The sequence below is a fragment of the Hordeum vulgare genome, chromosome 5H (genome assembly GCF_904849725.1).
Source record: "Hordeum vulgare subsp. vulgare chromosome 5H, MorexV3_pseudomolecules_assembly, whole genome shotgun sequence".
NCBI lineage: Eukaryota > Viridiplantae > Streptophyta > Magnoliopsida > Poales > Poaceae > Hordeum > Hordeum vulgare.
Genome location: NC_058522.1, coordinates 544,145,578 through 544,217,666, shown reverse-complemented (window position 1 = coordinate 544,217,666; position 72,089 = coordinate 544,145,578). Strand labels below are relative to the sequence as shown.

Below are 72,089 nucleotides of genomic sequence, written 5' to 3'. Positions count from 1 at the left end.
CGACTTACTTGGGGGCTACTAGCTCCCAAGTCGTTTTGCAGTAAGACCGTATACGCTTTTGCAATCCTATGTCTGATTTTTCCCCCTAATCATAGGTCACTTGGGGGCTTCCTCTCACTGAGATCAGCCTGAATACCCTCTTGGCTAGCAAAAAATTAACGCATTACAAATGGTTATACTGGACTATGTGTGGGACAAATCGCCCTATGGTCCAATGTACTCGTGGCGAGTCAATCCGTTTCTGGACCCTGAATTTGCCTTGGTTAAAACATGAAAGGTACCGGCAAGAGCCAACACATGGAAAATAGACAAACCACTGCTTCACTGAAGCTTGACTCGCGCCTGATCAGCCGGTCTAAATAATTCAGGCTATTGCAAAAGCCTTCTTGGGGTAACACTAGAGTTTTGCAAACTCGTCTTGTCCTGTTGCGACTCATCGAACCGACAAATTTTATGATTATCTTTGTGGCACTGCCATAAAGTTTTCATAAAAAGTTTTATAACTCGCCGCGACTCACTGAGCCGGCCGTCGTGACTCACTGAGCCGGCTTAACCTTTTTTGGGTACCACTAGAACCTAGAGAGCTCGTCTTACCCGTCGAGACTCACTGAGCCGGCTATGGTGTAACCAACACTATTCTGTCATATACATGCATCATCTTGCATTGCATCATGCATCATACATACATATCATGTCGGTCTTCAAACCGGGTCAAAGCATAAATTCTTGCAGGTGAAAATTAATCTTTGAATAGCCAATTTAACTGGATTTTCATCATGGTTTATCATAACCAATGTTAAATGATTGGGGTTTTTAAGCCAGCTCAGAAGAATTGACTATTGTTGAAGAGCCGCCCTATCACATATAATGTCGAGTCATCTAATTGACCGACCCTCGGATTTCTTCAAATTGTGCTCTGTAGTAAACTACAACACTTATGGATTTCTCAAATATATGGATTTCTCAAGGCTATATTTTGTCGGGTTACATTGCAAACCACGGTCAAGGATTTCTTTTATCACAAAGGCATCATCAGTTCACAGAGTGGATATGATTTTATTCTACAATGGAAGGAATAGTCCCAAGTCGCTGCAGACACACAACCCGGCACTTGGGGACTATATTATTCAAACCAAGATTACATCAAAGTATGAAAGTCCCATGTCGCTGCAAGCATGCACCATGACACTTGGGGGCTAATGCAAACTACTCTTTCAAATCATCACATCATCATCAGACCCGGCTACCTCAAGGAGATAAGCCGACCCTGGGGGCTACACATTGCCGCTCAAGTATACATAGTCAGATCTACAAAGTCCCTGCTCAGTATTGCATAATGACCCGTCCCTTGGGGGCTACATCATATGATGTTTTATTTTTCAAAGGAGAAGAACGTGGAAGTCCCGAGTCGCCGCAAGCAATCGACCCGTCACTTGTGGGCTACACTATTCAGATCATAATTTCTAAAGTCCCACGTTGCTGCAGGCAAGACAACCCGACACTTGGGGGCTACAGCACTATGTTGTTTCACAGGTCATGAGGTTCAAATTGAAGACCCGGACCATCACACACCTATGACCCGACCCTTGGGGGCTACACCAGCTGAAGCTTTATAAATATAAGATGATTACAAGTCCCAGGCTGCTTCAAGGAAGACAACCCGACACTTGGGGGCTACATGGTCAAAGATATTATTGCAAAACACCAAGTCACCATAAACTGATAAACTGATAAACTTGGAGTTTGGGGGTGATAACCCACAAGTATAGAAGATCGCAACAGTTTTCGAGGGTAGAGTATTCAACCCAAATTTATTGATTCGACTCAAGGGGAAGCGAAAGAATATTCTCAAGTATTAGAAGTTGAGTTGTCAATTCAACGACACCTGAAAGATTTAGTGTCTGCAACAAAGTATCAGTAGCAAGGTAGTATGATAGCAGCAGTAGCAACAGTAACCAGTAGCAGCAAAGTAACAACAGTAGCAACAGAGTAACAGTAGCAGCAGTGATAGCAGTAGCGGCAAAGTAACATAGCAAGGACCAGTAGGAAAGACTCGTAGGCATTAGATCGGTGATGGATGATTATGCCGGCTGTGATTCATCATGTAACAGTTATAATACAGGGAGATAAGTAACTAGCTCCCGGTCGTCAATCTAATGTAGGCATGTATTACGTATGTAGTCATACGTGCTTAGGGAAAAGAACTTGCATGACATCTATTGTCCATCCCTCCCGTGGCAGCGGGTTCCTAATGGAAACTAAGGGATATTAAGGTTCTCCTTTTAATAAAGAACCGGACCAACGCATTAATACGTGGTGAATACATGAACTCCTCATACTATGGTTATCTCCGGGAGTGGTTCCGGCTATTGTCACTCTGGGGTTGCCGGGTCATAACACATAGTAGGTGACTACAACTTGCAAGATAGGGTCTAAAACACACATATATTGGCGACAACATAATAGGTCCAGATCTGAAATCATGGCACTCGGGCCCTAGTGACAAGCATTAAGCATGGCAAAGTAGTAGCAACATCAATCTCAGAACATAGTGGATACTAGGGATCAATCTCCGTCAAAACTAACTCGATTACATGATAGATCTCATCCAACTCATCACCGTCCAGCAAGCCTACGATGAGATTACTCATGAACGGTGAAGAGCATCATGGAATTGGCGATGAAGGAAGGTCGATGATGATGATGGCGACGATCTCCCCTCTCCGGAGCCCAAAATGGACTCCAGATCTGCCCTCCAGAGGAAGAACAGGAGGTGGCGGCGCCTCCGTATCGTAAAACGCGATGAACTCTTCTCCGTGATTTTTTTTCCGGAGGAAAGAGGTTATATAGAGCTGGAATTGGGGGCGGCGGAGCTCCGAGGGGCTCACAAGCCTGCCAGCCCGTGCCAGGGGGGCCTGGTGGGCTTGTGAGCTCCTGGCCCCGTCCCTCCAGTAGATTCTTGTGCCAGTATTTTTTGTATATTCCACAAAAATTCCTCGTAGATTTCCAGGTCATTCCGAGAACTTTTATTTCTGCGCAAAAACAACACCATGGCAATTCTACTAAAAACAGCGTCAGTCCGGGTTAGTTCCATTCAAATCATGCAAATTAGAGTCCAAAACAAGGGCAAAAGAGTTCGGAAAAGTACATACGACGGAGACGTATCAGGGGGCTACAGGTAATATGGATATATCAAAAAGTTGAAGAGCACATTACATTTTGTGATGGAGGTGAAGTATTGGAAGACCGGCTCAACATCAAACGGATTTCTTTATCCCCAATAATTCGATATAGTCAATTGGAGTTCAGTTGTTTGACGGGGCATTACCAATAATCACGACCCGCCATTAGCAATCATGACCCGCCATTGTCAATCATAACCCGCCGAAGCAAGAGAAGCTGGTTCAACATTGTGTGGATTTCTTATTCCCAAAATTTTCATCAAGCCAAAGCATTGGAGGCCGACTCAATGGCATATATATTTTATTGCAAAGGACACGTACCAACAAGATGATTGTGAAGACAGATCATTATTATGAAGAAGAAACCCGGATTTTTCAAGGAGCCACTTTAGTGAATCAAGCCGGTCCCTTAACTTATTTATTATTCTTATTTCAGGAACTTACCATGAATAAATTCAAGCTAATCTGGGGGCTAATGTCGGGGATATACCCCGCAGTGTAACTCGGCTTGAAGTATGACCCGCCAAGGACTTGGCGACTCACCGGAGACTCAGCAATGACCTGGCGGGCGACTCATAGTTGTCCCCACAGGCGACTTAGATAAATGACGAAGGCCTAAGGCCTGACGTACACCCTCGCATAAAGCGGCTCATAGAGAGGCTAGGAGGGCCGGCTGACAAGAGAAGGCCCAAGAAGAGGAGAGACTCCCTCACAAAGGAAACAAGACCCGGATTAGGATTCAAGAGAGACTAGTCCTATTCCTACTCATAGTGGGACATGATACGTCTCCAGCGTATATACTTTTACGAACTCTTTTACCTTTGTTTTGGACTCTAATTTGCATGATTTGAATGGAACTAACCCACACTAACGCTGTTTTCAGCAAAATTGCCATGGTGTTGTTTTTGTGCAGAAATAAAAGTTCTCGGAAAGACCTGAAAATTTACGGAGAATTCTTGTGGAATTAATGAAAAATACCTGCGCAAAGATCCACCGGAGGGGGTGAACCAGTGGGCCACAAGCGCACTGGCCGCGGCCACCCCCCCCCCCCCCCCCCCCAGGTCGCGCCGTCAGGACTTGTGGAGCCCACGAGGCTCCACCGCGTCCAAACTCAGCTCTATATATTCCGTTTCGCCCGGAAAAAAATGAGAGAGAAGGATTCATCGTGTTTTATGATACGGAGGCGCCGCCACCTCCTGTTCTTCATCTGGAGGGCAGATCTAGAGTCCGTTCTGGGCTCCGGAGAGGGGAAATCGTCGTCATCGTCATCATCAACCTTCCTCCATCGACAATTCCATGATGCTCTTCACCGTTCGTGAGTAATCTCATCGTAGGCTTGCTAGACGGTGATGAGTTGGATGAGATCTATCATGTAATCGAGTTAGTTTTGACGGGGATTGATCCCTAGTATCCACTATGTTCTGAGATTGATGTTGCTACTACTTTGCCATGCTTAATGCTTGTCACTAGGGCCCGAGTGACATGATTTCAGATCTGAACCTATTATGTTGTCGCCAATATATGTGTGTTTTAGATCCTGTCTTGCAAGTTGTAGTCACCTACTATGTGTTATGACCCGGCAACCCCAGAGTGACAATAGCCGGAACCACTCCCGGAGATGACCATAGTATGAGGAGTTCATGTATTCACCACGTGTTAATGCATTGGTCCAGTTCTTTATTAAAAGGAGAACCTTTATATCCCGTAGTTTCCATTAGGAACCCGCTGCCACTGGAGGGATGGACAATAGATGTCATGCAAGTTCTTTTCCCTAAGCACGTATGACTTCATACGGAATACATGCCAACATTAGATTGACGAACGGGAGCTAGTTACTTATCTCTCCGTGTTATAGCTGTTACATGCTGAATCACAGCCGGCATACTCATCCATCACCGATCTGCTTCCTACGAGTCTTTTACTACTAGTCCTTGCTACGTTACTTTGCTGCTACTGTTGTCACTGCTGCTACTGTTACTCTGTTGTCGCTACTGCTGTTACTCTGTTGCTACTGTTGTTACTCTGCTGCTATTGCTGTTACTTTCTACTGCTATCACTACTGCTGTTACTTGCTACTTGGCTGTTACTTGCTCCAACACTTTACTGGCGCTATTGATACAACAAGTTAGGAATAGTCTGCCGTTAATAGACCTGTTTCTGGCACCATTGCTATCATACTACTTTGCTACTGATACTTTGCTTGCAGACACTAATCTTTCAGGTGTGGTTGAATTGACAACTCAGCTGCTAATACTTGAGAATATTCTTTCACTTCCCTTTGTGTCAAATCAATAAATTTGGGTTGAATACTCTACCCTCGAAAACAGTTGCGATCCCCTACACTTGTGGGTTATCAAGACCTTTTTCTGGCACCGTTGCCGGGGAGGCACAGCTATATTCTCTGAGTCACTTGGGATTGACGCCTGCTGATCACTATGAGGAATCTGAAAGATCCAAGAACTGAAATCTTTCCTTCCACTACGAGGACAGGTAAGGAACTGTCATCTAGCTCTGCACTTGATTCACCTTCAGTTATGAGTAAGTTTGCGACATCACCTCCTACTAGAAATCTTGATATGTCGCCTGTGCTTGATGATGCTACTTCTGCTGCCCATGATGCTTATGATGATGCTATGCTTGATGCTATGCCTGATGATGCTATGCTTGATACTATGCCTGATGATGCTATGCTTGATACTGCTTTGCCACTAGGTGCATTCCTTGATGCACAAATTGCTAGAATTGCTGCTAGATGTGATGATACTTCTGAAACTGCTAATACTATTGAAGTAGAATCTGCTACTATGCCTGAATTGCCTATTATGCCTGAGCGCTATGTTATGGAGGTAGAGATAGCTGAGGATTTTCTTGCGTGTAAGGATAGCTATGATGTTGAGAAACTACTGCTCAAGTGGAAAGAAAAATCTCTGAACGCTAGGATGAAATACGACCCGAAGTTTGCTACTTCGCCTATCTTTGTGACCGATAAGGATTATGAATTCTCTGTCGACCCTGAGTTAATCACTCTGGTCGAATCTGATCCTTTTCACGGTTATGAGTTTGAAACGGTTGTAGCCCATCTTACCAAACTGCACGATATAGCCACCCTATTCACTGGTGAGGAAAAGATCCGCCACTACTATATCCTCAAGTTGTTTCCTTTCTCGCTAAAGGAGGATGCTAAGACCTGGTTCACTTCTCTTGCTCCTGGATGTGTGCTTAGCCCTCAGGATATGGTCTACTACTTCTCGGAAAAATATTTCCCTGCCCATAAGAAGCAAGCTGCCTTGCAGAAAATATACAACTTTGCTCAAGCTGAAGAAGAGAGTCTCCCACAAGCTTGGGAGAGGCTCATCCAGCTACTGAATGCTTTGCCTGATCACCCTCTTGAGAAGAATGAAATACTTGATATCTTCTATAATGGACTTAACGATGCTTCTAAAGACCACCTAGATAGTTGTGCCGGTTGTGTTTTTAGGGAACGAACTGTAGAACAAGTTGAGATTCTACTGAATAACATCTTGTGCAATGATAATGCTTGGACTATTCCCGAACCACCTCCTAAGACAACTTCGAAGAAAAGAGGTATTCTATTCCTTAGTCCTGAAGATATGCAAGAAGCCAAGAAATCTATGCGAGAGAAAGGCATTAAATTTGAAGATGTCAAAAATCTACCCACTATCGAAGAGATCTATGGTCTCGATAACCCGATACATGTAGTAGAAGTAAACTCTCTGCGTAGGTTTGATGAGAGTGATATTCCTTTTGATAAACGTGCTAGCCTATGCATGGATGAATTTGATAACTTCGTTGCCAAACAACAAAGTTTCAATGATTATGTTAGCAGACAATTGGAACAGAATGCTCGTATGCTTAGTCATTTAAGTGCTTGTTTGGACAGAAATGGCAATGATCTTAAGCTTCTGAGTAAACATGCCTCTATGGTTACTACTCAGGTAGAACAAGTACTTAAAGCTCTGAATGACTTTCTCAACGAGTTGAATGGCAATTCTATCAGAGTGTTACTAGAGGCGGTAGAATGACCCAGGAACCTTTGTATCCAGAGGGTCATCGGAAGAGAATAGAACAAGATTCTCAAGGAGTTGGCACTGATGCACCTAGTCATCCTAGAAAGAAGAAGAAAGATGATAGGGACCTGCACGCTAGCAACCCAGATGCTGCTACACCTCAGAGTCCAAACGATGCCTCTGTTTCTGATGCTGAAACACAATCTGGTGATGAACATGAGCCTAATGATGATAATATCAATAGTGATGTTCATGTTGATGCTTAACCTATCAATGATAAGGATGTGGAGACTGGACCTGATCTTGATAACCCACAACCTAAGAATATAAGATATGATAAGAATGACTTCACTGCTAGGAAGCATGGTAAAGAAAGGGAACCATGGGTTCAGAAACCTATGCCCTTTCCTCCCAAACCATCCAAGAAAAAGGATAATGAGGATTTTGAGCGATTCGTTGAAATGATCAGACCTGTCTTTCTGCAAATGCATTTGACAAATATGCTCAAAATGTCTTTGTATGCTAAGTACATGAAAGATATTGTGACTAATAAGAGGAGGATACCTGAGGTTGAGATTTCCACCATGCTTGCTAATTATACCTTCAAGGGTGGAACTCCTAAGAAACTAGGTGATCCCGGTGTGCCCACTATACCTTGCTCCATTAAAGGAAACTACGTTAGAACTGCTTTATGCGATCTTGGAGCCGGTGTTAGTGTTATGTCTCTCTCTCTTTATCGCAGACTTGAATTGGATAAGTTGACACCCACTGAAATCTCTCTGCAAATGGCCGACAAATCAGCTGCTTTCCCTATCGGCATTTCCGAAGATGTGCCTGTTGTGGTTGCTAATGTCACTATCTTAACAGACTTTGTTATCTTGGATATTCCCGAGGACGATGCCATGGCGGTCATCCTCGGAAGACCCTTTTTAAACACTGTAGGGGCTGTTATATATTGCAACAAAGGCAATGTCACTTTCCATGTCAACGGTAATGAGCATATGGTGCACTTTCCGAAGAAACAATATCGAGTACATTGCATCTATGCTATCGAAAAAACTTCATCGATTCTTATTGGGAGCTTTGAATGCCCTATACCTTGTGTCAAGATGAAGTATGATTTGCTTGTTGGGGAGATACATATCCCCATTGAGGTGACCTAGTGACTATTCGAGAATTCTCCGTTCTCTTCTGCAATTCGAAAAAGTTTGTCAAAGAGGCTTGATCAACCTCACTGACGGATTTCTTTCGATGACCATGAGATGGATGAATCGAGGAGTCAGAAACCCGTGTTCCAAGCTTTCACCTTAGGTTGCTTAGAAGAAAAATGATAAATTTAGTTTAATTTTCCCTGTTTTGTGTTTTAGCGTCTGGTGGAAAAGTACCCCGAAAATAAAATTCTCCGAACGTCCTGAAAATCAAGTATGATTTTTTCTGGAATTTTTGAAAAACTCTGAGACAAAGAGCTTGTTTGGGGGTTGTACTAGTGGGCCACAAGACCTGACATCGCGGGCACGCCCTGGCCGCGCCACCTAGGTGTCTGGGGCCCACATGCACCCCCTCCACTCATTCTTGCTCTCATCTGGTTCTCGTATCTCCAGAAAAAATCGTTTCGCAGCTCAAACCCGTGTTCTTGCTCCTCTTGCTGGGATTTTCGATCTCTTTGCTCAAAGCACCATTCTCCGAACTGTTTTGGGAAATTACTCCTTGGTAAGTGACTCCTCCATTGGTCCAATTAGTTTTTGCTCTAGTGCCTTATACTCCGCGTATTTTTGTTGCCTTGGTGACCATGTTCTTGAGCTTTGGATGCTGATTTTAGCAGGTCCCAAGTAGTTTTGATGCGCAATATGGCCTCTAGACACTTGTGGGAGTAGTTGCTACGAGTTTAGTTGAGCCATGTTCACTTTTCCTTTGAGTCACTGAAAATTTCAGAAAAGGAAGATGTTCAGGAGAAACTTTCATGGTGGTTCCTCAAGCAAGAGAGGTCCCCGTCTTGCGATTCGGGAGCCTGATCCTTACCAACCAAGGGACGCGCAGGTACAACCATGTGAATGGCCTTCTGATGAATTTATGATTGAGGCAGGTTTCAAAGACGAGTTTGATGCACTTGTTCGCAACGTCGGACTCGGAGAATTCATATCCGATATATGTGAACAGTATGTTGCTCTCAGTGCCTCTTTTGTCCGTAGATTCAAATTTTCAGTTGGTCGTGACACATCGGTACTCTTCGATCTCTATGACAAATCGTATACCATGGATTTAGAGGATTTCAATAGAATTTGCAAGATACCTATTTGGGGTAGCCTCAATGATCCTCCTAAATCTTCGGTTAGAGATTTTTGCTCTGGTATTACTGTTGGAGAAACTAGATACATTACGCAAGCTACTATGGGGAGTATTCATTTTTCTGCCTTGCATTACTTTGCCCTCTTCATAGGCAGATGCATTAACGGCAAGATTGAGCATTGTCACCTGTGCACATCCGACCTTAGTATCCTTAAGAGCGCAGTAACGGGTGATAAAAGTTTCAACATGGGAGCTATAATAGCAAGGAGGCTGAATAAGAATGCTAATGAAGGGGATTTCTTTGGTGGGATCTATGCCACTCGCATAGCAAATTTTCTTGGAGTACCCATCCGCGAAGGAGATCCCCCGCTCCATACAGCTTTCATTGACCGCGTCGCTTTGACACGCTACCAGTTCCTTGAGAGGGATGATGAATCCCTCCTATACCGTTTGATATTTAACCGACAGCGTGTTTTCCATATTACCCTTCCTGCTCCTGCCTTCTTTGACTTTCAGGTAAAACGGAGATATTACATAACCAGAGGAGAGGCAGAGGAGTATGAGAGGGAGTCAAAGGCTGCTCGTCTCCGTGAGGCAGCTATTCAGGCAGTGGCTGCAGCGCTCCCGTATAACCCCCATTATGATTTTGGGTTTTGCCACGACCATCCTTGGGAGTAGACCAACTTAAGCCAAAAGCCTAAGCTTGGGGGAGTACATGTTCTCACCGACTTTACATTCTTGCTTATGCTTTCACTTTGTTAGCCGGTGTTCACACTTTGCCACTTATCATCCATGCTAGTTTATTTTCTTTTTCTCGTTTTCTTTTCGTGTGTCTGTCTAGTTTGAAAAAAACCAAAAATATTTTCTTTTTCTTCTTTTGCTCGTTGGGAGCTTTCTCGTGTAAATAGTTTTATTTTTCTTTGGGTAAAGGTAGAAGATATTGGTTACAATGTTTAGTGGCTCTCGCATGCATACCTATTTAGCTTTCAAAGAGCCATATTACTTTGTCTTCTCCTTTGTGTTTGCCTGCAGATTACAGCTTTAGTCCAATGCACGATCACGCTTATTATTGTTCACATCGTTCGATCGTGCAAGTGAAAGGCAATAATGATGATATATGATGAAGTGACTGAGCGTGGAAAAGCTGGTATGAACTCGATCTATTTTGTTTTTGTAAATAAGACTAGCTCATCATGCCTGATTCAGCTTTGTTGTGAGAGAACCATGTTTGCAATGACAACTTAGAGATCATAGTTGCTTATGCCATGCTTACTTAGCTAGGAGCTTATAATTGTTTGTCTTGGATGCCCACATGAATTTTGAGATGACTGTGTTGTAGTATGGTAGGATGGTATCCTCCTTTGAATGTTTCAAATGGCTTGACTTGGCGCATGTTCACGCATGTAGTTGAAACAAAATCAACATAGCCTCTATGATGTTCATGTTCTTGGTGATTTATGTATTACTCATGCTTGCACTCAATGTTGGTTAATCTCATTGCATTTTTATGACTCTTGTCGCTCTCTAGTTGGTCGCTTCCCAGTCTTTTGCTAGCCTTCACTTGTACTAACCAGGAATACTTCTTGTGCATCCACTTCCATATATGTGTGTTATAGATCCTATCTTGCAAGTTGTAGTCACCTACTATGTGTTATGACCCGGCAACCCCGGAGTGACAATAGCCGGAACCACTCCCGGAGATGACCATAGTATGAGGAGTTCATGTATTCACCACGTGTCAATGCGTTGGTCCGGTTCTTTATTAAAAGGAGAACCTTAATATCCCGTAGTTTCCATTAGGACCCGCTGCCATGGGAGGGATGGACAATATATGTCATCTAATTTCTTTTCCCTAAGCACGTATGACTACATACGGAATACATGCCTACATTAGATTGACGAATGGGAGCTAGTTACTTATCTCTCTGTGTTATAGCTGTTACATGATGAATCACATCCGGCATACTCATCCATCACCGATCCACTGCCTACGATTCTTTTACTACTGGTCCTTGCTATGTTACTTTGCTGCTACTATTGTCACTGCTACTACTGTTACTCTGCTGTCGCTACTGTTGTTACTCTGTTGCTACTGCTGTTACTCTGCTGCTACTGCTGTTACTTGCTACTGTTGTCACTACTGCTGTTACTTGCTACTTGACTGTTACTTGCTGCAACACTTTACTAGCGTCATTGATACAACAAGTTAGGAATAGTCTGCTGTCAACAGACCTGTTTCTGGCACTGTTGCTATCATACTACTTTGCTACTGATACTTTGCTTGCACACACTAATCTTTCAGGTGTGGTTGAATTGACAACTCAGCTGCTAATACTTGAGAATATTCTTTCGCTTCCCTTTGTGTCGAATCAATAAATTTAGGTTGAATACCCTACACCCGAAAACTGTTGTGATCCCCTACACTTGTGGGTTATCAGGACTCTACATGTAAACCTACCCCTTCCACCTATATAAGGAGGGGTAAGGCGCCCCAAGAGGGACAAGATTCACAACTTAGGTCTAGACAAGACAAATTATAGATAGACAGATTAGACACTCACGATATTAGAGGTGGCGAGTTTGCACCCTTTTAATCGAGATCATCATCTTCATCAATGAAGCACAAGCAGGGCGTAGGCTTTTACCTCCATCGGAGGGGCCGAACCTGGGTAACTCGTGTCTCTCGATTCCGACCAACCCCTCTCAAGCCGCCACATGGTTGCGATGGCCTCACATCTAAGTCCTTGCACGAGGACATATGCCGTGACAAAACCACGACAGTGCCCGAGGCTTCGTATGATTCTTGCAGTCACCAGTACCACTCCGGAGCCGGAGGAAGCTCGTGGAGCCCATAGTAGCCGAGCTCAACTTAGGACAAAAGCCTAAGCTTGGGGGAATACCTATCCTTCTCCCCTTTCATGGTATCCTTTGTAAATCTTTTTAGAGTTTTTGCATGTTCTTCTTTGTTCTCTCTTTGCAAAAACAACAAAAAGATTTCTCTTTTATTTTGCTTTATCTTAACCTTTGGAAAACCCAAAAAGATTTGTTTTCTTTCTTTAGTTTGCTTTGTTTGCAGAGTTCAGCTCACGTCCATGATTGCAATTGCACTTGATTATATCTTTCTATGTTCGATCATGCAAGTGACGATGCAATAATGACGAAGATCGACGAAAGGAATGCAACAAGGAAAGCCGGTATGAATTCTATTTGTTTCTACTTTTGTACATATGTCTGTACTTATGATCTAGAGACCACCTTGTAGCAACATAGTGCTATGATTACAATGCTTTCCCAGTAGTTCATGCTTTCTTTGTGACTAGTCTCAAATAGCTGGAGTGTGTAATGTGTTATTGAAATGTTTAGCATGCATTACATTGTTCATGGTTGGGCATATTAGAGTGGTATTTCCCTTCGGAGAGTTTTTGGATTGACTTGGCACATGCTTATACATGTTTATGACGAGAAGTATATCAAGCCTTGATGATCTTTTTATTTTAGAATATTTATATCGCTTTCATGCTCGATTCAATGTTGCTTTGTCGCTCTGCATGATTATGATCGTTATTGCTCTCTAGTTGCTCGCTTCCCCGTCTTTTGCTAGCCTTCACCTATACTAAGCGGACTGACTGCTTGTGCATCCAAAATCCTTGAAACCAGTTGCGCCATATGAGTCCACCATACCTACCTATATGCGGTATTTATGTGCCGTACTAAGTAAATTTGCATGTGTCGTGTTCTAAATTTTCAAATAAATATTTTGTTTTGTATGCCCGAATCGCTCATGTAGTGACTAGGGGCTATCAGTATCTTCCATGCTAAGTAGGTTATTCTCAAGATATGTGTTGATTCACTATCATTCATGAGAAAGTGGCTGGTAACCGGGATGCCTAGTTCCATGCTTAGAGTCAAATCAACTTTAATGAAACAAAATTCCCCCAGGATTGTTGTTTGTATGGACGGTACCCGTGGACTCGGCCCACCGTGGAATGTGATCGATTGGTGGAGGGGGAGTTAAAACTATACTTTTCTGTTTGGGAACCGCCTATAATGTATTTAGCATGGAATATATTGAGATCTCTTAGTTGTTACGTTGACAATGAAAGCATGCCATTCAAAATGTTGATTTAGCTCTGTTTTAAAGCTCAAGCTCTGTCACCTCTGCAAATCAATGCTTCCCTCTGCGAAGGGCCTACCTATTTTACTTTCCTGTTGAGTCGTCCTCTTCTCATAAAAGCGCCAACTATAGAGAGCATAATTGTCATTCTCAGTGTAATGTGCATTGTCCCAAAGCACCACATTGTCTTCTGCATGATTGTGATATTACTTATTCTGAAATATTTATTTCTAGTCTCCTTTAATACTCCGAAGGAGCGTCTGCATTTATGTTTTGCTTCACTCATGGGAGCTACCGAGATACTGATACGTCTCCATCGTATCTACTTTTCCAAACTCTTTTGCCCTTGCTTTGGACTCTAATTTGCATGATCTAAATGGAACTAACCCGGACTGACGCACTTTTCAGTAGAATTGCCATGGTGTTGTTTTTGTGCAGAACTAAAAGTTCTCAGAATGACGTGGAAACTTATGAAGATTTTTTGTGGAATATATAAAAAATACTGGCGCAAGAATTACCCGAAGACACGGAGCTAGGGGCCCACGAGCCCAGGAGGCGCGCCCCCAGGGCGCGCCTGGCAGGCTCGTGGGGCCCACGTGGCTCCGTAGCCTCCAACTACAACTCTATAAAGTCTCTCTCGCCCAGGAAAAATTAGGAGAGAAGAGTTCATCGCGTTTCACGATACGGAGCCGCCGCCACCACCCGTTCTTCCTCGGGAGGGCAGATCTGGAGTCCGTTCTGGGCTCCGGAGAGGGGAAATCGACTCCGTCGTCATCATCAACCATCCTCCATCGCCAATTCCATGATGCTCTCCATCTTCCGTGAGTGATCTCATCGTAGGCTTGCTGGACTGTGATGGGTTGGATGAGATCTATCATGTAATCAAGTTAGTTTTGATGGGGTTTTGATCCCTAGTATCCACTATGTTCTAAGATTGATGTTGCTACTACTTTGCTATGCTTAGTGCATGTCACTAGGGCTCGAGTGCCATGATTTCAGATCTGAACCTATTATGTTTTCATCAATATATGTGTGTTCTTGATCCTATCTTGCAAGTTGTAGTCACCTACTATGTGTTATGACCCGGCAACCCCGGAGTGACAATAGCCGGAACCACTCTCGGAGATGACCATAGTATGAGGAGTTCATGTATTCACTATGTGCTAATGCTTTGTTCCGGTTCTCTATTAAAAGGAGACCTTAATATCCCTTAGTTTCCACTAGGACCCCGCTGCCACGGGAGGGATGGACAAAATATGTCATGCAAGTTCTTTTCCATAAGCACGTATGACTAAATACGGAATACATGCCTACATTACATTGACGAACTAGAGCTAGTTACATATCACCCTATGTTATAACTGTTACATGATGAATGCCATCCGACATAATTATCCATCACCGATCCAATGCCTACGAGCTTTTCCTATATTGTTCCTTGCTAAGTTACTTTACCGCTACTGCTGTCACAATTGCTATACAAATTACTACTGCTACTGTTACCGCCGCTACCGTTACTATCATACTACTTTGCTACTAAAACTTTGGTGCATATACTAAGTCTTTCAGGTGTGGTTGAATTGACAACTCAACTGCTAATACTCGAGAGTATTCTTTGGCTCCCCTTGTGTGGAATCAATAAATTTGGGTTGAATACTCTACCCTCAAAAACTGTTGCGACCCCCTATACTTGTGGGTTATCAAGACCTTTTTTTGACGCCGTTGCCGGGGAGCATAGCTCTATTCTCTGACTCACTTGGGATTTATATCTGTTGATCACTATGAGGAATCCGAGAGATTCAAAAACTAAAGTCTTGCCTTCAACTACGAGGACAGGTAAGGAATTGCCATCTAGCTCTGCACTTGATTCACCTTCAGTTATGAGTAAATTTGCGACACCACCACCTACTAGTAATTCTGATATGTCGCCTGTGCTTGATGCTGCTACTTTTGCTATCCATGATGCTTATGATGATGCTTTGCTTGATAATGATATGCCACTGGGTGAATTTCTTGATGCACAAATTGCTAGAGTTAGTGCTGAATCTGATGATACTTCTGAAACTGATGAAATTATTGAAATGGAACCTGTTGCGACACCTGTTAGACCTAGCTCTCCTAGATATGAATTGCCTGATATACCTAAGGGTTATGTTATGGAGGGAGAGGTATCTGAAGACTTTCTTGCTTGTAAGGATAGCTATGATCTTGAGAATTTATCACGCAAGTGGAAAGAAAAATCTCTGAATGCTAGAATGAAATATGATCCTAAGTTTGCTACTTCACCCATCCTTGTTACTGATAAGGATTATGAATTCTCTGTCGATCCTGAGTTAATCACTGTGGTTGAATCTGATCCTTTTCATGGTTATGAATCTGAAACTGTTGTAGCACATCTTACTAAACTGGATGATATAGCCACCCTATTCACTAATGAGGAAAAAAATCGCTATTACTATATCCTTAAATTGTTTCCTTTCTCACTAAAGGGTGATGCTAAAACTTGGTTTACTTATCTTGCTCCTGGTTGTGTGCGTAGTCCCCAGGATATGATTTACTAGTTCTCTGAGAAATATTTTCCTTCCCATAAGAAACAAGCTGCCTTGCAGGATATATATAACTTTGTGCAAATTGAATAAGAGAGTCTCCCACAAGCTTGGGGGAGGCTTGTCTAGTGGACTGTGATGGGTTGGATGAGATCTATCATGTAATCAAGTTAGTTTTGATGGGGTTTTGATCCCTAGTATCCACTATGTTCTAAGATTGATGTTGCTACTACTTTGCTATGCTTAATGCGTGTCACTAGGGCTCGAGTGCCATGATTTCAGATCTGAACCTATTATGTTTTCATCAATATATGTGTGTTCTTGATCCTATCTTGCAAGTTGTAGTCACCTACTATGTGTTATGACCCGGCAACCCCGGAGTGACAATAGCCGGAACCACTCTCGGAGATGACCATAGTATGAGGAGTTCATGTATTCACTATGTGCTAATGCTTTGTTCCGGTTCTCTATTAAAAGGAGACCTTAATATCCCTTAGTTTCCATTAGGACCCTGCTGCCACGGGAGGGATGGACAAAATATGTCATGCAAGTTCTTTTCCATAAGCACGTATGACTAAATACGGAATACATGCCTACATTACATTGACGAACTAGAGCTAGTTACATATCACCCTATGTTATAACTGATACATGATGAATGTCATCCGACATAATTATCCATCACCGATCCAATGCCTACGAGCTTTTCCTATACTGTTCCTTGCTAAGTTACTTTACCGCTACTGCTGTCACAATTGCTATACAAATTACTACTGCTACTGTTACCGTCGCTACCGTTACTATCATACTACTTTGCTACTAAAACTTTGGTGCATATACTAAGTCTTTCAGGTGTGGTTGAATTGACAACTCAACTCCTAATACTCGAGAGTATTCTTTGGCTCCCCTTGTGTGGAATCAATAAATTTGGGTTGAATACTCTACCCTCAAAAACTGTTGCGATCCCCTATACTTGTGGGTTATCAAGACCTTTTTTTGACGCCGTTGCCGGGGAGCATAGCTCTATTCTCTGACTCACTTGGGATTTATATCTGTTGATCACTATGAGGAATCCGAGAGATCCAAAAACTAAAGTCTTGCCCTCAACTACGAGGACAGGTAAGGAATTGCCATCTAGCTCTGCACTTGATTCACCTTCAGTTATGAGTAAATTTGCGACACCACCACCTACTAGTAATTCTGATATGTCGCCTGTGCTTGATGCTGCTACTTTTGCTATCCATGATGCTTATGATGATGCTTTGCTTGATAATGATATGCCACTGGGTGAATTTCTTGATGCACAAATTGCTAGAGTTAGTGTTGAATCTGATGATACTTCTAAAACTGATGAAATTATTGAAATGGAACCTGTTGTGACACCTGTTAGACCTAGCTCTCCTAGATATGAATTGCCTGATATACCTAAGGGTTATGTTATGGAGGGAGAGGTATCTGAAGACTTTCTTGCTTGTAAGGATAGCTATGATCTTGAGAATTTATTACGCAAGTGGAAAGAAAAATCTCTGAATGCTAGAATGAAATATGATCCTAAGTTTGCTACTTCACCCATCCTTGTTACTCATAAGGACTATGAATTCTCTGTCGATCCTGAGTTAATCACTTTGGTTGAATCTGATCCTTTTCATGGTTATGAATCTGAAACTGTTGTAGCACATCTTACTAAACTGGATGATATAGCCACCCTATTCACTAATGAGGAAAAAATCGCTATTACTATATCCTTAAATTGTTTCCTTTCTCACTAAAGGGTGATGCTAAAACTTGGTTTACTTATCTTGCTCCTGGTTGTGTGCGTAGTCCCCAGGATATGATTTACTAGTTCTCTGAGAAATATTTTCCTTCCCATAAGAAACAAGCTGCCTTGCAGGATATATATAACTTTGTGCAAATTGAATAAGAGAGTCTCCCACAAGCTTGAGGGAGGCTTGTCTAGTTACTGAACGCTTTGCCTGATCACCCTCTTAAGAAAAATGAAATACTTGATATCTTTTATAATGGACTAACCGATGCTTCTAGGGACCACCTAGATAGTTGTGTTGGTTGTGTTTTCAAGGAACGAACTGTGGAACAAGCTGAAATTCTATTGAATAATATCTTGAGCAATGATAATGCTTGGACTATTCCCGAACCACCTCCGAAGCCAACTCCAAAGAAAAGAGGTATTCTATTCCTCAGTCCTGAAGATATGCAAGAAGCCAAGAAATTTATGCAAGAGAAAGGTATTAAATCTGAGGATGTTAAGAATCTACCAGCTATTGAAGAAATACATGGTCTTGATAACCCGACACAGGTAGTAGAGGTAATTTCTCTTCGTAGATTCAATGTGAGTGATATTCGTTATGATAAACCTGCTAGCTTATGCTTAGATGAATTTGATAAATTTGTTGCCAAACAACAAAACTTTAATGATTATGTTAGCAGACAACTGCAACAAAACGCTCGTATGATTAATCATATAAGTGCTTGTGTGGATAGGAATGCTAATGATCTTAAGCTTCTTGGTAAACATGCTTCTATGGTCACTACTCAAGTAGAACAAGTACTTAAGGCTCAAAATGACTTGCTTAATGAATTGAATGACAATTTTGTTAGAATTGTTACTAGAGGTGGCAGAATGACTCAGGAACCTTTGTATCCTGATGGCTATCCTAAGAGAATTGAACAAGATTCTCAAGGAGTTAACACTGATGCACCTAGTCATCCTCGTAATAGGAAGAAAAAGAAAGATGATAGGAACTTGCATGCTAGTAAACCTGTTGCTGTTACACCTGAGAATCCAAATGATGTTTCTATTTCTGATGTTGAAACACAATCTGGTGATGAAAATGAGCCTAGTGATAATATTGATAATGGTGTTCATGTTGATGCTCAACCTAGTAATGATAATGATGTGGGGACTGAACCTGCTGTTGATCTTGATAACCCACAACATAAGAACAAGAGATATGATAAGAATGATTTTATTGTTAGGAAGCATGGTAAAGAAAGAGAACCATGGGTTCAGAAACCCATGCCCTTTCCTCCCAAACCATCCAATAAAAAGGATTTTGAGTGCTTTGTTGAAATGATTAGACCTATCTTTTTGCAAATGCGTTTGACTAATATGCTTAAAATGTCTCCTTATGCTAAGTACATGAAAGATATTGTGACTAATAAAAGGAAGATACCTGATGTTGAGATTTCCACCATGCTTGCTAATTACACTTTTAAGGGTGGGACTCCTAAGAAACTAGGTGATCCCGGAGTGCCCACTATACCTTGCTCCATTAAAGGAAATTATGTTAGAACTGCTTTATGTGATCTTGGAGCCGGTGTTAGTGTTTTGCCTCTCTCTTTATATCGTAGACTTGAATTGGATAAGTTGACACCTACTGAAATTTCTTTGCAAATGGCCGACAAATCAACTCCTTTACATATCGGCATTTGTGAGGATGTGCCTGTTGTGGTTGCGAACGTTACTATCTTAACGGACTTTGTTATTCTTGATATTCCCGAGGATGATGCCATGGCGGTCATCCTTGGAAGACCCTTTTTAAACACTGCAGGGGCTGCTATTGATTGCACCAAAGGCAATGTCACTTTCCATGTTAATGGTAATGAGCACACGGTGCACTTTCCGAAGAAACAATATCGAGTTCATTGCATTAGTGCTATTGAAAATTCTTCATCAATTTATTATTGGAAGCTTTGAATGCCCTATACCTACTGTCAAGATGAAATATGATATACTTGTCGGGGATATGCACATCCCCGTGGAGGTAACCTAGTGATTATTTGAAAATTCTCCGGTTTTATGTGATTCAAAAAAAGTTTGTCAAGGAGACTTGATCAACCTCATTGACGAATTTCTTTTGATGACCATGAGATGGATGAATCTAGAAGTCACAACCTTCTGTTCCCAACTTTTACTTTCTGTTATTTAGAATAAAAATAATAATTATAGCATTATTTTCCCGTTTTCTGCTTTTTCCGTTCAATAAAAAAGTGACCTGAAAATAAAAGTCCTCCAAATGCCCTGAAATTCAAGTATGATTTTTTCTGGAATATTTAAAAATTTGTGAGCTACATAACTAGTCACGGGGATGCATGATACATCTCCATCATATCTACTTTTCCAAACTCTTTTGCCCTTGTTTTGGACTCTAATTTGCATGATTTGAACGGAACTAACCCGGACTGATGCTGTTTTCACGAGAATTGCCATCGTGTTGTTTTTGTGCAGAGATGAAAGTTCTCGGAACGTCCTGAAAATTTACGGAGAACATTTCTAGAAAATATGAAAAATACCTATGCAAAGATCCACCGGAGGGGACGGGCCAGTGGGCCACAAGCCCTGTAGCCGCGGCCTCCCCCCTGGGCGCGGCCACCAGGCTTGTGGGGCCCACGTGGCTCTGCCGCCCCCAATTCCAGCGCTATTTATTCCCTTTCTTCCCGAAAAAAAATCAGGAGAGAAGATTTCATCGCGTTTCACGATCCAGAGGCGCCGCCACATCCTGTTCTTGCCCTGGAGGACAGATCTGGAGTCCGTTTTGGGCTCCGGATCAAGGAGATCGTCATCATCAACCTTCTTCCCTCTCCAATTCCATGAAGCTCTTCATCATTCATGAGTAATCTATTTGTAGGCTCGCTGGGCGGTGATGAGTAGGATGAGGTCTATCATGTAATCGAGTTAGTTTTGACGGGGATTGATCCCTAGTATCCACTATGTTCTGAGATTGATGTTGCTACTACTTTGCCATGCTTAATGCTTGTCACTAGGGCCCGAGTGCCATGATTTCAGATCTGAACTTATTATGTTGTCACCAATATATGTGTGTTTTAGATCCGATCTTGCGAGTTGTAGTTACCTACTATGTGTTATGATCCGACAACCCCGGAGTGACAATAACCGGAACCACTCCCGATGATGACCATAGTTTGAGGAGTTCATGTGTTCACCAAGTGCTAATGCGTAGGTCCGGTTCTTTATTAAAAGGAGAACCTTAATATCCCGTAGTATTTATTTGGACCCCGCTGCCACGGGAGGGATGGACAATAGATGTCATGCAAGTTCTTTTCCCTAAGCACGTATGACTACACACGGAATGCATGCCTACATCACATTGACGAACGGGAGCTAGTCACATATCTCTCCGTGTTATAACTGTTGCATGATGAATGTCATCCAACAAATCACCGATCCATTGCCTACGAGTTTGTCCCACTTCTACTGTTACTTGCTCTGCTGCTACTGCTGTTACTACTGTTGCTGCTACTGTTACTTGCTGCTACTGTTACTTGCTTTGTCATGCTGTTGTTGCCACTACTCTTGCTACTGTTGCTACTTGCTACTGCTGTCACTATTGATGTTCCTTGCCACTGCTGTTACTCGTTACACTGCTACTACCTGCTACAATACTTTTCTGGCACCATTGATACTTCAGTTAGGAATAGTTTGCCTTGTCAACAGATCGTTCTGGCACCGTTGCTATCATACTACCTTTGCTGCTTATATCCTGCTTGCAGATACTAATCTTTCAGGTGTGGTTGAACCAACGACTCAACTGCTAATACTAGAGAATATCCTTTCATTCCCATCATGTCGAACCAATAAATTTGGGTTGAATACTCTACCCTCGAAACTACCGCGATTCCACACGCTGGTGGGCCATTGCAAGACAATTGCTAATTGTTGAGCAACTGCAAGCAGTTCTTTTCTGGTGCCATTGCCGGGGACTGCTAGCATCTCTTTTCTGGCGCCGTTGCCAGGGAGGATAGCTATATTCTCTGAGTCACTTGGGATTTATATCTGCTGATCACTATGAAGAATCTGAAAGATCCAAGAACCAAAGTCTTGCCCTCAACTACGAGGAGAGGTAAGGAACTGCCATCTAGCTCTGTACTTGATTCACCTTCAGTTATGAGTAAGTTTGCGACATCGCCTCCTGCTAGAAATCTTGATATGTCGCATGTGCTTGATGATGCTACTTCTGCTTCCCATGATGCTTATGATGATGCTATGCTTGATACTATGCCTGATGATGCTATGCTTGATACTATGCCTGATGATGCTATGCTTGATACTATGCTTGATGATACTATGCCTGATACTGCTAGAGATGCTATGCCTGATACTGCTTTGCCTGATGATGCTAGAGATGCTATTTTGCCTCATGATGCTATGCTTGATACTGCTAGAGATACTACTTTGCTTGATATACCACTAGGGGTATTCCTTGATGCTCATATTGCTAGAGTTACTGCCAATGCTCGTGATGCTTCTGAAACTGTCGATACTATTGAGATAGAACCTGCTTTTGCTCCTGCTAGATCTAGCTCTCCTAGATATGAATTGCCTGATATACCTGAGGGTTATTTTATGGAGGGAGAGATAGCTGAGGATTTTCTTGCGTGTAAGGATGCCTATGACGCTGAGAAATTACTTCTCAAGTGGAAGGAAAAATCTCTTAAAGCTAGGATGAAATACGACCCGAAGTTTTCCACTTCACCTATCTTTATCACCGATGAGGATTATGAATTCTCTGTCGACCCTGAGATAATATCTCTAGTCGAATCTGATCCTTTCCACGGTTATGAGTCTGAGACGGTCGTAGCCCATCTTACCAAACTACACGATATAGCCACCCTTTTCACTAGTGAGGAGAAGATCCGCTACTACTATATCCTTAAGCTGTTTCCTTTCTCTCCAAAGGATGACGTTAAAGCCTGGTTCACTTCTCTTGCTCCTGGATGTGTGAGTAGGCCCCAGGATATGGTCTATTACTTATGTGAGAAATATTTTCCTGCCCATAAGAAGCAAGCTGCCTTGCAGGAAATATACAACTTTGCTCAACTCAAAGAAGAGAGTCTCCCACAAGCTTGGGGGAGGCTCATCCAGCTATAGAATGCTTTGCCTGATCACCCTCTTAAGAAGAACGAGATACTTGATATCTTCTATAACGGACTTACTGATGCTTCTAGAGACCACCTAGATAGTTGTGCCGGTTGTGTTTTTAGGGAATGAACTATAGAACAAGCTGAGATCCTACTGAATAACATCTTGATCAATGATAATGATTGGACTATTCCCGAACCACCTCCTAAGCCAACTCCTAAGAAAAGAGGCATTCTATTCGTCACTCCCGAAGATATGCAAGAAGGCAAGAAATCTATGCAAGAGAAAGGCATTAGATCGGAAGATGTCAAAAATCTACCACCTATCGAAGAGATCCATGGTCTCGATAACCCGCTACAAGTAGTAGAGGTGAATTCTCTGCGTAGATTCAATGAGAGTGATATTCCTTTTGACAAACCTGGTAGCCTATGCTTTAATGAATTTGACAACTTTGTTGCCAAACAACAGAGTTTCGAAGATTATGTTAGCACACAATTGGAACAAAGTACTCGTATGCTTAGTCATTTAAGTGCTTGTGTAGACAGAAATGTCAATGATCTGAAGCTTCTGAGTAAACATGCCTCTATGATTACTACTCGGGTAGAACAAGTACTTAAAGCTCAGAATGACTTGCTCAATAATTAAATGACAACTCTGTTAGAGTCATTACTAGAGGAGGCAAAATGCTCAGGAACCTTTGTATCCTGAAGGCCATCCTAAGAGAATTGATCAAGATTCTCAAGGAATTAATGCTGATACACCCAGTCATCCTAAGAAGAAGAAGAAGGATGATAGAAACCTACATGTGAGTTCACCAAATACTGTCACACCTGAAGAACCAAATGATATTTCTGCGTCTAATGCAGAAACACAATCTAGTGATGAACATGAACCTGGTGATAATATGGACAACGATGTTCATAATAATGCTCAACCTAGCAATGATAAGGATGTGGAGATTGAATCTACGCTTAATCCTGATAACCCACAACCTAAGAGATACGATAAGAATGACTTCACTGCTAGGAATCATGGTAAAGAAAGGGAACATGGGTTCAGAGACCTATGCCCTTTCCTCCTAAGCCATCCAAGAAAAAGGATGATGAGGATTTTGAGCGCTTTATTGAAATGTTGAGACCCGTCTTTCTGCAGATGCGGTTAATTGATATGCTCAAAATGTCTCCATATGCCAAGTACATGAAAGATATCGTGACCAATAAACGAAAGATACCAGATCTTGAGATCTCTACCATGCTTGCCAATTACACTTTCAAAGGTGGAAATCCTAAGAAACTTGGTGATCCTGGAGTGCCCACTATACCTTGCTCCATTAAAGGAAACTACGTAAGAACTGCCTTATGTGACCTTGGAGCCGGTGTTAGTGTTATGCCTCTCTCTCTTTATCGTAGACTTGAACTGGATAAGTTGACACCCACTGAAATTTCTCTGCAAATGGCCGACAAATCAACTGCTTTCCCTGTCGGCATTTGCGAGGATGTGCCTGTTGTGGTTGCTAACGTTACTACCTTGACGGACTTTGTTATCCTGGATATTCCTGAGGATGATGCCATGGCGATCATTCTTGGAAGACCATTCTTAAACACCGCAAGGGCTATTATAGATTGCAGCAAAGGCAATGTAACCTTCCATGTCAACGGTAATGAGCATATAATGCACTTTCCGAAGAAACGGTATCAAGTACATTGCATCAATGCTATCGAAAAACTTCATCGATTCTTATTGGGAGCTTTGAATGCCCTATTCCTCGTGTTAAGATGAAGTATGATTTGCTTGTTGGGGAGATTCATATCCCCATTGAGGTGACTTAGTGGCTATTCGACAATTCTCCGTTTCCTTTTGCGATTCGAAATTTTTTTGTCATGAGAATTTGATCAACCCCATTGACGGATTTCTTTCGATGACCATGAAATGGATGAATCAAAGAGTCACATACCTGTGTTTTAAGCTTTCACTTGTTGTTGCTTAGAAGAAAAATGATAGATTTAGTTTAGTTTTTCCTATTTTCTGTTTTAGCGTCCTGGAGAAAAGTACCCCGAAAATAAAAGTTCTCCGATGGTCCTGAAAGTCAAGTATGATTTTTTCTGGATTTTTTGAAAAATATTGGGACTGAGAGCTGGCCTGGGGGCCACACCAGTGGGCTACAAGCCCTGTAGCCGCGGCCTCCCCCTGGCCGCGGCTACCAAGCTTGTGGGTCCCACATGGACCCCCTCCACTCATTCCAGTTCCCATCCTCTTCTTCTACCTCCAGAAAAAATCGTTTTGTAGCTCAAACCCATGTTCTTGCTCATTTGGCTGTGATTTTCGATCTCCTTGCTCAAAGCACCATTCTCCGAACCGTTTTGGGGAAATTACTCCTTGGTAAGTGACTCCTCCATTGGTCCAATTAGTTTCTACTCTAGTGCTTTATCCTTCACGTATTCTTGCTACCTTGGTGACCCTGTTCTTGAGCTTGAAATGTTGATTTTAGCTGGTCCCAAGTAGTTTTAGCGCGTGATACAGTCTCTAGGCACTAGTAGGAGTAGTTGCTACGAGTTGGGTTAATCCTTACTCACTTTTCTTTCGTAGTCTCTAAAAATTTCAGCATTTTTCAGAGTTAGAAAAGGGGAAAGATGAGGAGGTTCTTGAGAGGCTCTTCAAGCCGTAAGCCCAAGGAGGATGAGAAGAACCACCCCAAGTACGTGGTTCCTCGAGTCATAGAAGTTCGAGCGTGCGAGTGGCCAAGTGATGAATTTTTGCGTGCCGCTGGGCTTTATGAAGACTTTTATTACTTGGTCGAGAACGCAGGTCTTACCGCGTTCGTTGAAGATAAGTGCCCACAATACCTCCTCCTCACCAATATTTTCGTTCAAAGCTTAAACTTTTATCCGAGGAAGAATCCTCCTATGGTTGAGTTCATGTTATACGATATCCCCGAGCGCATGATACTACATGATTTTTGCAATGTGTGCAAATTACCTTATGTTGGGGATATTCATGATCCTCGTCCACGGGACTTGGAGGCTTTCATAGATATTATTGTTGTTGGAGAGGAGAGAGGAGTTTCTCGCGCTAGAATTGCTAGCATACATTTTCCTGTGCTTCGGTACTTCTCATTATTTGTGGGAAATGTTTGATTGGCCGTGGGGAGGCTGGATCACTTAGCTCTCCAGACCTTGTGGTTTTGCGCGAAGGCCTTTATAACAATAAGACTTATAGCCTAGGTGTTATAGTAGCTCAGCGGTTGAACACAAACCGTTCCAAAGGTGTAGTCTATGGAGGTATCTATGCTACCCATCTTGCCAGACACTTTGAGATACCCGTTAGACTGGGGGAGGAAGAAGAGATGCTTCTTCCTGAGAAATATCTGGATTATGACAGCATGGTTCGCCATGATTTTCTGGATAGAGATGCTAGTAGACAGATGATATATAACCTGGTATTTAGTCAGGGTACTCGACAGACTATTACTTTGCCTGCTCCATCTTTGTTCAATCTTCATGCAGGCAGGTACACTATTATGCCCTCGTACATCTACGCATATTGGGGCTTGGCCCAACCACACGTGCCCGTGCCCGAGCCGCCAGTCGAGTACTAGACGCCAGTTTATCAGTGGGAACCAGAGGAGCTCACACAGCAGTGACATCCATAGTCCGCTCTGGAGTATCCCGGAGCTGGTTATTTCCCTCCTTGGGAGTAGACAAAGCTAGGCCAAAAGCCTAAGCTTGGGGGAGTACGTGTTTGCACCAACTTTACATTCATGCTTATGCTTTCACTTTGTTAGTCGGTGTTTACACTTTGCCACTGTATTATCCATGCTAGTTTATTTTCTTTTTTTGTTTTCTTGTTTTGTGTCCTTTTGAGGAAACCCAAAAATATTTTCCTTTCTTCTTTTACTTGTTGGGAGCTTTCCCGTGTAAATAGTTTTCCTTTTCTTTGAGTCGAAGTAGAAGATATTGGTTACAATGTTTAGTGGCTCTTGCATGCATACCTATTTAGCTTTCAAAGAGCCATATTACTTTCTCTTCTCCTTTGTGTTCGTCTGCAGATTCCAACGTAGTCCAATGCACAAGCACGCTTATTATTGTTCACATCATTCGGTCATGCAAGTGAAAGGCAATAATGACGATATATGATGAAGTGGCTGAGCCTGGAAAAGCTGGTATGAACTCGGTCTATTTTGTTTTTGTAAATATGACTAGCTCATCATGCCTGATTCAGCTTTGTTGTGAGAGAAACATGTTTGCGATGACAACTTCGAGACCATAGTTGCTTATGCCATGCTTAATTAGCTAGGAGCTTATAATGGTTTGTCTTGAATGCCAACATAGATTTTGAGATGACTATGATGTAGTATGATAGGATGGTATTCTCCTTTGAATGATTCAAGTGGCTTGACTTGGCGCATGTTCATGCATGTAGTTGAAACAAAATCAACATAGCCTCTATGATGTTCGTGTTCATGGTGATTTATATCCTGCTCATGCTTGCAGTCAATGTTAGTCAAACTCATTGCATCTTGATGGTTGTTGTCGCTCTCTAGTTGGTCGCTTCCCAGTCTTTTGCTAGCCTTCACTTGTACTAAGCGGAATACTGCTTGTGCATTCACTTCCATAAACCCAAAAGTTTTCCATGAGAGTCCACCATACCTACCTATTTGCGGTATCTACATGTCGTTCCAAGTAAATTTGCATGTGCCATTCTCTAAACTTCAAGAAATAATTTGTTTTGCATGCCCGAACTGCTCATGTGGTGACACGGGGTTATTGGTATCTTCCATGTTAGGCGTGTTATCCTCGACATGTGTTTATTCACTGTCATTCATGAGAAAGGGGCCGGTAATTGGAATGCCCACTTCCACGCTTAAATCAAAAACATAACTGTAAAACAAGACTCCCCTCGGATTGATGTTAGTATGGACGGTACCCGAGGATTCGGCTAGCCGTGGAGTGTGATTGATTGGTGGTGGGGGAGTTAAAACTTTACTTTTCTGTTTGGGAACCGCTTATAGCATGAGTAGCATGGAATATATTGAGAACTCTTGGTCATTGCGTTGACATTGAAAGCATGCCACCCAAAATTATTACCTCTGTCTCCAAAGCTTGAGCTCTGGCACCTCTTCAAATCAATGCTTCCCTCTGCGAAGGGCATGTCTATTTATTTTCCTGTTGAGTCATTCTCTTCTTATATAAGCACCAATTAGAGAGCACCTCTATCATTTTTATGCTTTGCTTTTGATTGATATTGAGTATGACTATGACTGGATCTTCGTTACTATGAATTACAATGTTTAGTCAGCCCTTGATCTTTGAAAGTGCTATGCATTTATGTTTGCGGTCTCAGAAAGAGCTAGCGAGATACCACCTATTCATATTGCTTCATGCTTGTTTTGATTGAATTGTTGGTATCTGAAACTCATTATTATTTGCTCGCTAGCTGATTATGCCATTGATATTAGTTTACCGTGAGACCTTTGTGTCACTTGCTTATGTGGTTAACTTGTGATCTTGCTGAAATTCTGGTTATGAGTTAGACATAGTTGCAACAACAAGATCAAACAGAGTTTGTCAAAGTTTTTCTTTCTCTTTCAGTTTGTCAACTGAGTTGCTTGAGGACAAGCAAGGTTTTAAGCTTGAGGGAGTTGATACGTCTCCATCGTATCTACTTTTCCAAACTCTTTTGCCCTTGTTTTGGACTCTAATTTGCATGATTTGAATGGAACTAACCCGGACTGATGTTGTTTTCAGCATAATTGCCATGGTGTTGTTTTTGTGCAGAAATGAAAGTTCTCGGAATGTCCTGACAATTTACGGAGAATATTTCTGGAAAATATGAAAAATACCTGCGCAAAGATCCACCGGAGGGGACGGGCCAGTGGGCCACAAGCCCTATAGCCGCGGCCACCAGGCTTGTGGGGCACACGTGGCTCTGGCGCCCCCAATTCCTATTTATTCCCTTTCGTCCCGGAAAAAATCAGGAGAGAAGATTTCATCGCGTTTCACGATCCAAAGGCGCCGCCACATCCCGTTCTCGCCCTGGAGGGCAGATCTGGAGTCCGTTTTGGGCTCCGGATCAAGGAGATCGTCACCATCGTCATCATCAACCTTCTTCCCTCTCCAATTCCATGAATCTCTTCATCGTTCGTGAGTAATCTATTCGTAGGCTCACTGGACGGTGATGAGTAGGATGACATCTATCATGTAATCGAGTTAGTTTTGACGGGGATTGATCCCTAGTATCCACTATGTTCTGAGATTGATGTTGCTACTACTTTGCCATGCTTAATGCTTGTCACTAGGGCCCGAGAGCCATGATTTCAGATCTGAAATTATTATGTTGTCACCAATATATGTGTGTTTTAGATCCGATCTTGCAAGTTGTAGTTACCTACTATGTGTTATGATCCGGCAACCCCGGAGTGACAATAACCGGAACCACTCCCGGTGATGACCATAGTTTGAGGAGTTCATGTGTTCACCAAGTGCTAATGCGTTGGTCCGGTTCTTTATTAAAAGGAGAACCTTAATATCCCGTAGTATCCATTTGGACCCCGCTGCCACGGGAGGGATGGACAATAGATGTCATGCAAGTTCTTTTCCCTAAGCACGTATGACTACACACAGAATGCATGCCTACATCACATTGACGAACGGGAGTTAGTCACACATCTCTCCGTGTTATAACTGTTGCATGATGAATGTCATCCAACAGATCACCGATCCATTGCCTACGAGTTTGTCCCACTGCTACTGTTACTTGCTCTGCTGCTACTGTTGTTACTACTGTTGCTGCTACTGTTACTTGCTGCTACTGTTACTTGCTTTGTCATGCTGCTGCTGCCACTACTCTTGCTACTGTTGCTACTTGCTACTGCTGTCACTATTGATGTTCCTTGCCACTGCTGTTACTCGTTACACTGCTACTACCTGCTACAATACTTTTCTGGCGCCATTGATACTTCAGTTAGGAATAGTTTGCCTTGTCAACAGATCGTTCTGGCACCGTTGCTATCATACTACCTTTGCTGCTTATATCCTGCTTGCAGATACTAATCTTTCAGGTGTGGTTGAACCAACGACTCAACTGCTAATACTAGAGAATATCCTTTCACTCCCATCATGTCGAACCAACAAATTTGGGTTGAATACTCTACCCTCGAAAATTGCCGCGATCCCACACGCTGGTGGGCCATTGCAAGACAATTGCTAATTGTTGAGCAACTGGAAGCAGTTCTTTTCTAGTGCCATTGCCGGGGACTGCTAGCAATGCATGATGGCAATCTCTGGCAATGGCTAGACGAATGCTATTCTCGATTGCTCAACAATTAGAAATTGTCTTGCAATAACCCACCAGCGCGTGGGATCGAGGCAGTTTTCGAGGGTAGAGTATTCAACCCAAATTTGTTGGTTCGCCAATAGGGAGTGAGAGGATACTCTCAAGTATTAGCGGCTGAATGTGTCAGATTCTACCACACCTGAAAGATTAATATCTGCAAGCAAAGTATCAACAACAAAGTAGTATGATAGCAACGGTGTTAGAAACGATCTGTTGACAGCAGACTATTCCTAACTGTCGTATCAATGGCACCAGAAGTTGCCCGTTGACGGAAATTCACTTTTCCTGTCAACGCCGAGCGAATCAGAATTGTAGCAGGTAGAAACAGTGTAACGAGTAGCAGCAGTGGCAAGGATCAGCAGTAGTGACAGCAGTAGCAAGTAGCAACAGTAGCAAGTAACAACAGTAGCAAGTAGGACAAACTCGTAGGCAATGGGTCGGTGATTTGTTTGGATGATATTCATCATGCAACAGTCATAACACGGAGAGATATGTGGCTAGCTCCCGTTCGTCAATGTGATGTAGGCATGCATTCCGTGTGTCATCATACGTGCTTAGGGAAAAGAACTTGCATGACATCTATTGTCCATCCCTCCCGTGGCAGCGGGGTCCAAAAGGAAACTACAGGATATTAAGGTTCTCCTTTTAATAAAGAACCGGACCAACGCATTAGCACTTGGTGAACACATGAACTCCTCAAACTATGGTCATCACCGGGAGTGGTTCCGGTTATTGTCACTCCGGGGTTGCCGGGTCATAACACGTAGTAGGTAACTACAACTTGCAAGATCGGATCTAAAACACACATATATTGGTGACAACATAATAATTTCAGATCTGAAATCATGGCACTCGGGCCCTAGTGACAACCATTAAGCATGGCAAAGTAGCAGCAACATCAATCTCAGAACATAGTGGATACTAGGGATCAATCCCCGTCAAAACTAACTCGATTACATGATATATCTCATCCTACTCATCACCGCCCAGCGAGCCTACGAATAGATTACCCACGAACGATGAAGAGCTTCATGGAATTGGAGAGGGAAGAAGGTTGATGATGACGATGGCGACGATTTCCCCTCTCCGGAGCCCAAAACGGACTCCAGATCTGCCCTTCAGATGAAGAACAGGATGTGGCGGCGCCTCCATATTGCAAACACGACGAAATCTTCTCTCTTGATTTTTTCTGGGACGAAAGTCAATTTATAGAGCTGAGTTTGGGGGCGGCAGAGCCACGTGGGCCCCACAAGCTTGCTAGCCGCCACCCCGGCTACAGGGCTTGTGGCCCACTGGCCCATCCCCTCCGGTGGATCTTTGTGCAGGTATTTTTCATATTTTCCAGAAATATTCTCCGTAAATTTTCAGGACGTTCTGAGAACTTTCATTACTGCACAAAAAACAACACCAAGGCAATTCTGCTGAAAACAGCGTTAGTCCAGGTTAGTTACATTCAAATCGTGCAAATTAGAGTCCAAAACAAGGGGAAAAGAGTTTGGAAAAGTAGATACGATGGAGACGTATCAACTCCCCCAAGCTTAAAACCTTGCTTGTCCTCAAGCAACTCAGTTGACAAACTGAGAGAGAAAGAAAAACTTTGACAAACTCTGTTTGATCTTGTTATTGCAACTATGTCTAACTCATAACCAGAATTTCAGCAAGATCACAAGTTAACCACATAAGCAAGTGACTCAAAGGTCTCACGGTAAACTAATATCAATGGCATAATCAGCTAACAAGCAAATAATAATGAGTTTCAAATACCAACACTTCTATCAAAACAAGCATGAAGCAATATGAATAGGTGGTATCTGGCTAGCTCTTTCTGAGACCGCAAAACATAAATGCAGAGCACTTTCAAAGATCAAGGGGTGACTAAATATTGTAATTCATAGCAACGAAGATCCAGTCATAGTCATACTCAATATCAATCAAAAGGAAAGCATAAAAATGACAGAGGTGCTCTCTAATTGGTGCTTATAAAAGAGGAGGATGACTCAACAGGAAAATAAATAGACATGCCCTTCGCAGAGGGAAGCATTGATTTGCAGAGGTGCCAGAGCTCAAGCTTTGAAAACAGAGATAATAATTTTGGGCGACATGCTTTCATTGTCAACGCAATGACCAAGAGTTCTCAATATCTTCCATGTTACTCATGCTATAGGCGGTTCCCAAACAGAAAAGTAAAGTTTTAAGTCCCTCACCACCAATCAATCACACTCCACGGCTAGCCGAATCCTCAGGTACCATCCATACTAACATCAATCCGGGGGGAGTCTTGTTTTACAGTTATGTTTTCAATTTAAGCGTGGAACTGGGCATTCCAATTACCGACCCCTTTCTCGTGAATGACAGTGAATAAACACATGTCGAGGATAACGCTCCTAGCATGGAAGATACCAATAGCCCCCTATCACCACATGAGCGGTTCGGGCATGCAAAACAGATTATTTCTTGAAGGTTTAGAGAGCGGCACATGCAAATTTACTTAGAACGGCAGGTAGATACCGCAAATAGATAGGTATGGTGGACTATCATGGGAAAGCTTTTGGGTTTATGGAAGTGGATGCACAAGCAGTATTCCGTTTAGTACAAGTGAAGGCTAGCAAAAGACCGGGAAGCGACCAAGTAGAGAGCGACAACATTCATCAAGATGCAATGAGTTTGACTAACATTGAATGCAAGCATGAACAAGATATAAATCACCATTAACACGAACATCATAGAGGCTATGTTGATTTTGTTTCAACTACATGCATGAACATGCGCCAAGTCAAGCCACTTGAATCGTTCAGAGGAGAATACCATCCTATCATACTACATCATAGTCATCTCAAAATCTATGTTGGCATTCAAGACAAACCATTATAAGCTCCTAGCTAATTAAGCATGGCATCAGAAACTATGATCTCTAAGTTGTCATTGCAAACATGGTTCTCTCACAACAAAGCTGGATCAGGCATGACAAGCTAGTCATATTTATAAAAACAAAATAGATAGAGTTCATACCAGCTTTTCCAGTCTCAGTCACTTCATCATATATCATCATTATTGACTTTCACTTGCACGATCGAACGATGTGAACAATAATAAAAGCACTTGTGCATTGGACTAAGCTGAATCTGCAGTCAAACACAAAGGAGATGACAAAGTAATATGGCTCTTTGAAAGCTAAACAAGTACGCATGCAAGAACCACTAAACATTGTAACCAATATCTTCTACCTTGACCCAAAGAAAAAGGAAACTATTTACACGGGAAAGCTCCCAACAAGCAAAAGAAGAAAGAAAAATCTTTTTGGGTTTTCTCAAAAGGACACAAAACAAGAGAACGAAAATAAACTAGCATGGATAATACAGTGGCAAAGTGTAAACACCGGCTAACAAAGTGAAAGCATAAGCATGAATGTAAGGTCGGTGAGAACACGTACTCCTCCAAGCTTAGGCTTTTGGCCTAGCTTGGTCTACTCCCAAGGTGGGAAATAATCAGCTCCGGGATACTCCGGAGCAGACTGTGGATGCCACTGCTGTGTGAGCTTCTCTGGCTCCTACTGATAAACTGGCATCTGGTACTCGACTAGCGGCTCGGGCACGGGTACTTGTGGTTGGGCCAAGCCCCAATATGCGTAGATGTTCGAGGGCATAATAGTTTACCTGCCTGCATGAAGATCGAACAAAGAAGGGGCAGGCAAAGTAATAGTCTCTCGAGTACCCCGACTAAATACCAGGTTATAAATCATCCGTCTACTAGCATCTCTATCAGAAAATCATGGCGAACCATGCTGTCATAATCCAGATATTTCTCAGGGAGAAGCATCTCTTCTTCCTCTCTTAGTCTAATGGGTATCTCAAAGTGTCTGGCAAGACGGGTAGCATAGATACCTCCATAGACGACACCCTTGGACGGTTGGTGTTCAACCGCTGGGCTACTATAGCACCTAGGCTATAAGTCTTATAGTTATAAAGGCATTCACGCAAAACCGCAAGGTCTGGAGAATTAAGTGATCCAGGCTTCCCACGGCCAATCAAACATTTTCCCACAAATAATGAGAAGTACCGAAGCACAGGAAAACGTATGCTAGCTATCCTAGCGCGAGACACTCCTCTCTCTTCTCCAACAGCAATAGTACCAATGAAATCCTCCAAGTCCCGTGGACGAGGGTCACAGATGTCCCCAGCATAAGGTAATTTGCATACATTGCAAAAATTTCTCCCCACGAGGTTTTCCAAAGGTGTGCATGTGTGGTTAACGATGTTTTCTTTCTTCTTAATTTGGTTTTTAATTTAATGGATATTTATTGCAATTCGTATTGTCGTCGGAAATAGAGAAAAAAAAGGATCGTGCACTACAAATTAAGTTTGCACCAAAAATAATATTTAAGAAGTATTCAACATATAAAAATAACATCCTATTTAGATTCTACACATTTTTTAATCAAATTTCATATATAACATGTTAAAATCGAAGTTACGGTTTAAAAGATATGGATAATTTTGTTTTAGATAAAATATGGATTGATTAAGTGAAAAGTCAGTTTTTTTTTTGTTAAAACGAAAAAACGTTTCGGCTGACTTAAATCCGGACTGCGGGTTGATTACCTGAAACATAAGGGGGTTTTCTGAAAAATACAACAAAACGATTCGTTTTCTGACTTAAATCCGGATTGCGGGTTGATTACCTGAAACATCAGGGGGGTTTCTGAAAAATACAACAAAACGATTCGTTTTCTGACTTAAATCCGGATTGCGGGTTGATTACCTGAAACATCAGGGGTTTTCTGAAAAATGCAAAACCCGATTCATTTTCTGACTTAAATCCAGACCGCGGGTTGATTTCAGTAAACGTCAGGGGCTTTTCTGAAAAATGCAAAACCCGATTCATTTTCTGACTTAAATCCAGACCGCGGGTTGATTTCAGTAAACGTCAGGGGCTTTTCTGTAAAGGTGACACGACATAAGAGAAGAGATTTTGCTCTTACGGCGGCGCGTGAAGGAGTGTGATAGGGATGCTGTAGGCGCCTGGCGCTCGCTGAACCCTCAAAACCCTGCTCTCCCCCTCTGGCGCGAGAGGCCGCCCCAATCCCCTCCCCACTCCCCAAGTTCCCGCCAGTCTCCTCCATTCCCATCCCCCTCCCCCGCCCTCTCCCAAATCCAATCCCCAAATCCTCATCTCCCTCTCCGTCTCTCCCATCGGCGGCAAGGGGGGCAAGGAGGGGCCAAGATGCTGTGGGTGGACAAGCACCGGCCGAAAACCCTAGACAAGGTCATCGTCCATGAGCAGGTCGCGCAGAACCTCAAGAAATTCGTAAGAACCCGCGACCCGCCCCTCCCCTCCCCTCCCCAGACCGCTCTCCCAGGGTCTCCCCCGCCTCCTTGTGTGCTGATCTGTTCTGACGCTGTCCGGCCCGGTCCAGGTGGCGGAGCAGGACTGCCCGCACCTCCTCTTCTATGGCCCGCCGGGGTCCGGCAAGAAAACCCTAATCATGGCGCTCATCAAGCAGATGTTCGGCGCCGGTGTGGATAAGGTAGTTTCTTCTCGCCAGGATAAACCTTTGAAGATCTGTATTTTTCCCCACCTTTCTTGCCTGTGGCCGGGTTTTTTTTTATGCTGACATTTTCGTGTGCTTTGATGGTTCCGTTGCAGGTGAAGATGGAGAATAAGACGTGGAAGATCGATGTGAGTTGCAGCCCTCTTTCAGCCCATCTCCGTTTTTCCTTGTTATTATGGTTACTACTGCAGAACTGCGATATGCCATTGAAGAATTAACATAAAGTAGTAGTGATGTGCTTCTCAGCTCATGCGCCATGTATATAGGGAGTCTTCCTTTTTTCAGTTTGTGCTATTGGTGAACATAGCACTGATGCACCATGATAGGAAAATATATCCTTTGTCATTGCTGTGTATAACTAGACTGTTCCGTGGCGTTATCCAAGTTGCCAATTTGGGGGTAGCTATGAAATTGAGGTGCAATTTCCTTTATACAGACTGGGACGAGGACATTTGATCTTGAGCTGGCGATGTTGTCGAGTTCCCACCATGTGGAAATGAACCCCAGCGATGCTGGCTTTCAGGACAGGTATGTTGTTCAGGAGGTCATCAAAGAGATGGCCAAGAGTAGGCCGATTGATGCCAAGGGCAAGAGAGCATTTAAAGGTTGGTACTTCTGATTTTGTTGTTATAGCTCTCTAGTTTCAAATTTTGTTGTCTTACAAAGAAATGGCCACTAGCTTTTTTCCCTCTGGCACCATTGTCAATTGCATCCTGAAATGAAGAAACGTCTCTATATAGCATGAAGTTGTCTTATACAATGCTGGAGGGAGTACTTTTCAGTGGATCATTTCAACAAGTGCATAAACAGATGATGCCATGCAAAGTGACCATACCCCTTGCTTAGGCTGTATGCTTGCTTTATTTAAAAACAAACTCTTCTTTCAACATAGACTTAACATACTTTTGTCAATTTGCAGTACTTGTCCTAAATGAAGTTGACAAGCTGTCACGAGAAGCACAACATTCTCTCCGTAGGACAATGGAGAAATACAGTGCATCCTGCAGACTCATATTATGCTGTAATAGCTCCTCAAAGGTGACAGAAGCTGTAAGGTCCCGTTGCTTGAATGTGCGAGTGAATGCACCTACAGAAGATCAGGTTAGTAATGGATATTTGATGCCATTTTTACTGCAACTAGTGTCAGTTGTGGATCTTTGGCTTGATTTCGTGGTCGGTGCTACTATGTCTAGTAGGGTGTTCAAAACTTACATGGGTTCCTTTGCTTCTTAGTTTGGTAATTAGTTCAGTTATGGTAATTTGAACTTTGTTCTTTTTTCTAAGTGTTGTGAATTGCATCTGTGAAGTCGGGACTTTACCAGGGTTGTTTGAACTGCTCTATGTAAGGTTTGAATCTATGCTTTTGTCAGTTTATTTGTACCATGTTCACAGCAAGGAAATGGTATGAAATTTTTTACTATGCTCCAACCTCATTATTCTATGTATAGTTGAAGAAGTTGTGCATACTGCACCCCTAAAAGTCGCTCATTTGCAGATTGTACAAGTATTGGAATTCATTGGGAAGAAAGAGAATCTGCAACTTCCATTTGGATTTGCTGCTCGGATAGCAGCTCAATCAAACCGCAACTTGAGGCGAGCAATATTATTCTTTGAGACATGCAAAGTCCAGCAGTAAGCCTGACTGCTACCTTTAATTGTTACTGCAGTTCTGTTAATATTGGTTGTGCTGTTTCCCTAGTTTTATATGTGTATCATGTATCTTGCCTTTTACGCCCTTTAGTTTTTACATTTATCTGGTTTCCTCTTGAGATTTTTTTCTTCTGTTTCTGAATTGCAGATATCCATTTTCAGCAAATCAAGTGGCGCCTCCTCTTGACTGGGAGCAGTATGTGTCTGAAATAGCAACTGAAATCTTGAGTGAACAAAGCCCTAAAAGGTCTTGTCATGTTTCATTCCAACTTCTGTCGAGCTGCAGTCCCTAATGTTCATTTCCTGTTTACATGTTTTCATTCTTCATTTTTATTTACCACATACTCGTATTTGTTTTCCTTTTTTGTGCAAAGATACTATTACATTATTGTTCTCCCCTGAGCCCTCCTTTCATGCATCATAATGGCTCTACAATTATTAGGAAGATCTTCAGAAGTGAAGAAATTTCATAACCTAACTACATGCGCCCAGCAGCCAGCATTGATGTCTCCCTTCGTAAACTAATATAAGAGCGTTTAGATCACTACTTTAGTGATCCAAACACTCTTATATTAGTTTACAGAGGGAGTACTTATTTAATCTGATAGGAGTGGTAATTGATCTGCATCTGCTATGAATGTTATATTTCCGTCTTGTGTAACACCATATGGAAGTGACATCTGCTATTTTAGGTGGTTCGCCATCTGTTATGCACTTTTTTTTGCGGGGATCTGTTACGCACTTTTGTTCTTCGCAACATCTGTATTAATTTTCCTTACATAGTGAGTCATCTGAGACATTTTCTGGTTTCACTTTGATTTGACTTAGAATTGTAAATTTAATATTTCAGGCTATATTCTGTACGCCAGAAATTCTACGAGTTACTTGTGAATTGTATCCCACCTGAAAGCATCTTGAAGGTGACACAATGCTTCTATTGCTGCTTTACCTTCATTTTTCCATGACCTTTAAAGTGGGTGCAAGCTAAACTTGTTTTTGACAATTGCAGAAGTTGTTAACCGAGTTAATGAAGAAGTTAGACTCTGATTTGAAGCATGAAGTTTGTCACTGGGCTGCACACTATGTGAGTAATTGTTACGCTAACATTTTTTCCCAGCTCCCAGCCAATTTAGTTTAATATGTTCTTTGTAACCTAGGAGCACAATAGACTTTTCATGTTATATCTCCACTAATTTCACATAGTTCTAGCTCTTCCTCGCAGGTCTATGGCCTTAATTTTGTATTTTCTTCCTTATTGATGCTCTTTTTTCATTCTTGCGATAAATCTTCTTGTTAAACTCTAGTGTCATGTCTTTGGCAGGAACACAAGATGCGACTTGGGTCCAAGGCCATTTTTCATCTGGAAGGTACATCTCGTGCACCTTTTACAAACTGATTTGTTGTGCATAATGTTGTCAGGTTTCTTGTTGGTCTAGCATGTGCATATTTGTATTGTACCATAGATAATTTGACTTTTCTGGTTATTATCGGCATTAATGGACCTAGCTATGCCTTATTGCCTTTCTCATATAGGGCCTCATAGGATTAGAGTGTCATGTCTTCTCACAGTATGATTTGACGGCACGATGTAACAAGTAAAAAACGTAGATTTTATTGCACTATTGAAAACATACGTCTTTTTTTCAACGAGAGACAAGTTAATAGAAATTTTCCCTCAAAATGGAGCTTCATGTGGAATACTCCCTCCATTCCAAAATATAAGACCTTTTAGAGATTTCACTAAAAGACTACATACGGAACAAAATGAGTGAATCTACATTCTAAAATACGTCTATGTGCATCCGTATGTAGTTCATAGTGCAATCTTTAAAAGGTCTTATATTTAGGAACGGAGGGAGTACAATCCTACAAATTGAGCCGACAACATATGAAAAACTCCTTACAATCCTCCAAAGTTCTTAAGGAAATCCTTTGAAAGATGCCCTTAATCTGGCATATATATATACCTCAAGATCTGCATACATTGTATTTCAATTTTTTAGGTGGCTACCATTGTAGCGGCACTAGCCTAGTTGGTACTCAAAAGCTGATCCCTGACTCGTCTGCACCCATTTTTTTTCTATTGTTTCTGCAGCTTTCGTGGCCAAGTTCATGAGCATTTACAAGGAGTTCCTTTGTGCTGCATTTGGTTGAGGAAAACCAGAGCATACGGATGTTTGCTGCTGCAAGAAGATGCTCCCAGTTCTCAGTCTTTGTCGTCGCAATCGCTTTGGTCTGATGTGTGGGTGTTTACATTCTGTATGTTATTCAGTCAGTGTAGTTTGTACTGATTTCATGTGAGCAAGTCTTTATTTACTTTGAATCATTTGGTATTCAAAGGTGGAGTCGCCCACCTATGATTCTGTTGATTTTGTTTTGCCTTGTGCTTGGACGTCGAAACGAATTTGAGCATCTCATCCTATAAAAGCTAACAGGGTGCTCAACAATATCGCTACCTCCTTTCTGGTTATATAAGGCTTACACGTACAGTACATATTATTCCCTCTTATTTTGGGACGAAGGGAGTATAAGTTACATTACCTCTGTCCTAAAGAACTGTCTTAGATTTGTCTAGCTATGTATGTATCTAACGCTAAAATGTAGATTTGTCTAGCTATGTATGTATCTAACGCTAAAATGTATTTGGATACATCTGTGATGTATTTAGACAAATGTATGACGAGCTTTTTGGGACGGAGTGGAGTATGTTGTAAAAATTACACTGTTAAAATTTTCAAATATTATACTCCATCCGTCTTAAAATAAGTGATTAAAAAATGACTTAATTTTACACAAAGTTGAGTCATTTTTAAGTCACTTATTTTGGGACGGAGGGGTATTTTCTAATGATATAACTGTTGTGATATATAATCCATATCACACATGTAAATTTGACGACCTAGATATGCTTCAACAGAGATTAAGTACTTCCAACAGCCAAGTGCTTTTTAACAACATTAATGTATTCAATTCAGTACTTAATGCATTTGTAAATGTTAATATGAGGGCCTGTCTATATACACATAAAATTCAAAATATTCTCAAAAGAGTCGTAGTACTCCTTCCGTTCGGAATTACTTACTGCTGAAATGAATGTATATAGAACTAAAAATATATCTAAATACATCCATTTCTATGACAAGTAATTTGGAATGGAGAGAGTATGTGTTTTAATTCATATTGGTGTGCACAAATGTGTTAGATTTGTATAAAAAAGGAAGGGAGTATAAGAAAATTTGATTCTTATATTGTTATCTTTTGCTTTTCTCGCACTAAATTAGTTCACTATGGAACTTCAACACAGAAAAGTAACTAATACAAATTTTGTCAACACCATTCATTTGACCCAGAGGGTGTTTATTACTAACTCCCTCCGTTTCTAAATATAAGTTTTTAAGAGATTTCATATTAAAAGACTTGTATTTAGAAACGGAGGGAGTAGAAATTTTTGCATGAATTAATCCCTCTGTTCACAAATGTAAAATGCTTAAACTACCAAAACGTCTTACACTATGAACATCATATAATCCAAATACTCCCTTCGTCCCAAATAAGTGACTCAACTATATACTAAAGTTATTACAAAACTGAATCATTTTTAAGTCACTTATTTTGAGACGGAGGGAGTAGTATTCTGAGACTGAGCTAACGTGGGCAGCCTCAGTTGTTCACCTCATCACCTGACATAATGGCTCCACCTGATAAAGGCAAGCTTATTAACTGTTAACCGAACCAAAGTTCTCTTTTGAAAAAATAAGGTAAATGATCCAACAAAATGGTTATGAACAAAGAAGGTAGTACAACAGAAGCAGATGCTATTATTATTACAACAAGATCTGTTACAAATCAAATGGCTGTTCCGAATTTATACAGCAGCGGTAGCTCGCTAACACATACAGGTCAGTGCTTGCTGGCGGGTGATGGCATTAGACCCTGGGCCTCACCCTGCGCCCGCTGGTGTCACCGCCGTCCGAGATCTGCCCCCACACGCTCTGGCTCTTCCCGCCGCTGCTGCATTCCTCCTCGCACCCGGCTACCGTCCGGAGTATCTCCGACTGCAGCGCTGGGCAGTTGTCTTTGAGGTAATCAAATCCATCGGTCCGGATTACAGCTGCAGATACATAAGGGCATCTGGAATGTTATACAGTTCAGGACGCTTGTTTGGGCACCACCAAGAAACAAACAGCAGAAACATATGCAAAGGTAGTCTCAGAAGTAGCATAAAAACAGTACGTAATAAATACTGAAATTATAGGATGTCCCAGATGAAAGTATTGTCAAATTAAGCGCATGAAACAAATGAAAATTGATAAAGGATCAAGCCAAGTACTGTATCTTGCAGTCTGACTGGCATAATGGGAGATTCAAAACTTGCAGTCGTCATCAGACTAATGCTGCTCTCAGCACGAAGAAACATAGTATATCTGTATTATTAAGTGATACATCTTCTGTTCTAACTATTGCCGCAAACAAAGGCATCATATGGTCCACTGTTCCTTTCGATGAGTATGCATAGGGGTGTATACTTGTGGAAACAAATGGCAGCATGCTGTTTCATACACCACCTTTTGGACGCAATTTGGAAACTACTGACAGGAGTTTTCAAGCAAACATGGATATAAACGCAATTATCAGATAACTACATAGGACAAGCACATTGAATTGCATCCCATGTGAAGTATTATTACCTGAAAGGTTCTCAGCAGCAAATTTTAGGCAAACAGACTTGAGCTCCGTAGCATGATGCCGGTCAGCCAGCGCTAGAGTAGTTGCCACAGATTTTACAGAAATCTGTTTGCACAAGTAAGATTCACATAACACTCTTAGCCTTGGCAACTCGTATTTGTCTGCTGCAGCCAACAACTTCCCAGCTAAAGTATCAAAGATGGGACAATCTGAGCTTGATGGAGACAATTCATCGTCACCAACAAGATTGTCCCTGTACATGAAATGAAGCACAGCCTACAACATAGAGTATTCACATATCATAAGATGCAAGTCGAGTTTGTTAAACTGCAAAATCCAAAGGAAAAGATCAGCATAGAGGAAACATACCTGAAAGACTTTTGGCTCCATGTCGTCGATGACAATCTCTTTGATTTCGTTACTTGTGTCGACTTCACTGTTTTCTTCATCTGATTCAGGATCAAGAAATTCAGATCTAAAAAAAGAGGATCGCGCGGCCAACACTAACTTATGAGCATGAAACTTCTCTCCTGCTACACTAAAAATAACATCTGCACCCTCTTGAGAGTCCAAAAGCGTCCCAAAATGGTAGCCTATGTCAGAATCCGGAACCTCTAGAGAATGTGGCCTAGAGTACTCCATGCTTGATGTTACAACGCCCACAGTGCAATTTATCTTCAAGCAATCGTCTTTAAGAAAGTCCGATGTCTCAAGAGCCGTACGTCGAAAAAACCTTTTATAACCCCTGAAAACATAAATCAAGATTCAAAACCAATTTCAGAAAAATATTTACATTTTTACCACTTGAAACCCTTCGCAATTTATTAAGTTTTAAAATGACCAACCGTGTTCACACAAACTTTTACAATCAATTTACCAGGTGTGTGTTCACACAAACTTTTATAATCAATTTACCAGGTGCGCACAAAATTGCTAAACTCTCACTCTTTTGTATACTATTACTCGGCCATATCTATATCTATACTTACAATTTCTCTAGCCGCTCCCACCTTAACTGGAAGTTACTAGAAATTTTCTGATTGATCTCATTCATTAGATCTAACACCTAAAATGACACTGTAGATCTACAAGTATGCTGATCAATTAAAAGAATTGCATGAAGTGTTCAAACAGACTAATGAAGTATGTAAAGCACATATATTAACCAGCTAAATATCTCCGCTGAAGGATGTGTTGAGAATATCAGGAGAAAAGGAAATCCAAACCAAACATTTCTCCCAGATGATGTGTTTGGCAAGGAATTTAGGACGGTACTAGATCATTAGACATGGTTAATCTGGGGATGCAGTCCAATGGGTTAAGGAGTAGTAGTAGTAGTTAACACTAATTCGTACACCAAATCTCAGATTGATCACCTGGTTACCTAGTACACAATAAGGCGCATCATATATTAGGCGAGAGAGGCGACTGCGCCGTGGGGGAAGGGGGCGGGGAGCGTGGAGCGTGGATTGGATGGGCATACCACATGGATCCGCGGTACTTGAGGGTGTATGGGCCGGCGTCGAGGGCGCGGTCGAAGTGGGAGTGCACCTTGTGCTTGCCCCTGCCGCTCTGGTCCTGGAGGGTGAGCTCGAAGAGGGCGCGGACGTCGGTGCCCTCGGAGGCGAGCGCGATGAAGACGGAGACGTAGGCGGAGTTGTCCTCGGGGTTCTTGCCGTCCGGGTAGAAGTAGATCGCCCACTGGTAGCCGCCGACGGCGAAGGTCTCGCTGGCGATGTGCTTGCCCACGCCCATGCCCTTGGCGAGCGAGTAGCCCTGTATCACGAACCGGTGCGACCCGTTCACCGTCTCCGTCACCGACCGCGAGCTCGTCGGCGACGCCGCCGCGGCGTCCCGCGCGGGGGCCGTCGCCGCCCCGCGCTCCACCACCACCGCCCCGCCCCCGCCCTCGTGCTGCGGGGACGCGTCGCCCCCGCCCCCGCCCCCGCCCCCGACGCCCGCGTCGTCGTCGTCCATGCTGCTGGCTGCTGGAGGAGGAGGGGGGCTAGGGTTGGGACGAGACGAGAGGGGATTGATTTCGTGGCTTGGCGCTAAGCTGCTACAGCACGCGGGCGAAACGAGGGAAGGGGGGGGTGCGGTGGTGGTGGGTGGAATGGAAGCGAGAGAGAGAGAGAAGGGGGGTGAAACGAAGGGAGAGAGGGAAGGCGCCGGGAAGGTAACAAATTAACCAACTGTTTTGGCCTGCGGCTGACGCATCCATGCTGTGGCGCCTGATTTTTTTGTTGGAGGAAGCATCAGCTGACACTACCATTTTAATGCTCCCATTTAAGAAAAAAACTCAAATTTAAATGTTCCAGTAAATTTCGTATTTTTGTCAAAACATTGTGCTTTCCTTGCCCAGACCTAAGCTCGGTTTCAAGTAGTAAAACTCTCGTGGTACACATTGATTTGGTCGGATGAATTCATCATTTGACTAAAACACAAGCCAAGTCAAAAGCATATCAAAACAGCATGCGCTACTCCTCCAGACGTACAGCATAAATAAAGCGCACGATTTGCCGCTGCAGCGCGACACTAGTACCACCGGAGAAGCAATCATTGCACATCAACAAACAACACCAGTCCCTGTGCCAACTCACAGCACATTACTACCATAATACTGTACAACCGGAGCAGCGGATAATGATTTCAAACAATGGCTACAGCCTGGACGGGGCAGAGGTTACGGGAAAATTCAATGGCCGTGTCCCCGCACCCTGTGCAAATTTCTGCATACACACGCCGCAGGAGTAAAAAGTAAAAAAAAAAAAACTCGTATTTCACCTGCGGGTGAATGATCTTACGACAGTTTCGCTACCGCTTTGCTAAATTTGGGTGCAAAATTGACCTGGTTGCAACATGGCCGCCTAGCTTCTTCTACCGGTGAGCACTGCGTGGTGTAGTGTCTCAGAACGTGCTCACAAGCCCTACGCCTAGGTCTTCCGCGAGCTCGTCCCACAGGGGGATGAGGATGAGCACGACGAGGAACACCGACGCTATCAGGGCGCCCCTCCTCCAGGCGCCGACGTCGCTCACGTCGTCCAAGCATGGCTTCTCAGGTGTTCTCTGGAGATAGATACATCACAAGGTAGACAGGCATAGGTTAGTGCACGAAAAACAAATGGATCCTCTCTCCCTCCTACCTAGTGTGCGTCAATCTGTTTTCCTGTTTATACCTGGCATAGTAGCACGTATAGGCCCCAAGGAAGTGATAGAGGCCCTCCAAGCTGAACAAGGAAAAAAATATACAGAACGTTAGAAGTAAACGAGGAACTCATATTCCTGTTAGCCCATATGAGGCAGAGTCCAGCATTTTTCTTCAGTACTAACTGTATAAAAATGATTAATATCACCAGTGTTATGATGTAAAATTACACATAGACTTGTTTATTACGAATGAAAATGTATTTTCTGTTCTTCTTTCCAGAGGCAAGGAAACAAAGTGTACTGAAATAGAGACTCTCAAGCCAAAGCTGGGAAGGCTAAGTGCAAGATGCTGGTCATAGAGAAAAAGAAGTCCAAGAGCAACATGGACTGACGTACCACTCCAAGTCCAAGCAACGAATAAGTCGTCAAGCCAAATCCAAATAAAGCATCCTTGCCAAAAGCACCCTGTTGAACACACCACAGAACTTCAGACTTGGTAAAGAGCCTCGGGATTCTGCTGCTAATCAATCATGTTATTTCACAGCTACAAGGTTAAGCACCGACACGTCCAGAAGTTCTAGGTATTATATACTGTAAAGTTAATGCAGATTTAAATACTGATAAAACAAGCTATGGAAATCTCAAACTCATGAACAAAAGCGTAAAAGGGGTAATCTAATGAGATGTTGAATGTATCACTTGTTGCTGTGCAAATGAAACCCCCTTGATGGATCTGTCTGTCAGTAAAGTTGTAAATGAATAATCAATGTTAGGTTTGAAGATTTTTCACTGACAGGGGACACTTGCTCTGTTCTGCAATGGAGACGTACAGGACTTGCCAGTCGAACAGCGCCAAGTTGTAATTCTTATTTTTCTAAACATTCAAAAAAACTAACCTCTCAAAGATTCACAAAGTAGAGCTTAACACTGTTTTCACTTTTCTGATCACCGAGAGCTACATGCATCTCTAAATAAATGGATTTTGTTCCTGCATACACTAATTTCTTGAACTCTTAATCATAATCTTTTGTTAGTAGTTCATGGCTGCATGCTACTGTCCACCTCAGTAGTACAGGTCACGCAAATTGGATATATCACAAATGCAGGTATCCACTACCACTAGAGATGGAAGACAATTTTTCATTTTATTAAGTTTAGTCATAGCATCCTAACTCACGCTTAAACGACTCAGAAACTCTTAGGGTGTGTTTGCTTTGAGGATATACTTGCACGAGACGGGTTGATTCCGTCCGCAGTCCACCATTCCAGTGTTTAGTTGAGGATGGAACCGGAACCGGGTGATCCTCAGAAAAGGAATATTCCCTATATATGCTTTATCAAGCGATTCCACCAAATCGAAGGAATCACCTGGTTATTCTTCTCTTATTGATAGAAGAAAAAAAGAAAACATCTCTGATAATTGTTAAAACCAAAAATACAGTGAAAATGTTGCTGGATTTTATATAATATTTTGATAAAAGAAAAAGAAAAACCTCACAAGGTGAGTTGAGTCATATTCTTCTCATTTCATATCACCAACCAAACACAAGAATGGAACGAACCCATGACATTTTTTATCTTCAACCGAACACAAGAATGGAACCAACCCATTCCTTCAGAACGAGACCATGACATGCCATGTCTTTTGGTTCTCAAACCAAACACACCCTTATAAGGGAGGTGAATGAAAAAAAAAGGGCCTGAAAGCAGTATTAACTGTCAAGGAAGAGAAACCGAGAGCCATTCTCAAAAGGAGTAGCTACTGCCACATACTCCTGCCCACAAATATATAACTTTAACCATGTGTACAAGAATTACACAATAGCCTAAAACAGTCATCATGCTCTTCTCTTACTAGCCTCTAATTATGCTCTCCAAGGAGGAGCACTGGGAAGGAGATTCATTTATTCATGGAAGTACTGGCCATTGGGTGTATAGGAGGAGCGGAGGGGAGAACTCTTTGAAATTGAAATTCATATGTGGACAAAAAGAGATGGCTAAAATGACCTATATTTCTAGACGAAGGGACATGCATACGGTCCAGCGTGATTATTTGGTTGCATCCATAAAAAAATTACACTAATTTTTACCTGTAAACCTCTTCCACCATCAAGACATCCAACAGGAAGCATATTGAAGGCAGTTGTTGTTAAACCACACCTGCAGAATTTGCAGGAACAATGAGACAAACAAAATCTGTTTGGTTATAAGAGGTCAGGCAAATTCGTGAACGATACTTCACCAGCCAGCGATCACAAGAGGGTGGATAGAAACTGTAGCAGCATGCAGAGCACTGAAAATAAAATTAAGCTCATTAGAAAATAGAAAGATAGAATTCATTATCAAAACTACAAAATCCAGAGTTGAGCAGTTGATAAAGTATAGTACAAAGTTAATAACTTCTATCATGGATGATGGGTATACCAGTATATTCAGCAGAAGTTGTATTACTAACCATGGTTTTTAAAGTGGTATAAGGCGAAGCTAGGTGCCTCACCCCTACTTTAACTATCAAGCGCTTAAGGCAGGATGGTAAGGCGAGATGGTGGCTTGGCAACGTGGGAACAGAGCAATTGGCACATGTATTAGAGAGGAAATGGAACATGCCGAGATGGGCTACTATCCCGTTCCACACAGAACAGAACATCCTCAAGGGATAAAGACACATCATCAGTGCTGAAGCGACGCTGAAGCAACGCCTACAAAACCATGGTACCAACATGGTTTGTAAGCTGTAACAGTTTTTAATGCTTAACTATCCTCACTCACAGAAGACCCCGTTACTCGTAATAATTCATCAAATATCTATAAGTTGGGAGTTAAGAAAACCACTGATATTCTACTTGAGTTGATCAAGGGAAAAATCCTCCTAAAACTAGAAGAGTTTCAGCTAATCCGGCACACTTCTCAAAAACCGCAACAATGAGTGAGAATCAGGAAAGTAGCACACACTTTCTGAGTGTTCTAAAATGGTGCTGTATCGTAACAGGATAACACGATGGACTGAAGAAAAAAGCGCAGCCACCACATCTGGAACCAGGACAGATAAAAACTTAAACAATAGTATAACGAAATCAAATACTAGTTTAAATGGCAGAAAGTAAAAGTCCAAAATTCCAGGTAGCATTCACCTGTAACCAAGTATTGCTCTGCTAATAAGTCCAAGTAACAAAGAACCCTGGAACAGATTGCTGGGTACTTGAACTAAATCAGTTGCCCCAGCAGGATTTGAGGAGAGCCACAAGCCTACAGAGAACATTGAAAAAGAAAGTGCAGCTCCAGCCAAAGGACCAGCCATTGATACGTCAAACATTGTCTTTCGATCTGGCAGAATGGATTTGAACTACAGGAGTGGATGATGAAAATAAGGAAACTTCCAAGTAGTGGTTGGAGATAAATATGCACAATCATATCACTTTTGCAACTTGGTTCACAAAATTAGACATGTCAAACAAAATAACCGATAGGTCAAAAAATGGGTGTTTCCTTAATATTTAGACCCTGGAATGTACCTCTCATGAATGATGACACCCAAAGTAGAAAAACAATATCACTACTCAAGCATCTTCCAACAGATTTAATATTATTTACCACCATACACAAGGGAGGGAGGGGAGTAAAAGAAACTTAAAAGTGGCCTATTTTTCCGATGCTATCATGTTTACAGGTCGGGAATCAGGCAATACATAATGCGCAATATATTCAAGAACTCAAGATTTTACCCAACTCTTCATCATCATGGCATACTAGCGAATTAGTGATCAACTAGTTGATATATAATCCCTCCGTCCCATAATATAAGAGCATTTTTGACACTAGTGTAGTTAAAAAACGCTCTTATATTATGGGACGGAGGGAGTAGTAATGAAATAGCAGCACAATACATTCCTGTCTGATGCAACCTATTACTCCCTCTCTAACTTTATGGAGGGAATACATATTATAATATTTCTTCTATTAAACATACTAACCTGGGTAATTGAACCAAAAGTTCCAAGAGTGAAGTTCGGAATGAAGAAAGGAATGCCAAGTTTCACCTTCTTTGGGTATGCTGCCAAAATATGTCCAATTTCCTGCATTAGAATGTAACATGGTAGGTCAGGTCAAACAATTACAAACATAGGGGCTTCATGAATAACAGCTCAGACCACTAACTGCATCACTACTTAATTAAAGGATCCGTTGATACACCATTATCTGCTAGTTGATGTCAGCGTTCAATTGCTCGGAGCATAGCTAATCAATTGAATAGTTTGATTTAAACTACCGACTAGCATGTTATAAAGGATAGAGCAGTTATTCAGATTTGAGTATTTACACAAGCCTGTTAGTAGCAATTATGTTATGTTAATGTTGGAATGAGTTTAGCAATAATTATTAAGCTTGAACTGGTGTACAAGATGCACTATTGAAAGACTAGGAAGAAAAATAAATGCTGAACAGATCTTTGATGTGATTTACATGAAATAGTTGGATAGCCAAGACGCCATAAGCCACTGGCAGAGCTGATTCCACGAATGGAAGTAAAAGTTGCATGTCAGGTGGGGGTCCAGTCGCATTTGGATCAGTGAAATATGAAACAATGTCTGGTGGAAGACTGCTTATCTGTGCAGGTAAAATATTTATTAGCAACCTAGTATAGAAGGGTATTAAGCTCTGGTATCATATAACAGATTAGGCAGATGTACCTTTGATGCAATTCCTAGCTCAATACAGGAGAACACGGTGAGAAGGAAAAGTAACAGTGAAATAACGTATTGCCACAGGGTAGTAGGCCCAGGCTCAGAAACTTCTCTTCTAAGCAAACCAAAACTAACACGTGGTCCTCCACGTGGGTCATCCTCTTCTGAATTGGGCTCCTCCACCATGAAAAGATTGTATTTGTCGCCTGTAAGTTCACGTAGCTGCTGCTGAAGTTTTCCAAAGATTTCCTCTCTGTCCCCTCGGAGATTCCCAACAAAAAGGACTCCTTCCCCAAGATCACCAAAGGGTTCTTCTCTTGTCAACCAGAATGTTGTGTAGCCAAAAAACTTTTCCTTAATAGCCTTGACATCAACTGGATCAACCTTTTCTGGGCCTAGGAGTTCCAATAACTTAACTGTATCAATATTATCCACACTGAAGCTCAAAAGAGGAGGCTCGCTTGATACACCAGGAGTCTGAGCAAATGGATATGTTATAAAATATGTTTGAGATAAGAAAATTATCCAAGCTTACTGAAAGAATTCTGAAATTTGGTGAGTAAGTTCTAACAGGTTTAAACTGCTATGGCGGTATTCATAAAAGAATAGAGAACTAATAGCTGTAGTGATATGATGCACTCATTACTGAGTACAGCAGAGATAGGACGAGATTCATCATTTAGGTAAAATTTCATCTAACAACCTGACATGCAGTACCAAAGTATACAATGAAGGATAGTAAATACCATAGCGCTAGGCTTTGAAAACCCGAACAAGCACAATGTGGTAACATCCCTTCACTTTTGGTAACTAGATGTCGCGCCTGCCATATCAACATTAAGATAGTGCCTCTGCTCAAGAACATAGGACGTTTTGAATATCACTATAGTCTCAACATGTAAATTTGACCATGACTTCCTTTTAATGACCGATTCATACTTGCACATGCATGGCTTAATCTTTGAGACAAGCATATGACCACTGGCAGGATCAACCAGGTAGCATGTCCTCGGTGACGTCCAGCGTCGGGAGTTGTCTTGCCCTTCCACTTGCGTGGAAGAGCAAAGGCAACAGCCGGGCCGGTTGTCGCTGTTGAGCGGGCATAGTTCATCCTCCCTGAGGATCGACACAGAGAGTTGCGTATCCTACCATGTAACTGTGGAGAGGTAGAGGCAACACTTGTTCCGGTTATTCTCAGTTCCGAGAGCTTTTGGTCGGGTCAAGGCAGCCAATAGGGCCACGAGCCTTTATTGTGAGCAGCATCCGAGACCAACAGCGTGAGCAAGGTTGCCTTGATAGCAGCAGGCACATTACATGCCAGCGCCACGAGGCAACGCCGCAAGCACTATTCAGGCAGGTTTTAGGGTTTTGGGTGGTAGCTGCAACTGCATATTTATTATGTTCTGAGATATTTTTTTGTGACAACTCTAACAATGTCTATATAATCAAAAATAGTCATCCATGTCATCGTGGTCCAAGATAGAAGTTTGGCTACACTGGATGCTTTCTAAAGCGTCGTACATATCTGACTTAAGGAATTAATTACTTTACTAGTATTGTCAATACTAACACTACATTATAATCACTGATCACAATGATCATTCAGGAATTCAATTCCCCATTTAAAAATTGAGTAAATGAAGGATGGTACTTATTGTGCATCCAATGATCACATCCCGCCTCTAATTGCACACAGTTCTATCTCTCAATCCAGCAGAATGGGCTAGAAAAATACTCCTAAATCAGCAAGCTGTTCAGTCCAACAATGTTTAGCACACGAAATGGCCAATGACTTAAATTGCTCATACCGCAGAGGACGGCGACGATGAGGAGGAGAAGCTCCCCGACCGGCTCCGCTCCGAGCCCAGCTCCTCCGCGGCCCCCACCTTGGCTTCCACCGACGCTGCGGCCTCCTCCTCGCCCCGCTTCTCCCCGTCCTCTCCGCCTCCGCCGCCCTCGTCGACGGAGAAGCGCCGCATCCGGTCGCACCGCCTCAGGGGCCTCCAGTCCAGGTAGGCGCCCCGCGGGCACCCCCACCGCGAGGAGGCCACGGGCCTGGGCCTGGGGAAGCGGACGCGGGCCGCGGCGGTGAGGTGGACGAGGGGCGAGCTCGCGAGCGCCGCGGCGGCGGCCGCCATGGCGGGGCGCGCAGTGTGGTGGAGCGCCGCTGAGCTTGGCGGTGCGGTGGTCGGGGGCGTGAGAGCCCCGGCGGAGTGAGAGGAGCGGTGGGAGAGGAGAGGAAGGATAGGGTGCGGTGCACGGGGAAGAGAGAGAGTGTGGAGGAGCTGGATTGGTAGCTGAGCAGAGCTGGCGGCGCTTTCCTGGGCCAGACCGTCGATCAGTCCACGAAAATATCCTGAAAAATAAAATCTTATCTTCGGCCGTCCGGCCTGATACTCCACGCGCCGAGCCGGCCCATTAGGTTCCAGTTTTACTGGTTTCCTTTTTTTCTCCTTCAATCTTTCATTAAGTCTGCAAATTCACTAATTAAAAGTATTTCTTTTAAAGATCACTCTCACCTTCTCAGGATGCAACAAGTGGTGTATTGCATGTGCGTTACTTATCGCAATCTAGAAGTTTTTCATTTTCTCATAGATCTGTATTTTTAAAACGTTTTATTTCTTAAATCGTGTGTCTAAATCTTGAACCGTTTTCATCATTGGGTTCTTCATGTAGAGATCTTTAAAAATGGATGCCTCGTTGATAGATTTTTGACAAACTTTTTTTCACAAAAAGTTCTGAACGAAAAAACCAGACAAAAAACCATGCTCTCACGATAGAAAGAAAAAACAAAAACACGTTTCCGTTTCGTTTTCGAGAGACGCGGTCGTGCCTCTGAAGTCTAAACCGTGTCTCTCGCAGAAGCAATTCCATACCTCTCACGAAAAAACAAAAAACATTTTTTGTTTTCGAGAGTCATGACCGTGCCTCTCGCGAAAAAAACACAAAAAACATATTTTTTTCGTTTCCGAGAGGCACGCCTGTGCCTCTCTTAAAAGCCAAAATCGTGCCTCTCGTGGAAGCAAAATCATGTCTCTCATAAAAAAAACTGGAAGCACATCTTTTTTTGTTTCCAAGAGGCACGATCGTGCCTCTCGTGAAAATAAAACCATGCCTCTCGCGTAAACAAAACCGTGCCTCTCACAAAAAATATATGAAACACATTTGTTCATTTCCGAGGACCATAGCAAAATCAAAATGCCTCTCGCAGAAAAAGCGCGTTTTCTCGCAATTTTTTAATTCTTTTTTTTTGGAAAATGATTGTCCTCAGCCGACGGATAATTGCGGTGCATCCACCACCTCTATTGCTCACCATGTGTCCTCAGCAGGAAGGCAAGTGCAGGCACATGTTTAAGCAACAACAACATTGTTGCAATATTGATTGTGATAGTTTTGTTTTGTAAAAATGTAATCCTGCAACAAGTAGATTGCTGGAAAAAAACGCAACAAGAGGTTTATTGCAAAAAAATAATAATTCTGCAACCAAACGTCTTTTGCAAAAAAAATCGCAACTAACTAGGAGGATGTCCGAGAAGGTGTGCTCGGGCAGCTCTGAGGCACGCATCCACCGAACTCAAGACATTGAACTCGTGTTCAGAAAATTCGGGATGGCGCAGTGATTCTTTTCGACGACGGTGGTTCATCACACTCTCGACTTCAGAGTTAGTATCCGAAACCTCGTTGTGATCCTTGGGAGGCTGATTTGCAGAAGGGGCGTTCGCATTACCCTCTATTGTTGATAAGGATGTCGTGTTCGGTTCCTATGTAAAATGGCAACATGTGTTGATTTGTGCCACTGATCGAAAAACAATGCTTATAGTAAACTCGTTACCTCTTGGAAGGGGGAGCGGTCGAAGTGTCTCCTGTGGGTACTCCGTGTTTAGAGAACTTGCCATTGTTCGACATGGTTTCAATGGACTCTGTGTTGACAGGTGTTCGGCGCGTGGAGCGATGACCCGTTGGGGGGGTCGGAGTTGCTGTTGTAGTAGGCGCGCGCCCTTTTCGGGAAGAATTTTTCTTTTTATCCTTGGTCGAGGAAGGAGGTATCCTAGGGTAATCGGCTATGAGGGTAACCTCAGAGCCATCAATGCTCTCTTGAGAAAAGAACCCATCCTTAAAAATAAGGGACGCATCAGGATCTTCGTGAGATCCTGTATCGTCATCCCTGGCATAGTTTTCCGGCTGGGGAGATGGGCAGCTGACCGTTTCTATCTAGCTTCTCAATTCCTGTTTACACAAGATTCCAGGGATTCAAATAACCAAATATCGCTATAAATAAAATCCGAATTGAGGAAATAAGGCTATACTAACCCATTTAGTGGGGTTATGGTTTGAGTGGCCTTCCTTGGTGTTCTTGCTGATGAAGTACACTTTTCCCCCTTATAAAGGTCGACTAAAACGACAACCAATGTTGCTCGGCTGGCAGAAACCTCCCTCTTATACCGAGTGGCATCGCTTAAACCATTATATTGCCACATGGGATGGGATCTTTGTTAAAGGGGTTAAACATATCGGTTTATAGTCGCGGCCATCACCTCGATCATGGTCAGCTTAAAATGTGTCAGTATTTTTTACCTTGGCAACCAACTGTTTTGCCTCCGAGCTGTCGTCTTGATTAGGGCTCCTCGGACGCAAATTGAACCGCTTCTTAATAGGAGCGATTGAGTATTCGGGCAGACCCCTCCGGACATGATCAAATGAGGGAACATCTTCGATGTAGAACCATTTTGAGGTCCACCCTTCAAAGGCTGACCTAGGGGTCTCGGATACATAGTCCCCGCTATGCGCCATACCTCGGTTGTGCCCACTTTGCAAATAGTCTCTCCCTGAGTTCGGGGGACCAGACATTTTTTTCCTCCATAGATGGAAATAGGCTTCGCAGTCGAGAAACATCTCACAGAGAGCAACGAAGCCCGAGATGTGGAGGATGGATCAGGGAGTAAGGTGGTGGAGTTGGATTCCATAAAACTCTAGTAAACCCCATAAAAAGGGGTGAATAGGGAAGTCAAGGCCTCGTAAGAGGAATGAAATAAAGCATACTCTCTCCTCCGCATGGGGTGTGGCGAATTTCTTTGCTAAAGCCTCGTCGTTGGCAGAGGTTAGCCCGGCACAGGAAGGTGCCAGATCTGAGTTGGGCAAGTACCTCTACACTTCAAGCTTGTGCAAACGAAGGCACGAGACAGAACAACTGACCCAATCACCTGGAGGAGAGCTATGAGGGCACGAGGATGATCCTGGAGCACTCGCCATATCTTTGTTTCTCTAGTGTTCTTCTCGACGTTTGGAAGGGATGAGGAGCGTTGCTGGGGGCTTGCACACATTATATGATAAGTAACTTATATGTTTTCTCTTGGGAAGGAACCGACTACTATTCATTGACACACAGGAATCGAGGGGGTGGTTAACCCTGCAACGGAAATATTCACTCTTCTGAGGAACGATCCGAACTCGGGTAGCCGGACATAAACAGAACTCGCTCCGCAAGCCGAAGATTGTGAAAGCGTGAAGATGGCGAGCTTAGACTGCTTCATTGGAGGCTAGTTCGGGGGCTACCGAGGGAGTACGGGATTAAGGGGGTCCTCGGACCACTTATCCATTCTTGTGGGCCGGACTCCTTGACCGTTCGATCATCAATGAAGATACTAAAATCAAGATGGACTCTTCCGAAGACTTGGCATGCAATCCAAGGCAACGTGGTGATTTGCATATTCCTTTCCTTGATGTAATCATCGTTATGTAAACCCTAGCACCCATCATATCTATATAAACCAGGGGTTGTAGTTCATAAGTGAAAGGATCGATAAGGTTGACTAGAGGGGGGGTGAATAGGCAACGACCACTTTTTAATTAATCTTAGCAAGTTATGGTAAACAACATACGGGTTCACAAATATAACAACAATGGGGTGAACCGTAATGAAGCTAACAACGAGAGCTACTAAGATAAGTAAGAGATAGACAACAACATAAGCATTCACAAAGTAAAGGTTAGAGATAACCACAAGTGGAACCAATGAAGACGAGGATGTGTTACCGAAGTTCCTTCCCTTTGACAGGAAGTACGTCTCCGTTGGAGCGGTGTGGAGGCACAATGCTCCCAATAAGCCACTAAGGCCAACGTATTCTCCTCACGCCCTCGCACGATGCAAGGTACCGTGATTCCACTATAGGTGCCCTTGAAGGCGGCGACCGAACCTTTACAAACAAGGTTGGGGCAAACTCCACACAAAGCTTGGAGGCTCCCAACAAGACCACGAAGCTTCACCACAATGGAATATGGCTTCGAGGTGACCTCAACCGTCTAGGATGCTCAAACACCCCAGAGTAACAAGATCCGCAAGGGATTGGTGGGGGAATCAACTTTTCTCTTGGTGGAAGTGTAGATCTAGGCCTTCTCAACCAATCCCTAAAGAATCAACAAGTTTGATTGGCTAGGGAGAGAGATCGGGCACTTTTGAGCTTAGGGAGCAACAATGGAGCTTGGGAGGGTAAGAGATAAGGTTCCACAGCTAGAAGAAGCCCTTATATAGTGGGGGGGGGGGAATCCAACCGTTTTCCCACTCACAGCCCGTGCCTAGCGGTACTACCGCTGGCACTCCAGCGGTACTAACGCTGGCTGCAGCGGTACTACCGCTGGGCCCATGGTAGTGCATAAGTACTACCGGGCCAACCACCACCAAGAAAGTCTTCGCAAAAAGGTTCGTCCAAGTACAACCGCTAGGAAGGCGGTACTAAGCTCCTGGAGCGGTACTACCGCTGACGAGGGGCGGTACTACCGCCAGCTAGCGGTACTACCGCTCGCTGCAGCGGTACTACCGCTGGCTGTAGCGGTACTACCGCTAGCACTCCAACGGTACTACTGCTAGGCACAACGGTACTACCGCTGAGGGACCATTTGCAAAGAAGAGAGAAATACAAAGGCGGGAGCCACTCCAAAGTTGCCGGCAAGGGGGAAAGGAGATGAAGTGTGCGTGTGCAAAATTGATTCCACCCAAACCTTTCCACTACGATTCCCCTCTTAATAGTACGACGTTCCTATGACTCAAATAAAGAGAATCGTAGAGTACACCATGCTTCTGTCCCATGAAAGAGGGGGCGAGTCGTCTTGTGCCGTTGACGTGTGTTATCTGAAATCTTAACACACACGGTTAGTCCTTTGCGGTACTCTCATCAATCACCAAAATTACTTAGGCATAAACTATGCCCTAACAATCTCCCCCTTTTTGGTAGATTGATGACAATACCGGATTTGCACAGTGAATAACATGTGAACAAAAAGATAGAGATATGAAAATAAGGAGCATATGACTCACAGCATATGATGGAAATAAATCTCACACTAGTTCATGTCTCACGTCACACAAAGCAAAGATAGCAAAATAGAAGCAAACCAAGTTCAAAGCAAACACGAAAGATAAGCAAAGCTAAGCAAAGTTCAAATCTCAAATCCAGCTCCTAGACTCTCTCCCCCTTTGGCACAAGACACCAAAAAGGGGCACACCTAACGACACATGTGGTCACTCCTCATCCTCATCATCCCCAGACTCGTCCGTAGCATCCGGATCGTCCTGTTCCTCCTCATTGTCCTCCTCCTCCTCTGCATCAGACCACTGGTAACCTTGAGCCCGCATCCAAGCAGACTCTGGAGTGATGTCGTCCTCTGATCCGCTGGAGATGTCAACATCAAGTGTCCTTAGGACACGCTTGTGCCTCTGACGGTTCTCCTTCTGGGCCACGTGAGTCTGATACTGTCCCTTAGCCTGCATACAGAAGAGAGTCTTCATTTTATCCTGCAGTTTCACGGCCCAAGATGGCATGGCAGAAGAGCGGGACTGAGAAGCGGTTCCTCTGTTAGAAGCAGTCTCTGTGTCACTGTCCATGTGCTGAGATGAAGTTGATGGGTTGGCCCATTTGTCCTTGATGCGGAGCTTGATAGGATCGTGCACAAAGTAATCAGCCTGAAGGTGGAACTCCTCAAGCGGATAGGTGTCTTGCCACTTCTGACGAGTATAGGCAAACAAGTAGGGCCCGTAGATGGGAACCTTGCGCATCATGATGCAGTTCTAGAGCTCAGTGAACATCACGTCAGAAATATCGAGAGGGGCAGACTCCTTAGTCATAGCCTCCTCACAAAGCAGAAGCATCTCAGCCAGAGATTCGTGTACCTCGTCGAAGTTGCCAATGCGAGGAAAGAGGGTGTTGCGGAAGATCCGATGCATGATATCCAGATGCCTGGGGAGCACACCTTTCTTCACATAGAGTTGCTGCAACCTGTCCTTGGCGGGGGCCCTATCAGTGGAAGCTGCAGCATGAGGACGCGACCCAAGTGGAGTGTCAGCTCCGTGAAAATCAATCTTGAGAAATGCCATGAATTCACGCCAGGAACCTGTCATCTTCTGAGTCCCAGTCATCCAAACCAGGGAGCGCTCGTCATCAGGCGAGAAGTGAACCGTGACATAGAACTGGGCAACAACATCTGGATCAAAGTCTTTCTTGAAGGAGATGATCTTCTTAATGCCCAACTTGTCAATCAGAGAGAGAGCGTCACCAAAGTAATCCAGGTTCCGCTGAAGGTGAGCCAACTGAATTGGAACAAAACTCTTCTTGAAATGCTTGATGATGTCATGATAGATCCTGCAGTGATCCGTTGCCCAAACATGCTCGACATTCCTGATCACAGCCTTCTCTTGGAGATAGTGATTTTGGGTGCGGAACTGCAGAAAATCCTTAGGGGGCATAGTGCGAACGATGACCCCCTTGTCCCTGTGAGCGGCCTTCTTGAAGGACTTCTTTTTGGGTTGCAGACCTGAAGTGGCAGAGCCCTCTGGAGCCTCTGGATTGCGATAATGCTTTGATTGTGTGTCCCGTGGGGGGTTCAAGCGGCGAGCACCACTTGTGACACAAAACACACACCGAAAAAGAGCGAGAGAAGGAGTCAAGGCAATGAACAAAAAGAGGCATAAAAGTAAACACACATTGCCAAGCAAATGAAAAGAAGAGACAGAATATCCTCCTGGCGGTAGTACCGCTACCCCTGGCGGTAGTACCGCTGGGGTCCTGGCGGTAGTACCGCTACCCCTGGCGGTAGTACCGCTAGGTTCCTCGCGGTAGTACCACTACCACTGGCGGTAGTACCGCTAGGTTCCTCGCGGTAGTACCACTACCACTGGCGGTAGTACCGCTAGGGTTTGACTTTCAGATCTGAATACGAAAAGGACCCATAGAGACGGCTACATGGGATTTCCGAGGGCCATGGGACTGTGTATAATCACTAAAAACTCCACCACAACCCTAACCACATGAGGATCACAAGTACAATCTAAAGAAGGACATGCCTAGTCAAGAGGATGCAAGTTTTAGATCTAATCCAAAAATAAAAGAAGTGCTTGATTTAAAGCATGAAAATCCTATGGCATGGCAATATAAAGGCAAAGAATCACAAGACCTAAACTCCCCTCGAATATCTGTTGGGGAACGTCGCATGGGAAACAAAAAATTTCCTATGCGCACGAAGACCTATCATGGTGATGTCCATCTACGAGAGGGGATTTCCGATCTACGTACCCTTAGATCGGACAGCAGAAGCGTCAAGAAACGCGGTTGATGTAGTGGAACATCCTCACATCCCTCGATCCGCCCCGCGATCCGCTCCGATCTAGTGCCGAACGGACGGCACCTCCGCGTTCAGCACACGTACAGCTCGACGATGATCTCGACCTTCTTGATCCAGCAAGAGATACAGAGAGGTAGATGAGTTCTCCGGCAGCGTGACGGCGCTCCGGAGGTTGGTGGTGATCTAATCTCAGCAGGGCTCCGCCCGAGCTCCGCAGAAACACGATCTAGAGGTAAAACCGTGGAGGTATGTGGTCGGGCTGCCGTGGCAAAAGTTGTCTCAAATCAGCCCTAAAACCCCACTATATATAGGAGGGAGGGAGGGGAGGAGGCAGCCTCAAAACCTAAAGGTTTGGCCGAAATTGGAGGTGGAGGAGTCCTACTCCAATCCTACTTGGAGTAGGATTCCACCTTCCCACTTGGAAACTCTTTCCACCTTGTCTTTTTTCCTTCTCAAACCTTATGGGCCTTAGTGGGAACTTATTCCAGCCCACTAGGGGCTGGTTTATCTCTTCCCATAGCCCATGAGACCCCTTGGGGCGTGACACCCCTCCTGATGGTCCCCGGCACCCCTCCCGGCACTCCCAGTACACTACCTATGAGCCCGAAACTTTTTCGGTAATGCACGAAAACCTTCCGGTAACCAAATGAGGTCATCCTATATATCAATCTTCGTTTCCGGACCATTCCGGAAACCCTCGTGATGTCCGTGATCTCATCCGGGACTCCGAAAAACACTCGGTAACCAACCATATAACTCAAATACGCATAAAACAACGTCGAACCTTAAGTGTGCAGACCCTGCGGGTTCGAGAACTATGTAGACATGACCCGACATACTCCTCGGTCAATATCCAATAGCGGGACCTGGATGCCCATATTGGATCCTACATATTCTACGAAGATCTTATCGTTTGAACCTCAGTGCCAAGGATTCATATAATCCCGTATGTCATTCCCTTTGCCCTTCGGTATGTTACTTGCCTGAGATTCGATCGTCAGTATCCGCATACCTATTTCAATCTCGTTTACCGGCAAGTCTCTTTACTCGTTCCGTAATACAAGATCCCGCAACTTACACTAAGTCACATTGCTTGCAAGGCTTGTGTGTGATGTTGTATTACCGAGTGGGCCCCGAGATACCTCTCCGTCATACGAAGTGACAAATCCCAGTCTTGATCCATACTAACTCAACGAACATCTTCGGAGATACCTGTAGAGCATCTTTATAGTCACCCAGTTACGTTGCGACGTTTGATACACACAAAGCATTCCTCCGGTGTTAGTGAGTTATATGATCTCATGGTCATAGGAACAAATACTTGACACGCAGAAAACAGTAGCAACAAAATGACACGATCAACATGCTACGTCTATTAGTTTGGGTCTAGTCCATCACATGATTCTCCTAATGATGTGATCCCGTTATCAAGTAACAACACTTGACTATGGCGAGGAAACCTTGACCATCTTTGATCAACGAGCTAGTCAACTAGAGGCTTACTAGGGACAGTGTTTTGTCTATGTATCCACACAAGTATTGTGTTTCCAATCAATACAATTATAGCATGGATAATAAGCGATTATCATGAACAAAGAAATATAATAGTAACTAATTATTATTGCCTCTAGGGCATATTTCCAACAGTCTCCCACTTGCACTAGAGTCAATAATCTAGTTCACATCACCATGTGGTTTCAACGAATCCAACACCCATATAGTTCTAGGGTCTGATCACGTCTTGCTCGTGAGAAAGGTTTTAGTCAACGGTTCTGAAACTTTCAGATCCGTGCGTTCTTTACAAATCTTTATGTCATCTTATAGATGCTGCTACTACGTGCTATTCGGAAATGCTCCAAATATCTACTCTACTATACGAATCCGTTTCACTACTCATAGTTATTCGGATTAGTGTCAAAGCTTGCATCGACGTAACCCTTTACGACGAACTCTTTAGCCACCTCCATAATCGAGAAAAATTCCGTAGTCTATTTAGTTACTAAGGATAACTTGGACCGCTGATCAGTGATTCAATCCTGGATCACTCTGCGTACCTCTTAACAAACTTGCTGCAAGGCACACATCAGATGCGGTACTCAGCATGGCATACTTTAGAGTCAACGGCTAAGGCATAGAAGACGACCTTCATCTATTCTGTTTATTCTGCCGTGGTCGGGTTTTGAGTCTTACTCAAATTCACACCTTACAACACAGTCAAGAACTCCTTCTTTGCTGATCTATTTCGAATTCCTTCAAAAACTTGTCAAGGCATGCATCTTGTTGAAACTTCTATTAAGCGTTTTGATCTATCTCCATAGATCTTGATGCTCAACGTTCAAGTAGCTCAATCCAGGTATTCCTTTGAAAAACTCCTTTCAAACAACCTTTTATGCTTCACAGAAATTCTACATTACTTCTGATCAACAATATGTCAACCACATATACTTATCAGAAATTCTATAGTGCTCCCACTCACTTCTTTGGAAATACAAGTTTCTCATAAACCTTGTACAAACCCAAAATCTTTGATCATCTCATCAAAGTGTATATTCCAACTCCGAGATGCTTGCACCAGTCCATTGAAGGATCGCTGGAGCTTGCATACTTGTTAGTATCTTTAGGATCGACAAAACCTTCTGGTTGTATCACATACAATGATTGCTCAAGGAAACCGTCGAGGAAACAATGTTTTGACATCCTATGTGCAATATTTCAAAAATAATGCAACAACTACTAACATAATTCTAACAGACTTTTAGCATCGCTACGAGTGAGAAAGTCTCACCATAGTCAACTGTTTGATCATGTCGGAAACATCTTTGCGACAAGTCGAGCTTTTCTTAATAGTGACTTATCACCATCGTCGTCTGTCTTCCTTTTAAAGATCCATCTTTACTCAATAGTCCTACGACCATGAAGTAGTTCTTCCAAAGTCTACACTTTGTTTTCATACATGGATCCTCTCTCGGATTTCATGGCCTCCAGCCATTTGTCGGAATCCGGGCCCACCGTTGCTTCTCCACAGCTCGTAGGTTCATTATTGTTCAAAAACATGACCTCCAAGACAGGGTTACCATACCACTATGTAGTAGTACGCGACCTTGTCGACCTACGAGGTTCGTAGTAACTTGATCCGAAGCTCAATGATCACCATCATCAGCTTCCACTTCAGTTGGTGTAGGCGCCACAAGAACAACTTCCTGTGCCCTGCTACACACTAGTCGAAGTGATGGTTCAATAACCTCATCAAGTTCTATCACCCTCCCACTCAGTTCTTTGAGAGAAACCTTTCCTCAAGAAAGAACCCGTTTCTAGAAACAAACACTTTGCTTCCCGATCTGAGATAGGAGATGTATCCAACTGTTTTGGATATATTATGAAGATGCATTTATCCGCTTTGGGTTCGAGCTTATCAGACTGAAACTTTTTCACATAAGCATCGCAGCTCCAAGCTTTCAAGAAACGACAGCTTATATTTCTCTAAACCTTAGTCTATACTGTGTCATCTTAACGGAAATACGCGGTGTCCTATTTAAAGTGAATGCGGTTGTCTCTAATGCATAACCCATAAATGATAGTGGTAATTCGATAAGACACATCATAGTATGCACCATATCAAATAGGGCGTGGCTAAGACGTTCAGACACATCATCACACTATGGTGTTCCAGGTGGCATGAACTGCGAAACAATTTCCACATTGTCTTAATTGCGTACCAAAACTCGTAACTCAGATATTCATCTCTATGATCATGTCGTAGACTGTTTATCCTCTTGTCACAACGATCTTCACTCTAAAATAGCTTTGAACTTTTCAACATTTCAGACTTGTGATTCATCAAGTAAATACTCCTGTATCTACTAAAATCGTCAGTGAAGTAAGAACATAATGATATCCACTGCGTGCCTTAGCACTTATTGGACTGCACACATCAAAAATGCATTACTCCCAACAAGTTACTCTACTTGTTTCATGTGGCATGTTTTGCATGTCTCAAGTGATTCAAAATCAAGTGAGTCCAAACGATCCATCAGCATTGAGCTTCTTCATGCATTTTACACCAACATGACTCAAGTGGCAGTGCCACAACTAAGTGGTACTATCATTATTACTTTTTATCTTTTGGCACTAATATTATGAACATGTGTAACACTACGATCGAGATTCAATAAACCATTGAGGGTAATTATTCAAGCAAATAGAATAACTATTATTCTTTTAAATGAATAATCGTATTGCAACAAACACGATCCAATCATGTTCATGCTCAACGCAAACACCAAATAACAATTATTTGGGTTTCACCACCAATCCCGATGATAGAGGGAGCGTGCGAAGTTTGATCATATCAACCTTGGAAACACTTCCAACACGTATCGTCACCTCGCCTTTAGCTAGTCTCTGTTTATTCCGTAGCTTTCATTTCGTGTTACCAATCACTTAGCAACTGAACCGGTATCCAATACCCTCGCGCTACTAGGAGTACTAGTAAAGCACACATCAATATCATGTATATCAAATATACTACTTTCGACTTTGCCAGCCTACTTATCTACCAAGCATCTAGGGTAGCTCCACCTTAGTGACCGTTCCCCTCATAACAGAAGCACTTAGTCTCGGGTTTGGGTTTAGACTTGGGTCTCTTCATTAGTGCAACAATTGTTTTGCTGTTTCACGAAGTATCCCTTCTAGCCCTTGCCTTTCATGAAACTTAGTGGTTTTACTAACCATCAACCATTGTTGCTCCTTCTTGATTTCTACTTTCGCAGTGTCATACATCACGAATCTCTCAAGGATCATTGTATCTATCCTTGATATGTTATAGTTCATCACGAAGCTCTCACAGCTTGGTGGCAGTGACTTTGGAGAACCATCACTATCTCATATGGAATATTAACTCCCACTTGATTCAAGTGATTGTCGTACTCAGACAATCTGGGCACACGCTCAACGATTGAGTTTTTCTCCTTTACTTCATGGACAAAGAATCTTGTCGGAGGTCTCATACCTCTTAACAAGGGCACAAGCATGAAATCACAATTTCATCTCTTTAGAACATCACTCATGTTCCGTGACGTTTCAAAACGTCTTCGGCGCCACGCTTCTAAGCCATTAAGTATTTTGCATCGAACTATCGCGTAGCCATCAGAAACGTGTATGTCGGATGTTCACAACATCCACAGACGACGCTCGAGGTGCAGCACACTGAGTGGTGCATTAAGGACATAAGCCTTCTGCGCAGCAACGACGACAATCCTTAGTTTTACAGACTCAGTCCGCAAAGTTTGCTACTATCAACTTTCAACTAAATTTTCTCTAGGAACATATTAAAAACAGTAGAGCTATAGCGCAAGCTACATCGTAATTCGCAAAGACCATTAGACTATGTTCATGACAATTAGTTCAATTAATCATATTACTTAAGAACTCCCACTCAAAAAGTACATCTCTCTAGTCATTTGAGTGGTACATGATCCAAATCCACTATCTCAAGTCCGATCATCACGTGAGTCGAGAATAGTTTTAGTGGTAAGCATCGCTATGCTAATCATATCAACTATACGATTCATGCTCGACCTTTTAGTCTCATGTGTTCCGAGGCCATGTCTGCACATGCTAGGCTCGTCAAGCTTAACCCGAGTGTTCCGCGTGTGCAACTGTTTTGCACCCATTGTATGTGAACGTTGAGTCTATCACACCCGATCATCACGTGGTGTATCGAAACGAAGAACTGTCGCAACGGTGCACAGTCGGGGAGAACACAATTTCGTCTTGAAATTTTAGTGAGAGATCACCTCGTAATGCTACCGTCGTTCTAAGCAAGATAAGGTGCATAAAGGATTAACATCACATGCAATTCATAAGTGACATGATATGGCCATCATCATGTGCTTCTTGATCTCCATCACCAAAGCACCGGCACGATCTTCTTGTCACCGGCGTCACACCATGATCTCCATCAACGTGTCTCCATCGGGGTTGTCGTGCTACTCATGCTATTACTACTAAAGCTACGTCCTAGCAATATAGTAAACGCATCTGCAAGCACAAACGTTAGTTTAAAGACAACCCTATGGCTCCTGCCGGTTCCCGTACCATCGACGTGCAAGTCGATATTAACTATTACAACATGATCATCTCATACATCCAATATATCACATCACATCGTTGGCCATATCACATCACAAGCATACCCTGCAAAAACAAGTTAGACGTCCTCTAATTGTTGTTGCATGTTTTACGTGGTGACCATGGGTATCTAGTAGGATCGCATCTTACTTACGCAAACAACACAACGGAGATATATGAATTGCTATTTAACCTCATCCAAGGACCTCCTCGGTCAAATCCGATTCAACTAAAGTTGGAGAAACCGACACTCGCCGGTCATCTTTGAGCAACGGAGTTACTCGTAGCGATGAAACCAATCTCTCGTAAGCGTACGAGTAATGTCGGTCCGAGCCGCTTCGATCCAACAATACCACGGAATCAAGAAAAGACTAAGGAGGGCAGCAAAACGCACATCACCGCCCACAAAAAACTTTTGTGTTCTACTCGAGAAGACATCTACGCATGGACCTAGCTCATGATGCCACTGTTGGGGAACGTTGCATGGGAAACAAAAATTTTCCTACGCGCATGAAGACCTATCATGGTGATGTCCATCTACGAGAGGGGATTTCCGATCTACGTACCCTTGTAGATCGCACACCAGAAGCGTTAAGAAACGCGGTTGATGTAGTGGAACGTCCTCACGTCCCTCGATCCGCCCGGCGAACCGTCCCACGAACCGTCCCGCGATCCGTCCCACGATCCGCTCCGATCTAGTGCCGAACGGACGGCACCTCCGCGTTCAGCACACGTACAGCTCGACGATGATCTCGGCCTTCTTGATCCAGCAAGAGAGACGGAGAGGTAGCTGAGTTCTCCGGCAGTGTGATGGCGCTCCGGAGGTTGGTGGTGATCTAATCTCAGCAGGGCTCCGCCCGAGCTCCGCGGAAACGCGATCTAGAGGTAAAACCGTGGAGGTATGTGGTCGGGCTGTCGTGGCAAAAGTTGTCTCAAATCAGCCCTAAAACCCCACTATATATCGGAGGGAGGGACGGGAGGAGGCAGCCTCAAAACCTAAAGGTTTGGCCGAAATTGGAGGTGGAGGAGTCCTACTCCAATCCTACTTGGAGTAGGATTCCACCTTCCCACTTGGAAACTCTTTCCACCTTGTGTTTTTTTCCTTCTCAAACCTTATGGGCCTTAGTGGGAACTTATTCCAGCCCACTAGGGGCTGGTTTATCTCTTCCGATATCCCATGAGACCCCTTGGGGCGTGACACCCCTCCTGATGGTCCCCGGCACCCCTCCCGGCACTCCCAGTACTCTACCGATGAGCCCGAAACTTTTTCGATAATGCACGAAAACCTTTCGGTAACCAAATGAGGTCATCCTATATATCAATCTTCGTTTCCGGACCATTCCGGAAACCCTCGTGACGTCCGTGATCTCATCCGGGACTCTGAACAACATTCGGTAACCAACCATATAACTCAAATACGCATAAAACAACGTCGAACCTTAAGTGTGCAGACCCTGCGGGTTTGAGAACTATGTAGACATGACCCGACATACTCCTCGGTCAATATCCAATAGCGGGACCTGGATGCCCATATTGGATCCTACATATTCTATGAAGATCTTATCGTTTGAACCTCAGTGCCAAGGATTCATATAATCCCGTATGTCATTCCCTTTGTCCTTGGGTATGTTACTTGCCTGAGATTCGATCGTCAGTATCCGCATACCTATTTCAATCTCGTTTACCGGCAAGTCTCTTTACTCCTTCCATAATACAAGATCCCGCAACTTACACTAAGTCACATTGCTTGCAAGGCTTGTGTGTGATGTTGTATTACCGAGTGGGCCCCGAGATACCTCTCCGTCATACGGAGTGACAAATCCCAGTCTTGATCCATACTAACTCAACGAACACCTTCGGAGATACCTATAGAGCATCTTTATAGTCACCCAGTTACGTTGCGACATTTGATACACACAAAGCATTCCTCCGGTGTCAGTGAGTTATATGATCTCATGGTCATAGGAACAAATACTTGACACGCAGAAAATAGTAGCAACAAAATGACACGATCAACATGCTACGTCTATTAGTTTGGATCTATTCCATCACATGATTATCCTAATGATGTGATCCCGTTATCAAGTAACAACACTTGCCTATGGTCAGGAAACCTTGACCATCTTTGATCAACGAGCTAGTCAACTAGAGGCTTACTAGGGATAGTGTTTTGTCTATGTATCCACACAAGTATTGTGTTTCCAATCAATACAATTATAGCATGGATAATAAACGATTATCATGAACAAATAAATATAATAATAACTAATTATTATTGCCTCTAGGGCATATTTCCAACAATATCTCCTTCATGTCATCCAAGAACAAAGCACAATACCATAGACATGGATCCAAATCACCAATGCTCCTAACCCTAGAACAAGAAAACATCAACCAAGAGAAGAAAGGGAGGAGCTTTACCGGGGTCCATGGCACTTGGAGGAGGAAGGAGAAGTGGAGCAAACCCTCCAACTCAACGGAGAGAAGGGGCTCCACGGATAGAGATCCAAGTAGGGGGAGTTCGGGGTTGGGGAGGGAGGAGCCACGAGGAAGAAGAAAGAGGCAGGAAAAAACGGCCTCCCCCTCCTTTATATAGCCCAAGGGGTACGGGCCAGCGGTAGTACCTCTGTGGTCCTGGCAGTAGTACCGCTGGCGGCAGCGGTAGTACCGCTGGGGTCCTGGCGGTAGTACCGCTCCCCCTTGAGACAGCCCTAAAAATGTCCTAGTTAGGTCGTGGTAGACTGGGGTCCTGGCGGTAGTACTGCTGGGGTCCTAGCGGTAATACCGCTACCCCTGGCGGTAGTACCGCTGGGGTCCTGGCGGTAGTACCGCTGCAAATGTCTCAACGGGACCTAGGAGATGTGAAGAACGTGGGCAAGTGACAAGTTAGTGAAAATAAGAAGATAGCACCAGCAAGATATACTGACTTGTCATTTTGTATCCTTTCTTCCATATGAGAGAATGGTGGGGGGCGGTGGCCGAGGCCACCTATGTTTGAGACAAAGGTATGACACCGCGAAGAATTATCCTTGGGTTCATGACCAATGCTCGTCTTTGAAGCACAAGTGCCATTTGGCAATGGCTAAAGTGAAAGACTAGATCGATTTATGCATAATGGGGGGAGGAAGAGTTCATTGAGAGAACAACACTCCCCCTATGTCCATGCCTACATCTAGAACAAGATAGAATGCATAGTAAGGTGCAACATGCCTAGCTTCAATCCACATTACTTGAATCAATGATATTTAGCTCATGCCTTAACTCCCGGAACCTTGCTTCATCTAGGGGCTTAGTGAAAATATCTGCAAGTTGCTCTTCAGTGTGGATGAAGTGAACCTCAATATCACCTAGCTTGATATGTTCACGAATGAAGTGATGGCGAATATCAATATGCTTGGTCTTGCTATGTTGCACTGGGTTGAGGGAAATCTTGATAGCACTTTGATTGTTACATAGAAGAGGCACTTTGTCACAAGTGACACCGTAATCCTTTAAAGTTTGCCTCATCCATAGCAATTGTGCACAACAACTTGCAACTGCCACATACTCAGCTTCGGTGGATGATAGAGAGACACAATTCTGCTTCTTTGAAGACCAACTTACCAGTGAGCGACCAAGGAATTGGCATCCTCCAGAAGTTGACTTCCTCTCCACACAATCTCCTGCCCAATCTAAGTCAGAATAGCCCACTAGGTTGAAGTTTGCTCCTTTGGGATACCATAGGCCAAAGTTTGGGGTATGAGCCAAATATCGAAAGATTCGCTTAACAACCATATAATGACTTTCTTTTGGTGCGGATTGAAACCGTGCACATATCCCTACACTCAACATAATATCTTGTCTATATGCACAAAGGTAAAGGAGGGATCCAATCATGGAGCAATATACCTTTTGATCCACTACTTTACCATTTGGATCACTGTCAAGCTTGCATCTTGTTGGCATGGGGAACTTGACCGGCTTGACATCTTCAAGCTCGAACCGTTTGAGCATGTCTTGAGTGTACTTGGCTTGTTGGATGAAGGTCCCTTCTAGGCCTTGTTTAATCTCGAAGCCGATGAAGAACTTCAACTCTCCCATCATGGACATCTAAAATTTCTTAGTCATTAGTGCAGCAAATTCTTCATTGAAAGAAATGTTAGAAGAGCCAAAGAAAATATCATCAACATATAGTTGGCATATGAACAAATCCCCTTTAACCCTCTTAGTAAAAAGAGTGGGATCTATCTTCCCAATTTCAAACACACGATCTTGTAACAACTCAGTTAGATACTCATACCATGCACGTGGGGCTTGTTTAAGGCCATAGAGTGCCTTATTAAGTTTGTACACATGATTGGGGAACTTGGGATGTTCGAATCCCGGGGGTTGTTTGACATAGACCAACTCATTTAAAGGACCATTAAGAAAGGCACTTTTCACATCCATTTGTTGTAATTTGAAGTTATGATGAGAAGCAAATGCAAGCAACATGCGAATAGATTCTAGACGAGCAACGGGGGCAAAGGTTTCACCGTAGTGGATACCCTCGACTTGGGAGTAGCCTTGAGCCACCAATCTTGCCTTGTTTCTAATCACAATCCCATTGGCATCTTGCTTGTTCTTGAATATCCATTTGGTCCCGATGACATTATGTTCCTCCGTTGGCCTTGGCACTAAATCCCAGACTTGGTTACGCTCGAAGTTGTTAAGTTCTTCATGCATGGCCATAAGCCAATCCTCATCATCGAGCGCTTCCTGTACCTGTTGAGGTTCACAATATGAAACAAACGCATGATGCTCACAATAATTCCAAATCTGTTGACGGGTGGATACTCCCCTTTTTAAACTACCAAGTACATTCTTCATAAGATGTGACTTGACTCTCAGCTTGTTCGCAATCTTGGCTGCTCGACGCTCCAAGAGTTCTTCATTGGATAACTGGGGAGCATCGACTTGTTTACTTTGCTTGCCCTTGCGTCTTGAGCCTCCCTTGGCACCGGCTGTTGGTGCTGCAGAAGGGAATTGTGAGACAGTATCCTGATCATCTTGACTTTCGACTTGAGCAGGTTCACTTGTTTGTCCTTGTACTTGTGGTTGCTCTTGATCTTGATCTTGTGCTTCTACTTGGTCTGGATCTTGTGGTTGCACTTGATCTTGATCATGAGCAGGTTCGGAACCTTGGGTAAGTGCTTGAATATCATGGGACACATCATCATTGTTGGACAATTTATCTTGACCTTGAGCTTGTTCATTTTGTTGAGAGTCTTCTCTTTGTTCATCGGAAGCGTGTGGGGCTTGTGGGGGTGATGGCTCCATTTGAGTAGAGCATTGTCCTTCTCCTTTGGTCATAAGGGGTTCCTCAATGGGGAGTATTTGACCAATCCCCATTCTTCTTATGGCTTGGGGAGGAATTTCATCACCTACATCACAAATACCACTTTGCTCCACTTGGGAGCCATTATTTTCATCAAACTCCACGTTACACGTCTCCTCAATGAGTCCGGTGGACTTGTTGAGGACACGGTAAGCATGAGAGTTTGTAGCATAACTAACAAAGATGCCCTCATGTGCTCTAGAATCAAATTTAGCTAAAGGTGCACCTTTCTTGAGAATGAAACACTTACAACCGAATACCCGGAAGTACTTGAGATTGGGTTTGTTTCCAGTTAGAATCTCATATGGAGTCTTGTTCAGGCCTTTGCGGATATAGAGCCGATTGGACGCATGACATGCTGTGTTGATGGCCTCTGCCCAAAAGTTATATGGAGATTTGAATTCCGCCATCATTGTTCTTGCAGCGTCTATCAAGGTCCGGTTCTTCCTTTCTGCCACGCCGTTTTGTTGAGGGGTATATGGTGCTGAATATTGATGTTTTATTCCCTCATCACCTAGAAACTCATCCAAGGTGTAGTTCTTGAACTCGGTGCCGTTGTCACTTCTAATCATCAAGATCTTTGCTTCATGTTGACGTTGAGCTTCATTAGCAAAGTTGATGACAGTTTGTTGAGTTTCACTCTTCCTTTTGAAGAAATATACCCAGGTGTATCTTGAGTAGTCGTCAACAATCACCAAGCAGTACTTTCTGCCTCCAAGACTATCAAATGATGGAGGGCCGAAAAGATCCATATGGAGGAGCTCCAATGGCCTCTTAGTGTAAATGAGAGTCATTGGACGATGAGCAGTTTCATGAATATTTCCTTCAATGCAGGCACTGCAAGCACGATCTTTAGCAAAACTCACATTTGTTAGTCCACGAATATGGTCCCC

The 72,089-nt window shown here is 43.2% G+C and overlaps 3 protein-coding genes across 4 annotated transcripts; 1 reads left to right on the top strand and 2 right to left on the bottom strand.

Moving 5' to 3' along the window:
- Positions 1 to 35,351: 35,351 nt before the first annotated feature.
- LOC123452629 (replication factor C subunit 5) lies at positions 35,352 to 39,953 on the top strand. The gene is made up of 11 exons (XM_045129324.1): positions 35,352 to 35,690; positions 35,800 to 35,910; positions 36,030 to 36,062; positions 36,371 to 36,539; positions 36,854 to 37,035; positions 37,430 to 37,566; positions 37,733 to 37,831; positions 38,435 to 38,504; positions 38,594 to 38,668; positions 38,906 to 38,951; positions 39,680 to 39,953. The coding sequence occupies exons 1-11, from the start codon at positions 35,607 to 35,609 to the stop codon at positions 39,736 to 39,738; spliced, it is 1,065 nt and encodes a 354-aa protein (XP_044985259.1). The 5' UTR covers positions 35,352 to 35,606; the 3' UTR covers positions 39,739 to 39,953.
- Positions 39,954 to 41,300: 1,347 nt separating this feature from the next.
- On the bottom strand, positions 41,301 to 44,419 carry LOC123452627 (BTB/POZ and MATH domain-containing protein 5-like). 2 transcript variants are annotated; one of them, XM_045129322.1, is made up of 4 exons: positions 43,754 to 44,413; positions 42,640 to 43,015; positions 42,273 to 42,546; positions 41,301 to 41,695 (listed from the first exon to the last, which is right to left on the bottom strand). In XM_045129322.1, exons 1-4 carry the CDS (start codon positions 44,245 to 44,247, stop codon positions 41,511 to 41,513), a joined length of 1,329 nt encoding a protein of 442 aa, XP_044985257.1. In that variant the 5' UTR covers positions 44,248 to 44,413; the 3' UTR covers positions 41,301 to 41,510. The 2 variants fall into 2 exon arrangements, with proteins under 2 accessions (XP_044985257.1, XP_044985258.1); XM_045129323.1 differs by having other exon boundaries at positions 41,660 to 41,715; positions 43,754 to 44,419.
- Positions 44,420 to 44,809: 390 nt separating this feature from the next.
- LOC123452626 (probable zinc metalloprotease EGY1, chloroplastic) lies at positions 44,810 to 52,382 on the bottom strand. The gene is made up of 10 exons (XM_045129321.1): positions 51,908 to 52,382; positions 50,106 to 50,576; positions 49,879 to 50,022; positions 49,389 to 49,490; positions 48,549 to 48,760; positions 47,660 to 47,710; positions 47,508 to 47,577; positions 45,814 to 45,882; positions 45,447 to 45,497; positions 44,810 to 45,336 (listed from the first exon to the last, which is right to left on the bottom strand). Exons 1-10 carry the CDS (start codon positions 52,235 to 52,237, stop codon positions 45,178 to 45,180), a joined length of 1,659 nt encoding a protein of 552 aa, XP_044985256.1. The 5' UTR covers positions 52,238 to 52,382; the 3' UTR covers positions 44,810 to 45,177.
- Positions 52,383 to 72,089: the final 19,707 nt, after the last annotated feature.

What these genes read in the sequence shown, in the direction of transcription:
- LOC123452629 (XM_045129324.1), top strand. Translation starts at nt 35,607, where the DNA reads ATGCTGTGGGTGGACAAGCACCGGCCGAAAACCCTAGACAAGGTCATC. An exon ending in GGGCAAGAGAGCATTTAAAG is followed by an intron (nt 36,540 to 36,853) that starts GTTGGTACTTCT and finishes GTCAATTTGCAG; the next exon opens with TACTTGTCCTAAATGAAGTT. An exon ending in GTCACTGGGCTGCACACTAT is followed by an intron (nt 38,669 to 38,905) that starts GTGAGTAATTGT and finishes TGTCTTTGGCAG; the next exon opens with GAACACAAGATGCGACTTGG.
- LOC123452627 (XM_045129322.1), bottom strand. Translation starts at nt 44,247, where the DNA reads ATGGACGACGACGACGCGGGCGTCGGGGGCGGGGGCGGGGGCGGGGGC. An exon ending in AAGTACCGCGGATCCATGTG is followed by an intron (nt 43,016 to 43,753) that starts GTATGCCCATCC and finishes TTATGTTTTCAG; the next exon opens with GGGTTATAAAAGGTTTTTTC. An exon ending in TGGAGCCAAAAGTCTTTCAG is followed by an intron (nt 42,547 to 42,639) that starts GTATGTTTCCTC and finishes TCTATGTTGTAG; the next exon opens with GCTGTGCTTCATTTCATGTA.
- LOC123452626 (XM_045129321.1), bottom strand. Translation starts at nt 52,237, where the DNA reads ATGGCGGCCGCCGCCGCGGCGCTCGCGAGCTCGCCCCTCGTCCACCTC. An exon ending in ATGGTGGAAGAGGTTTACAG is followed by an intron (nt 45,883 to 47,507) that starts GTAAAAATTAGT and finishes TGTGTTCAACAG; the next exon opens with GGTGCTTTTGGCAAGGATGC. An exon ending in TATACGTGCTACTATGCCAG is followed by an intron (nt 45,337 to 45,446) that starts GTATAAACAGGA and finishes ATCTATCTCCAG; the next exon opens with AGAACACCTGAGAAGCCATG.